Here is a 72,089-nt window from a genome sequence, read left to right on the forward strand (position 1 = left end):
CTGACATTTTTAGGACGGCGTTGCGGTAAGCTGCCATTTTTGGATCCTTGGCATCGAAGTCTCCATTTATTTGGGATATTGCGAGGTTCGAACCCCCGGGCACCTCTAGGCATTGAATGCCCATGGATACTGCCATCCGGAGACCATGTAAAAGGGCCTCATATTCGGCTGCATTGTTGGAGTCCGTGTACATAATCTGGAGTATGTATTGAACTATGTCTCCTATGGGGGACGTCAAAACGACGCCAGCCCCCAGTCCGGCCAACATCTTGGAGCCGTCGAAATGCATGATCCAATTTGAATATGTGCCATACTCTTTAGGGAGTTCGGCCTCCGTCCATTCTGCGACGAAGTCGGCCAAGACTTGCGACTTGATGGCTCGTCGTGGCTTATAAGTTATGTCAAACGGGAGGAGCTCAATGGCCCATTTTGCAATCCGGCCCATTGCGTCATGGTTGTTTATAATATCGTTAAGTGGTACTTCTGAGGCTACTGTTATTGAACACTCTTGAAAGTAGCGTTGTAGCTTCCGGGATGCCATGAATACCGCGTACACAATCTTTTGGTAATGCGGGTACCGTGGTTTGCAGGGAGTGAGGATAGTGGACACGTAATAGACCGGCTTTTGAAGGGGGAATTTGTGTCTGTCTGCTTCTCGTTCGACAACGAGCACTGCGCTTACAACCTGATGTGTTGCTGCAATGTATAATAGCATTGGTTCGCCAATGTTTGGCGCGGCCAGGACTGGATTTGTTGCCAGTATGGCTTTTATTTCGTCGAGGCTGGCCGTGGCTGCATCCGTCATTTGAAGTGTTTGGTGCGCCGAAGGAGGCGGTAAAGGGGTAGGGCTTTTTCTCCCAAGCGGGAGATAAAGCGGCTTAGAGCCGCCACGCATCCGGTTAACTTTTGTATTTGTTTGAGGTCCTTTGGGATGTCCAGTTGCGACAGAGCTCGGATCTTGGCTGGATTTGCTTCGATTCCTCTACCGGATACAATGAAGCCCAAGAGCTTTCCGGCTGGAACGCCGAAAACGCATTTTTCCGGGTTGAGCTTGATGTCGTATGTTCGGAGGTTATCAAATGTGAGCCTCAAGTCGTCTACTAGAGATTCAACATGTCTTGTTTTGACGACCACATCATCTACATATGCCTCCACTGTTTTGCCGATCTGGCTTGCCAGACATGTCTGAATCATGCGCTGATATGTTGCGCCGGCGTTTTTGAGCCTGAAGGGCATCGTGTTGAAGCAGAATGGGCCGTATTGTGTGATAAATGCCGTTGCGGCTTGATCTGGTTCTGCCTTCTTGATTTGATGGTAGCCGGAATATGCGTCGAGGAAACACAACGAATCGTGTCATGCGGTAGCATCGATAATTTGATCGATGCGGGGGAGGGGGAAGGGATCCTTTGGGCAGGCCTTGTTAAGGTCTTTAAAATCAACACACAAGCGCCAGGATTTGTCCTTCTTTGGTACCATCACCAGGTTTGCTAGCTAGTCCGGTTGTTTTATATCTCTGATGAATCCGGCCTCCAATGGCTTTGCTATCTCCTCTCCCATGGCCTGTCTCCTATGTTCGGAAAAATGCCGAAGAGCCTGTTTGACAGGTTTGAATCCTGTTTGGTTATTTAAGCTGTGCTCGGCCAGCCTGCGTGGGATTCCTGGCATGTCTAAAGGGTGCCAGGCGAAAATGTCCCAGTTCTCTCGTAGGAACTCTCACAGTGCGGCATCTACATCAGGGTTTAAATGTGCCCCGATGGAAGCTGTTTTATTGGGGTCCATTGGATGGACTTGGAATTTGACTATTTCGTCCGCTGGTTTAAAGGAGGTGGACTTGGATCTTTTGTCGAGTACCACGTCGTCCTTGTTCACCGTAGAGCGCAGCGCAGTTAGTTCCTCACCCGCTAGGGCTTCGAATAGTGCCTCGAGGGCCAGTGCGGCTGTCTTGTTTTCGGCGCGGAGTGCTATGTCCGGATCACTAGCAAGAGTGATGATCTCGTTGGGCCCGGGCATCTTGAGCTTCATGTACCCGTAATGGGGTATTGCTTCGAAGATTATAAATGCTTCCCGCCCTAGCAGAGCGTGATAACCGCTGCTGAACGGGGCCACATGGAACGTGACCTCTTCGGACCTGTAATTATCCGGCGTGCCGAACACCACATCTAGTGTGATTTTTCCTATACAGCGCGCTTCCTGGCTGGGGATTATTCCTCTAAAGGTTGTGCTGCTTCGCTCGATGCGGTTCGAGTCTATTTCCATTTTTTGAAGAGTTTCCTCATAAATGAGGTTCAATCCGCTGCCGCCGTCCATAAGTACCTTGGTAAGACGAAAGCCATCCACTATTGGACTGAGGACCAATGCGGCTGGTGCTCGGGCTGTTCGGAATTTAGGTTCATCCCTGGCATTAAAGGTAATAGCCGTGTCACTCCATGGGTTTATTGTTGCTACTTGGTAGACTTCGGCAAGGCCGCGGAGTGTCCTTTTTCGCATATTATTTGATGCGAAGGTCTCGAAGACTGTTAATACCGTATTGGTGTCTCTGGGGTGGCCTTCTGTGGCCTCCGGAATTAGGAGATTTTCACCAATTTTGGCCACCTGCCGGAGTATCCAACATGCTCTAAGGCTGTGAGTTGGTGTGGCGTCCTCTGTACTGTGAATTTTATAGGGTCCATTAAGCCATCCTTCCAATACGGTTCCATGCCCTATAGAGGGTTTTTGCTTTTTGGTTTTTGACCCGGGTGTTTGGCGGTGATGCACCCTTTTATTTCGGACAGGTTTTGCATCCAGGGCCGGATTGTCCCAAAATTTTATTTCGGTTTTTCGGGCGCTTTCCATCGCACAGTACTTTCGTACTATGGATGCCAAGTCAGCGAAGCGTGTAATATTGCGACGACTTATGGCGTTGAGGATTCCCTTGTCTGTGCAATTATTGCAGAAGAATGAAATGGCGTCTTCCTCGCGGCAGTCCTTTATCCTGTTCATAACCAGGAGGAATCTGGCCCAGTAATGATGTACTGTTTCTTCGGGCTCTTGCCTAATTTGGGATAGATCACTAATGTTCGGGTGGGTGGGTGGAATTAAATCCGAAGCCTCACCCCATCTGAGGCTCAGAGGCCGAGCAATTTCCGAATTCAAAAATTTAGATTTCTGGATGTTGTCCAACGAATCCAGTCCGTCGCCTGACTCTAAGTTCAGGTCTTGAGTGATATCCTCCCCTCCGCGGGTATCCGGCTTGGAGGGATCAGGAATCTAGATGTAACGAGTCCTTAAGATAGATGAAGGGTTGCCGCACTGTCCCTCTACCACGGCAACATGATGGGCGACTTGGGGAGAGTTAATCTCTCTCAGATCAAGTTTAGGCTCAATCTGGTCGTAATTCGTAGCGACTCCCAGGGCGGCGAAGCGATCCAAGAGCTCATTTATGGAGGAGAGCTCCATTGGATCTAACTGCTCGGCGAGTTCCGAGCTGACATGAAGATTGTTTTCGATGGCCCGAGAGGTCATCGTCGGCGCAGAAGCCGAACGGGCGGTCATAAGAAAACCACCTAGTCGGAGGGTTTGGCCGACAGCCAAAGCTCCCTTAGCAACGGTGTCGTCTTTAAAGACGGGGCGAGGCATCCTTCCTGATGACGACGACACAGAGGAACTCTCAATGAAAGCACCAATGTCGGTGTCAAAACCGGCGGATCTCGGGTCAGGGGTCCCAAACTGTGCGTCTAGGCCAGATGGTAACAGGAGGCAAGGGACACGAAGTTTTACCCAGGTTCGGGCCCTCTCGATGGAGTTAAAACCCTACGTCCTGCTTGATTAATATTGATGATATGGGTAGTACAAGAGTAGATCTACCACGAGATCGGAGAGGCTAAACCCTAGAAGCTAGCCTATGGTATGATTGTTGTTGTCTATGTTGTCCTACGGACTAAAACCCTCCGGTTTATATAGACACCGGATGGGGTTAGGGTTACACAGAGTCGGTTACAATGGTAGGAGATCTACATATCCGTATCGCCAAGCTTGCCTTCCACGCCAAGGAAAGTCCCTTCTGGACACGGGACAGAGTCTTCAATCTCGTATCTTCATAGTCCAACAGTCCGGCTATCCGGACACCCCCTTATCCAGGACTCCCTCACTCCTATAAAATCATCTATCAATAAAATCGTAACTTCTTCCAGGGTTTTTTTTCCTTCAACAAGAATGTGCTTGCTTCTTGGCAGGTCCTGGGGCCTGTGGGTTATGGCCCATCTCATTACTTGTAATCCTTGAACTTATCCTCGGGCAACTGATCATTATCCAAACATCCAGCTTCCTGGCATGCTTAAATCCTTCAATTGTACTGTCTTCCTTCCTTCCATTGGCACCAAACTAGGACATGATTACTCAGACTCATCATGGAGTTATAATCGTTCCATAATACCAACATCATACCTCCTTTATATCCAATAGTAATTCATCACTTCATCCTCGTGGGATATCCCACATACTAAGATAAAAACTTATACTTGTGAAGTCCATACTCCACTTCATGGAACACCATTATCCTTTCCAGGGTCAAGCATCCTTACAGGGAAATATTGGCCATCTCTGCATGGCACTTCTTCAACTGGGAAACGTGAAACACATCATGAACTCCTGATAGTCCTTCGGGTGACTCCAACTTGTTGGCCACTTCTCCCATACGCTCCAAAACTTGGTATGGTCCTACAAATCTCGGGGCTAACTATCCCTTAACTCCAATTCGTTTAACTCCTCGCAGAGGGGACACATGAAGACATGCTCTGTCTCCAATTTCATAGACTACCTCCTTGAGTTTTTGAGTCTGCATAACTCTTCTGCCTGGACTGAGCTACCTTCAGTCTATCTCGAATAAACTTAACATTCTCTTCTGACTCCTTGATCACATTTGGTCCAAACAACTGACGGTCTCCAACTCCATCCCACACACTCTTGGGGTATCACACATATCGAGACAAAACTCGTATTCATTTTGTCCGAAATCCACTCAGTGGAGTATCCTTATCTTTTCTGGGGTCAACGGTTCTTACAGGGTACTACCACCCTTAAAATGCACAAATCTTCCATAGACCATATTTCTCATATCCTCAAAATGGCCAAAATTGTTCTTCATAGAGTAACAACTCATAAAATCCATATCAGTACCAACGATGCTAACTTTATTCATTCTCAAATGATTACGATCTCTCGCTTTTCCATTACATGTCTCAAGTCAACACCTTAATATAAAAGAAAATGTTCTCACTTCTACTACTCCATTTCTTTTGTTGCAAACTCACTATCTAGCACAAGTCTCCTTCTCCTTGGGGCATCCTCTAGCAAAGTGCCCTGCTCTATTACAACGAAAACATATTACTTCTGACAAGTATCGAGGTTTCCTTTTTGGGCAACTGTTGAGGTAGTGCCCTGACTCCTTGCACCTGTAACAGGTGATATGACTCAGGTCCTTCCTGGAATCCACCCTGCTTCTTTTTCTAGACTTTTCCGTTCCAATTAGAGCTTCTATTTCCTGTGGGTCATACTCCACTTCCTCTGTGGGGAATACTACTAGATCCCCATTCAAACAATTCTGGGAGATGTGTCCTTCTTCTCCACATGAATAGCATGACTTGGTGCAGGGTTTAATTGGTTCTTCTTTGGGTGTGTCCCCGACATCTTCCTTCATCACGGGTCTTCCTAAAATTTCCACAAGGGCTCCTTTCTTTACTTCTTTCTTCTACTGTACGGTTCTTCGTACCATGGGGTAAATGTGACACTGAGCAGGATAGTGGGTAGTCCCTTCGCACAAGAAACAAGTAATCTGCCTAGTTGGGCATTCTTCAGCTGGGTGACTTCCTTCACAATTAGGGCATTCATCCTTGTGTTCTTTGTGGGTGTGTCCTATTTCTCCCCAAATCTTGCATGCACAAGGTTTCTTCATATCCTTTCCATAAGGCTTCAACTTCTGGGACACAAGATGAGATCTTTGTAGAGTCAACTTAAATTCTTTCCAAGTGTTTACTCCTTGCCATCCATTTATGGTTTGGTACATCCTCCACCAAGTAGCAGCACCTCTTTCAAAGCACTGAAGAGCATGCTGGGTCATATCATTTCCAACTATAGGGTTATTCTCCATGTGATCCTCCATGTTCTGAATCCATCGGTCCGTCTCCAATTGACTCATCGGTCCAGGGAAACATGAGTTCATCTCCATTCGTCCTCTATTGGGTCCATGGGTTTGGGGTGAGATGAGAGAGACAAAGGGGGATACACACAATGCAAAAAACAGTTTTGAAAAGACAGATTTTTGTTGTGGCTGTCAAAAAACATCAAACAAATGACAGCTCACAATCGTCGCATCAAACGTAGGTATATGACAGGGGTTTGGTCTTCTAAAGGTCAATAAATCTTCAAGGTCGTCTAACTCTTCAAGTCTTGTTCATGCCTCCAATGGCTTCTTCTGATCATGCTTGTCTTTCTCAAGTCCTTTTGCCAGCTCATCTCTCTTGTAGCAAAGTCTCTCATGACATCCTTGAATATTCTGGAGTTTCATTCCAAACTTCTGGGTCTCAACATCCTTGGCATGAGCCATGGTCCTATTGTCCTTCAGTTCCTAACAAATCTCCGGTATCTCGAGGTTAGCTCCTCCAGCTTGGCTACTTTCAGCTTTTGGTTCCTGATTTCTTCACGAATTGCCTCATTGTCAAATATGACTTCCTACAAGTCCATCTTAAACTTCTTGATGTATTACTCCAGATCCTGGTGATACACCGGCCTAGGTTAAAACTTCATCTTTTGCTGATAGGTGCTCCATCAGCCTTCTTCCATCCAATCCATTCTGAAGAAATGCATCCTTAACTCAGCACGGTGCCAATAGCATCAACGGGCGGTATCATCAGGGATAGCCGCGTTTCGGCCCTTGTCATTGCCATGAGCTATCTTCCATAATTGATATCTCCTGCCTTAGGGTTTTCCTTGACAGAACTTTGAGTTTTTAACTCTCCATGCTCCGGTCTTTCTCCGATACACCTTGATCTCGGGTATTGACAACTTCCATAGTCTGCCAAGTTCCATAAGGGTAGCCTTCCTAGGTCACACAAATTTGGAAATTCTTCGGAGCCTCCAATTCTCCTAGTCTTCAGAGTCTTCAACAGTTGTAGTTTCCATTATCATAATGTATGGTAAAATCCTCTTCATTCCGAATGGTCTCAGTTGTCCGATATCTTGTACTTCTTGGAGTGGTCTCATCAGCCGATTCTTCGTGTGGTCAAAGGGGAAAGGGGTATGGTCTCACTAAAGGGAATATTTGAATAAGCTCAGAAGAGAATAGAAGTAAAAGATCTTTTGAAAATGAAGTTGTAGAGAAAATCTTTCCTATGGGCTTGCCAATCTCTAGGGTCACATCCTACAGTCAACATGTTCTCTGATACCATCTTGTAGCGACCCGACCTCAGACGGTTAAGTCTCTGTGCTTAAGTGTCATCCCTAGATCGGTATGCTGACACACACAGTACTCGAGGATTTACAATGGAGGTAAATCACATGTAAAAGTAACGTAAAACTATTACCTCAATCCAAAATAGCGGAAGTAACAAGGTTGTGGATTCCCATCAACACCAACGGCAAAGTTGAATGTAGAAATCGTAACGCTAATGTATCACTTACTCGTAGAAAGATGTCCTGCAACATGAGATGTTGCAGCCACAAAGGGTCAGTACATTGAATGTACTGGAAAATTCACACCATAGAGAATGATGAACAATGGCTATCACTACATGCATATATGGCTGGTGGAAAAGCTCTATGGTTATAAGGTTTTTTGCGAAAAGCCAATTTTTCCCTACTGCAAAGGAATACATTTTATTTAACTATCATGGTAGTTGTTAAACATTGAGAGTGTAGACACCCTCTCAATCCCAATTAAGTATCATCATTAAAACCCAACAAGATTAATTAAAGTCACATGATGAGATTCACATGATAATCCAAGTACTAGATACTCAAGACGTCCATAACCGGGGACACAGCTAATCATGATTAGTTTATACACTCTGCAGAGGTTTGCGCACTTTCCCCACAAGACTCGATCTCCTCCGTTGGATTTCTCACACTACATGGTGTTTGAGAAACGGATGACCGAGACATAGTCTTTCAGAAGCGTTTGCACCTTACGATGGGTAGACCGTACCACCTACTACCCCTACATCTGCTAGTCTACCACTATAAGAGTTCACACGACATAATCAACTATGCTAGAGCCCATAATAGCTTGTGGCTGCACACAGAAGTTTCTAGTATGAATAATCTCATGATCCCTTTGAGCTTGGGTGGCGGCCCATAAAAAACAGGCAATCGCTGGAATACCCAGGTGCCTAAACAGGCAATCGCTGGAATACCCAGGTGGCTCAATTCACCCAGATGTGTGTTAAAGTTGCCACCTTACGTAAACCATTAATTAACAATCTCACATCTGTCATGAATACTCTCAAACCCAATCCACGTCTATGAGCATAGCATGGCAATATAGGCAAATGTAGAAGTAACTCCCAAGGGTTTGATAATAAAATAGGTAATAAGTACTACCTCATCTACTTCCCAACCCACAATTTAATTAGATCCTAATCATGCAATGTTTGAGGATTGGAACTAATGCATAAAACTGGGTATGAAGGGGATATGATCAAAGTGTGAACTTGCCTGCAATGTAGATGAAGATGATTGGCACTCGAAACTCTTGATAGCTCTACTCGTCACACTCCGGTCAATCTATCGTAAGCAAGCAATAGTAACCACACATAAGCAATCACTCAAAAGATCAGAAAGATCGAAGAAGACGATTCGAAAAACTTCAAAACCAAGCAAATAACTCTTGCAACATAAAACAATTTCTAACAGTACCAAAATTATGTGAATTTGGCCTTATCAGAAAGTTTAGGTAAAGAGCTTCGCTTTGCAAAATGAATCAACTCAAACGGAGTTACGGAAGTCAAGTTATGATCAAATGAAGTTTGAATTCAAATCTGGTCTAATTCAAAATTTTAAACTTTCAAAAACATGTTCGAGTTGGATTACTGGATAGAGGGGATCATAACAAAGAAGTGGGCGTTGGTTTCGTTGGATTTGGATAAACGGGTAAAAAGTAGTGATCGTTTGAAGCAGAGGGACTAATCTGTAAGAAAATTCATCACGAATAGGTCCCTGACCGAAAACTAAAAAGAAAAAGAAAAATCCTATCGAGCGATCGCTCGCTAACATAACCTAACGAACGAAACCGTTCGCTGCTAAGACCTAACCTAGCGAACGTTCACTAATTAACCTAACTAATGGATAAACCCGTTTTTAAAAACAAAACCGAATCTTAAAAAAAACCAGATCGGTCTGGGGTCGGTTTTATACCGCTCGGTAGCGGTTTTCGTCGAAAACCGGCCGCGGCGACGGCGAGGTGAGGTGACGAATGGCGGCGGCTCCGGGCGCGGCTTCTGCCGGCAAAGACGGCGACGGTCTCGGTGTGCGGCGGCAACAACGGCGAGGCGCGGGCGCCAGCGGAGTGTGGCGGGAGGAGGCACGGCTGTGGGCGGCACGAGCAGCGATGCGGCGGCGAACGAGGCAAGGAGAGGCCGCGGCGACGGCGCGATGCGGGGAAAGAGAGAGAGGGGCCGGGGCCTCGGGTTATATAGGCGGGGAAGGCGGCGGCGATGCTTGGGAAAGGGGGCAGAGTAGGCCGGAGGCGGTACAGCGTTGATACGTCTCCAACGTATCTATAATTTTTGATTGCTCCATGCTATATTATCTACTGTTTTGGGCAATATTGGGCTTTATTTTCCACTTATATATTATTTTTGGGACTAACCTATTAACCGGAGGCCCAGCCCAGATTTGCTGTTTTTTGCCTATTTCAGGGTTTCGAAGAAAAGGAATACCAGACGGAGTCGAAACGGAATGAAATCAACAGGAGAAATTATTTTTGGAAGGAAACACATATGATGGACTTGGACCCTACGTCAAGGAAGGAACGAGGTGCTCACAAGGGTGGGGGGCGCGCCCACCCCCCTAGGGCGCGCCCCCTTGTCTCGTGGGGCCCTCGTGGCTCCCCTGACGTGCTTCTTCCGCCTATATAACTCCACGTACCCTAAAACTTCCAGAACGCAACATAGATCGGGAGTTCCGCCGGCAGAAGCCTCCATAGCCACCAAAAGTCAATCGGGACCCTGTTCCGGCACCCTGCCGGAGGGGGGAACCCTCACCGGTGGCCATCTTCATCATCCCGGTGCTCTCCATGACGAGGAGGGAGTAGTTCTCCCTCGGGGCTGAGGGTATGTACCAGTAGCTATGTGTTTGATCTCTCTCTCTCCCATGTTCTTGATTTGGCACGATCTTGATGTATCGCGAGCTTTGCTATTATAGTTGGATCCTATGTTTCTCCCCCCCTCTTCTCTCTTGTAATGAATTGAGTTTCCCCTTCGGAGTTATCTTATCGGATTGAGTCTTTAAAGATTTGAGAACACTTGATGTATGTCTTGCCGTGGATATCTGTGGTGACAATGGGATACCACGTGCCACTTGATGTATGTTAAGGTGATCAACTTGCGGTTTTCGTGACATTGGGAACCTATGCATAGGGGTTGGCACACATTTTCGTCGTGATTCTCTGGTAGAACTTTGGGGCACTCTTTGAGGTTCTATGTGTTGGTTGAATAGATGAATTGAGATTGTGTGATGCATATCGTATAATCATGCCCACGGATACTTGAGGTGACAATGGATTATCTAGGTGACATTAGGGTTTTGGTTGATTCGTGTCTTAAGGTGTTATTCTAGTACGAACTCTAGGGCTGTTTGTGACACTTATAGGAATAACCCAACGAATTGATTGTAAAGAATAACTCTGAGGTGGTTTCATACCCTACCATAATCTCTTCATTCGTTCTCCACTATTAGTGACTTTGGAGTGACTCTTTGTTGCATGTTGAGGGATAGTTATGTGATCCAATTATGTTAGTATTGTTGAGGGAACTTACACTAGCGAAAGTATGAACCCTAGGCCTTGTTTCAACACATTGCAATACCGTTTACGCTCACTTTTATCACTTGCTACCTTTCTGTTTTTATTATTTTGGATTACAAAAACTATTATCTACTAACCATATACCACTTCTATCACCATCTCTTCGCCGAACTAGTGCACCTATACAAATTACCATTGTATTGGGTGTGTTGGGGACACAAGAGAATCTTTGTTATTTGGTTGCAGGGTTGCTTGAGAGAGACCATCTTCATCCTACACCTCCTACGGATTGATAAACCTTAGGTCGTCCACTTGAGGGAAATTTGCTACTGTCCTACAAACCTCTGCACTTGGAGGCCCAACAACGTCTACAAGAAGAAGGTTGTGTAGTAGACATCAAGCTCTTTTCTGGCGTCGTTGCCGCGGAGGTTAGCGCTTGAAGGTATATCTTTAGATCTTGCAATCGAGTCTTTTAGTTTCTTGTTTTATGACTAGTTTAGCCTATAAAAGAAAATTACAAAAAAATGGAATTAAGTTTGTCTCACACGCTTCACCTTTTTAATATCTTTCGTGAGTATGATGGAAAGGATAATTATGCTCAAGTGCTAGGAGAAGAAATCTATAAAATGTTTGGAACTAAATATTTGAATGATGAGCATGATTGCAATGTTGTTAGTATGAATTCCTTGAATATCCATGATGCTAATGATATGCAAAGCCACAAGCTTGGGGAAGCTATGTTTGATGAAGATGATATTTTTTGTCCCCCAAGCTTTGATGAGCAAATTTACTATGATGAAAGCATGCCTCCTATCTATGATGATTATTGTGATGACACGTATGCTTTAAATAATAATGATAACCATGAAACTTGTCATCTTGATCTTAATTTTCAATCACATGATAGTTATTTTGTTGAGTTTGCTCCCACTATTATTCATGAGAAGAATTTTGCTTGTGTGGAGAGTAGTAAATTTTCTATGCATGTAGATCATGAAAGGAATGCTTTAGGTGCTGGTTATATTGTTGAATTCATTCATGATGCTACTGAAAATTATTATGAGGGAGGAATATATGCTTGTAGGAATTGCAATAATATCAAGTTTCCTCTCTATGTGCTTAAAGTTTTAAAGTTATGCTTGTTTTACCTTCCTATGCAAGTTGATTCTTGTTCCCACAAGTTGTTTGCTCACAAAATCCCTATTCATAGGAAGTATGTTAGACTTAAATGTGCTAGTCATATTCTTCATGATGCTCTCTTTATGTTTCAGTTCTTATCTTTTATGTGAGCATCATTGAAATCATCATGCCTAGCTAGGGGCGTTAAACGATAGCGCTTGTTGGGAGGCAACCCAATTTTATTTTAGTTCCTTGATTTTTGCTCCTGTTTAGTAATAAATAATTCATCTAGCCTGTGTTTAGATGTGGTTTTATGGTTTTAATTAATGTTTGTGCCAAGTAGAACCTTTGGGAAGACTTGGGGAAAGTCTTGTTGATCATGCTGTCAAAAAGAGAAACTTTAGCGCTCACGAGAACTGCTGCTATTTTTATTTGGAGAGTGCTATTTAGTTAATTATTTTGAAGATGATTAATAGATAAATTACTCAGGTCCAGCAATTTATTTGAGGATTTTATGAGTTCCAGAAGTATACGTTTGATTCAGATTACTACAGACCGTTCTATTTTTGACAGAGTCTGTTTTCATTGTGTTGTTTGCTTATTTTGATGAATCTCTGAGTAGTATCGGAGGGTATGAACCATAGATAAGTTCGAATAAAGTAGGTTTAACACCATTATAAATAAATAATGAGTTCATTACAGTACCTGATGATGGTAATTTGCGTTCTTATACTAACGGAGCTTACGAGTTTTCTGTTAAGTTTTGTGTTGTGAAGTTTTCAAGTTTTGAGTAAGGATTCGATGGACTATGGAATAAGGAGTGGCAAGAGCCTAAGCTTGGGGATGCCCAAGGCACCCCAAGGTAATATTCAAGGACGACCAAGAGCCTAAGCTTGGGGATGCCCCGGAAGGCATCCCCTCTTTCGTCTTCGTTCATCGGTAACTTTACTTGGAGCTATATTTTTATTCACCACATGATATGTGTTTTGCTTGGAGCATCAATTTATTTTTTTAGGATTTGCTTGCTGTTATTTAGAATAATGTTTTGCATCTTTTATTTCAATAAAAGTGGCATTGATAGCCTTTACTATGCCTATGTTACAAGTCCACATGTTGCTGTTTGAAAACAGAAAGTTTACCGCTGTTGCAATAATTCCCTAGAAAAGTCAGAATGTGATAAAATGTTGAAACCCTTTGCATATTAAGCTCTGATAAATTTACTACAGTGGGAACTTTATTTCATAATTTTTGGAGCTAGGGAGGTATGGATGTTGCTGCGTTCTTTACAGACTATCCTGTTTAGGTAGATTGCTGTTATGTTTGCATTGTCTGCATATGTTTGCTTCTTTAATGATTCTATTTGAGGATAGGACTATTAAATATGCAGAGGCATTTAGTATGAAATGTTGAATAATAATTTTGGTGATTTGCTACAGTAGAGTATGATAAGGTTTTTGCAATGGTTTATGCTAACTTATCTCACGAGTCCTTGTTGAGTTTTGTGTGGATGAGGCTTTTGAGATTTAGGGAGACCGTGATATGAGAGGAATTAAGGAGATGCAAAAGCTCAAGCTTGGGGATGCCCAAGGCACCCAAAGATAATATTTCAAGAAGTCTCAAGCATCCAAGCTTGGGGATGCCCCGGTTGGCATCCCACCTTTCTTCTTCAACAACTATCGGTTTGTATCGGTTGATCCTAAGCTTTTGCTTCTTCACATGATGTTTGCTATTCTTAGATGAAATTTTCTTTTTCTTTGTTTGCTGTCTGAATAAAATAACAATATCTGAAATTATTAAATGTTAGAGAGTCTTCACATAGTTGCATAATTATTCGACTACTCATTGATCTTCACTTATATCTTTCGGAGTAGTTTGTCGTTTGCTCTAGTGCTTCACTTATATCCTTTTAGAGTATGGTGGTAATTTTATTTTGAAAAATAGATGAACTCTCATACTTCACTTATATTATTTTGAGAGTCTTAAATAGCATGGTAATTTGCTTAAAATCCTAATATGCTAGGTATACAAGATTAATAATAAAATTCTCTTATGAGTGTGTTGAATACTATGAGAAGTCTGATACTTGATAATTGTTTTGAGATATGGAGATGGTGATATTAGAGTCATGCTAGTTGAGTAGTTGTGAATTTGAGAGATACTTGTGTTGAAGTTTGTGATTCCCGTAGCATGCACGTATGGTGAACCGTTTTGTAACGAAGTCGGAGCATGAGGTGTTTATTGATTGTCTTCCTTATGAGTGGCGGTCGGGGACGAGCGATGGTCTTTTCCTACCAATCTATCCCCCTAGGAGCATGCACATAGTACTTTGTTTCGATAACTAATAGATTTTTGCAATAAGTATGTGAGTTCTTTATGACTAATGTTGAGTCCATGGATTATACACACTCTCACCCTTCCACCTTTGCTAGCCTCTCTAGTACCGCGCAACTTTCGCCAGTACCATAAACCCACCATATACCTTCCTCAAAACAGCCACCATACCTACCTATTATGGCATTTCCATAGCCATTCCGAGATATATTGCCATGCAACTTTCCACCGTTCCGTTTATTATGACACGCTTCATCATTGTCATATTGCTTTGCATGATCATGTAGTTGACATTGCATTTGTGGCAAAGCCACCATTCATAATTCTTTCATACATGTCACTCTTGATTCATTGCATATCCCGGTACACCGCCGGAGGCATTCATATAGAGTCATCTTTGTTCTAGTATCGAGTTGTAATTCTTGAGTTGTAAATAAATAGAAGTGTGATGATCACCATTCAATAGAGCATTGTCCCCAAAAAAGGCCAAAAAAAGGGAAAGGCCAAATAAAAAAAGGAAAGGCCAAATAAAAAAAATAAAAAAAATAAAAAGGGGCAATGCTACTATCCTTTTTTCCACACTTGTGCTTCAAAGTAGCACCATGATATAGCGAGTCTCATATATTGTGCTTCAAAGTAGCACCACGTTCTTCATATAGAGAGTCTCATATGTTGTCACTTTCATATACTAGTGGGAATTTTACATTATAGAACTTGGCTGTATATTCCAATGATGGGCTTCCTCAAAATGCCCTAGGTCTTCGTGAGCAAGCAAGTTGGATGCACACCCACTAGTTTCTTTTGTTGAGCTTTCATACATTTATAGCTCTAGTGCATCCATTGCATGGCAATCCCTACTCACTCACATTGATATCTATTGATGGGCATCTCCATAGCCCGTTGATACGCCTAGTTGATGTGAGACTATCTTCTCCCTTTTTGTCTTCTCCACAACCACCATTCTATTCCACCTATAGTGCTATGTCCATGGCTCACGCTCATATATTGCGTGAATATTGAAAAAGTTTGAGAACATCAAAAGTATGAAACAATTGCTTGGCTTGTCATCGGGGTTGTGCATGATTTAAGTATTTTGTGTGGTGAAGATGGAGCATCGCCAGACTATATGATTTTGTAGGGATAACTTTCTTTGGCCATGTTATTTTGAGAAGACATAATTGCTTTGTTAGTATGCTTGAACTATTATTATTTCTATGTCAAAATGAACTTTTGTCTTGAATCTTTCGGATCTGAATATTCATATCACAAGTAAGGAGAATTACATTGAAATTATGCCAACTAGCATTCCACATCAAAAATTATCTTTTTATCATTTACCTACTCGAGGACGAGCAGGAATTAAGCTTGGGGATGCTTGATACGTCTCCAACGTCTCTATAATTTTTGATTGCTCCATGCTATATTATCTACAGTTTTGGGCAATATTGGGCTTTATTTTCGACTTTTATATTATTTTTGGGACTAACCTATTAACCGGAGGCCCAGCCCAGATTTGCTGTTTTTTTGCCTATTTCAGTGTTTCGAAGAAAAGGAATACCAGACGGAGTCGAAACGGAACGAAATCAACTTGAGAAGTTATTTTTGGAAGGAAACACACCTAATGGACTTGGACCCTACGTCAAGGAAGGAACGGGGTTCTCATGAGGGTGGGGGGGCGCCCACCCCCCAAGGGCGCGCCCCCCTGTCTCGTGGGGCCCTCGTGGCTCCCCTGACGTGCTTCTTCCGCCTATATAACTCCACGTACCCTAATACTTCCAGAACGCAACATAGATCGGGAATTCTGCCGCCAGAAGCCTCCGTAGCCACCAAAAGTCAATCGGGACCCTGTTCCGGCACCCTGCCGGAGGGGGGAACCCTCACCGGTGGCCATCTTCATCATCCCGGTGCTCTCCATGACGAGGAGGGTGTAGTTCTCCCTCGGGGCTGAGGGTATGTACCAGTAGCTATGTGTTTGATCTCTCTCTCTCTCTCGTGTTCTTGATTTGGCACGATCTTGATGTATCGCGAGCTTTGCTAGTATAGTTGGATCCTATGTTTCTCCTCCCCCTCTTCTTTCTTGTAATGAATTGAGTTTCCCCTTCGGAGTTATCTTATTGGATTGAGTCTTTAAAGATTTGAGAACACTTGATGTATGTCTTACGGTGGATATCTGTGGTGACAATGGGATACCACGTGCCATTTGATGTGTGTTAAGGTGATCAACTTGCGGGTTTCGTGACATTGGGAACCTATGCATAGGGGTTGGCACACGTTTTCGTCGTGATTCTCCGGTAGAACTTTGGGGCGCTCTTTGAGGTTCTATGTGTTGGTTGAATAGATGAATTGAGATTGTGTGATGCATATCGTATAATCATGCCCACGGATACTTGAGGTGACAATGGAGTATCTAGGTGACATTAGGGTTTTGGTTGATTTGTGTCTTAAGGTGTTATTCTAGTACGAACTCTAGGGCTGTTTGTGACACTTATAGGAATAGCCCAACGGATTGATTGGAAAGAATAACTTTGAGGTGGTTTCGTACCCTACCATAATCTCTTCGTTCGTTCTCCGCTATTAGTGACTTTGGAGTGACTCTTTGTTGCATGTTGAGGGATAGTTATGTGATCCAATTATGTTAGTATTGTTGAGGGAACTTACACTAGCGAAAGTTTGAACCCTAGGCCTTGTTTCAACACATTGCAATACCGTTTACGCTCACTTTTATCACTTGCTACCTTGCTGTTTTTTATTATTTCAGATTACAAAAACTATTATCTACTATCCATATACCACTTGTATCACCATCTCTTCGGCGAACTAGTGCACCTATACAAATTACCATTGTATTGTGTGTGTTGGGGACACAAGAGACTCTTTGTTATTTGGTTGCAGGGTTGCTTGAGAGAGACCATCTTCATCCTACGCCTCCTACGGATTGATAAACCTTAGGTCATCCACTTGAGGGAAATTTGCTACTGTCCTACAAACCTCTGCACTTGGAGGCCCAACAACGTCTACAAGAAGAAGGTTGTGTAGTAGACATCAAGCGTCCATGGCGGCGGCGGTTGGCGTGCGAGAGCCGGAGTTCGTCCGGAGGTCGGGGGAGACGCGGAGCGGGCTGGGCTGGCCTGGCGCTGGGCTGGGCCGGCCCAGTCGGGGAAAGTTTTTTTTAAAAACATTATATAGGCATATAATATAAAAACGAAATAACTAAAAATATTATATAGGCATATAATATATCAAAATTTTCAGAAAAAGATTGTCTACAACTTGAACTTTTTTCTAGCATCAAATAAAATCCACACAAATTCAAATAAAGCAAGGAGTGCTACTGTTGCAATAAAATCCAATAATAATCATTTTTAAAATACCAGAATTAATTCAAATTTATTCCTCTCCAATTTTTTTGATGTAGGGAATCTTGTTACCCTATTTTCCATATATTTTATTTTTGGAGAAAAATAATTTGAATAAAACCAAATAACTCCAAATTGAAAATAATTTCAAAAGGACTTTGAATTTGATCCTTTTAAACTCCCAACTCATATTTCATATAATTTGAAGAAGTCATTTTATCTTCTCTCATGAAAATCATTGAGTTGCTTGATGTTTTGAAATTGAAATATTTTCAAATGAAATTCAAATATTTTCAACACCCCTTTTCATTTAAATAGATGGAAGAAGTCATGTCATCTTCGCTCAAGGGTTTTGTATTTGAATAGAATTTGAATTCATGGAGATCAGAAAGCAAAGACAAAAGTTTGGGAAAGTCCTTTTATTCCCTCTCATTTAAATTTCAAAAAGTTTCGAATTTCACTCAACTTCACACAATCAACCAAACAATCAATCAAATCTATCTATTTATTATAACATTCCAAAATTTAGAATTTTGGGATGTTACATTAAGGTTTTTCAAACACACAAGAAAAATGCTGGAAAGGAAAAATAAACCAGCATGGATAGTACAATGAAAAAGTATGAGCACCGACAACTAGAATGAGCATGTGAACATGAATGTAATGTCGGTGAGAAATACGTACTCACCCAAGCTTAGGCTTTTGGCCTAAGTTGGTCTATGGCCACTGATGGCCTGGTGGATATCCAAAGTTGTAGCTGGGGTCGTACTGAGATGCAGCAGCTGCTGCCTAACAAGTTGCAGCTTGGAGGCGAGCTGCCTCCATCCTCCTCTCATATTCGTTTGCTTCCTCACTGGTTATAACATATCTCCTTTTTGCCTGAAAGTCAAAGAAAGTAGGAGCAGGGAGGGCAACATGGACGGTGCATCGTCTGTCAAAGATTAGTCGGTACTGGAGGAATTGTTCATTCCTCTCAACAAACTGATGCCGAACCATGGCATTATAATCTAGGTAAGCAGGAGGTAACTCTATATCATTTCCATGTATGGGCATATTAAGATAATTAGCTACACGAGTTGCATAAATTCCACCAAACAAATCTCCACTTACACTGTTGTGATGCAACCTTCGTGCAACAATGGCCCCCAAGTTATATTGTTTATCACCTAATACCGCATTCTTGAGGACACTAAGATCTGGAACGCACATGTGACAAGCCTCATCTTTACCGTTAATGCATCTACCAATGAAGAGAGAAAAATAATGTATGGAAGGGAAATGAATGCTCCCTATGGTAGCTTGTGTGATTTCCCTAGATTCCCCCACAGTAATACTAGCAAGAAAGTCTTTATATTCAGATTTGTGAGGTTCACTAACATTGCCCCACTGTGGGAGTTTACAAGCAATATTAAAATCTTCTAGGTCCATGGTATATGATTTATCATAAAGATCAAATAAAACAGTGTGAGAATTGCGCGAGGATGTAAATTTAAACCTTCTCACAAAGGAATCAGTTAGGTAGCGGTACTGCCGACACTTATTTGACACGAAGTCCTCAAGATCAGCATTACACATATACGTGTCAAATTCATCGTTGATGCCTGCTTGGACCAAAAAATCTTCCGACGGCCATTCACAAGGCTGCACTTGGGCTTCCCTCGGTGGTTCATCATCCGGCTCACGTATCGCGAGCCTCGGTCCTTGCTTCCTTGAGGAACCACCCTGGTACACTTTCCTAAACATTTTTCTTCATCTGGAAAATTTCTAAAATTTTTAGTGACTCAAAATAAAAGTGAACCAAACTCAACAAGGTTGATAGCAACTACTCCTACAAGTGCCTAGAGGCCATATCATGCATTAAAACTACTTTTGACCACATAAATTTGACATGCAAGCTCAAGAACAGGGTCACCTAAGCAGCAAAAAATTGCAATAAATAAAGCACTAGAACAAAAACTAATTAGACCATTGGAGGAGTCACATACCGAAGAACAATCCCCCAAAGTAGTTTTGTGAATGGAGCTTTAAGCAAGGAGATTGAAAATGGCAGCAAGATGAGCTAGAACTCGGGTTTGAGGTGTGTGATGATTTTTTCTGGAGGAAGATGAAGTGTGTGGGTGCTGGAATAAGTGGAGGGGGCCCACATGGGGTCCATGAGGCAAGGGCGCACCCTAGGGGGGTGGGCGTGCCCTGGACCCTCGTGGCCAGGTGGTGTGCCCCCCTGATGTGTTCTCAGTGCCAATAATTCTTAAATATTCTACAAAAAATCATATTTCATTTTCAGGACATTTGGAGAACTTTTATTTTCGGGGTATTTTTTTATTGCAAGGATAATTCAGAAAACAGACATTGAATACTTTTTTTTCTTTATTTAATCTAAATAACAGAAAGTAAAAGGAGGGTACAGAGGTTTGTGCTTTCTAACTTCATCCATCTCATGCTCATCAAGAGGAATCCACTAACAAGGTTGATCAAGTCTTGTAAACAAAATCTTTCCGAATAACATGAAACCGGAGAATTTTTGAATAACACTAAGTTACCTCAACGGGGATATGCATGTCCCCAACAATAAGAATATCATATTTCTTCTTGATAGTAGGAAGAAGGAATTCAAAACCTCCAATAGTTATCGTTGAAATTTTTCCAATAGAATTGATACTATTAACTTGAGGCTGTTTCCTCGGAAAGTGTACCGTATGCTCATTACCATTAACATGAAAAGTGGCATTGCCTTTGTTGCAAACAATAACAGCCCCTACAGTATTCAAAAAGGGTCTACCAAGAATAATATACATACTATCGTCCTCAGGAATATCAAGAATTAACAAAGTCTGTTAAAATAGTAACATTTGCAACCACAACAGGCACATCCTCACAATTACCGACAGGTATAGCAGTTGATTTATCAACCATTTGTAAAGATATTTCAGTAGGTGTCAACTTATTAAAATCAAGTCTACGATATAAAGAGAGAGGCATAACACTAACACCAGCTCCAAGATCACATAAAGCAGTTTTAACATAGTTTCTTTTAATGGAGCATGGTATAGTTGGTACTCCTGGATCTCCTAGTTTCTTAGGTATTCCACCTTTAAAAGTATAATTGGCAAGCATGGTGGAAATTTTAGCTTCTGGTATCTTCCTTTTATTTTAAAAATATCTTTCATATACTTATCATAAGGGTTCATTTTAAGCATATCAGTCAAATGCATACGTAAAAAGATAGGTCTAATCATTTCAGCCAAGCGCTCAAAATCCTCATCATCCTTTTTCTTGGATGGTTTAGGAGGAAAAGACATGGGTTTTTGAACCCATGGTTCTCTTTCTTTACCGTGCTCCCTAGCAACGAAGTCTCTCTTATCATAACGTTGATTCTTTGATTGTGGGTTATCAAGATCAACCGTAGGTTCAATCTCTACATCATTGTTATTGCTAGGTTGAGCATCAACATGAACATCATCATTAACATTATCACTAGGTTCATGTTCATTACCAGATTGTGTTTCAGCATCAGAAATAGAAAATATCATTGGGATTCTCAGGTGTGTCAACAACAGGTTCACTAGAAGCATGCAAAGTCCTATCATTTTTCTTTTTCTTCTTTTTAGGAGGACTAGGTGCATCAACATTAGTTCTTTGAGATTCTTGCTCAACTCTCTTAGTGTGGCCCTCAAGATACAAAGGTTCCTAAGTCATTTTACCCCCTCTAGTCACAACTCTAACAGCATTATCATTTTTCTTATTATTTAATTCATTAAGCAAATCATCTTGTGCTTTAAGCACTTGTTCTACTTGAGTGGTAACCATAGAAGCATGTTTACTAATAAGTATAAGTTCACTTTTAACTCTAGAAATATAGTCACTCAAGTGTTCAATAATATAAGCATTACATTTCAATTGTCTACCAACATAAGCATTGAAGTCTTCTTGTTTAACAATAAAATTATCAAACTCATCCAAACCTTGGCTAGCAAACTTAGTAGATGGGATTTCAACCTTATTAAATCTATAGAGAGAATTTACCTTCACTACCTGTGTCGGGTTATCAAGACCATGTATTTCTTCAATAGGCAGTAAATTCTTAACATCTTCAGCTTTAATACCTTTTTCTTTCTTAGATTTCTTTGCCTCTTGCATATCTTCAGGACTGAGAAGTAGAATACCCCTTTTCTTCGGAGTTGTCTTAATTAGGAGTTGGTTCAGGAAGTGTCCAATCATTATCATTACTCAACATATTATTCAATAGCAATTAAGCTTGGTCAACAGTTCTTTCCCTGAAAACACAACCAACACAACTATCCAGGTGGTCTCTGGAAGCATCGGTTAGTCCATTATAAAAGATATCAAGTATTTCATTTTTTCTTGAGAGGATGATCAGGCAAAGCATTAAGTAATCGGAGAAGCCCCCCCAAGCTTGTGGGAGACTCTCTTCTTCAATTTGCACAAATTATATATTTCCCTTAAGGCAGCTTGTTTCTTATGAGCGGGGAAATATTTAGCAGAGAAGTAATAAATCATATCCTGGGGACTACACACACATCCAGGATCAAGAGAATTAAACCATGTTTTAGCATCACCCTTTAATGAGAACGTAAATAACTTAAGGATATGGTAGTAACAATTTTTTTCCTCATTAGTGAATAGGGTGGCTATATCATTCAATTTAGTAAGATGTGCCACAACAGTTTCAGATTCATAGCCACAAAACGGATCAGATTCAACCAAAGTTGTCGTGGGTTTGTCACGACAGATGTCCTCGTGAAAGGACTTAGTCGTGGAGCCATCGCTACGGGTTAGCTTAAAGGGGTTAAACCGGACAAGGGGACACGTGGGGTTTTATACTAGTTTGCCCCCTTCGATGAAGGTAAAAGCCTACGTCAAGTTGTGATTGGCATTGCTAGGGTTTCGATGACCAGGGAGCGAATCCGCTTTGCCTGGCTCTCGAGTTGTTGTCTGTTGTCCCTAAACTGCAGCCGGGTCGTCTCTTTATATACATAGGTTGACGCCCGCCGGTTTACAGAGTCCCAAGGCCAGATCATAAAACGTGTCCGGCTCGGTCTCTATCCTTCTAACTTACAATACAAGTTACATGACAGAGTCGGTTTATATCTACAGGCTTTAACCCGCCTTTGGGCCTTGGCCTTCGTAAAGCGCCACCATCTTCACGTCTTCATGGTCTTCTATCTTCATGGAGCTAACCCGACCACTCCTATCCGGTTTACCTCCAGTAATCATATCCCCAACATTAGGCCCCAGATTGATTTGAACTTGTTCATGTCAATCTTCAATACTTAGAAAAATTCTTGCCCTGTCACCTTCATATAGATTTGGTAAACCGCCGTGATGTCATCCTTTAGACCCGTAGTAAACTGCCCTGACGTCATCTATTCGTTGAAGCCGAAGGTTCCCTTCATTAATGAATATCCAACCCTCGAGGCGACATCCTTATTAACTATCCATTTAAGCTCCTCAATTTACGCACCGGTCGCTTATCTGTTCACCTTATAAATAGGCCCAAAGGTCATTCTCCTTTTCCCCCTTTGCCTCCTTCGCTTCTTCTTCCTCCTTGCCACACCTCTGCACCTGAGCGCCGCCGCCGTCACCGATATTTGCCTCCGTCTCTCCGCCGGCCGCTGCATCAACCTGGTCATATCAGAGAAACGCGGTGATCCTCCGCTGCTTCCTCCTGCACTAGTAAGTTCCTCTTCTTCTCACCCCAGATCCACCATTAGGGTTCGGTGTTCTTCCCCGTTTGAAGCTGTTCCTCCCTCAATAATACCAATGGCCAGTTAGATCTGATTGTTTTTAGCGCCTTTTGTAGTTTAAACTCCCTCCTTCTTATTAAGGCATCTGCTTGATATCAAACTCATCTGAACTTACTGAACTTTTTGAGCGCATGAGTTTAGACCAGAATATATTTTGATTATCCAACGCACAACAGATCTAAAATTCCCATGCCAAACTGTGAAATCTGTTTTACCTTACTTAGTCATTTTTGCCTTAGATCTGTATCCTCTTTACCACATAGGCGGTTTACCTTTGTAAGAGCAATCTATCATATACCATTAGCCCACTGGTGAACCGGACAAGCCTTTTACCTCCGTTGTTATACTCCGGTTTAACAGCATGTGCATACCCTTGTTCTAATATTGCCTTGTCATTCATTATTGTATCATCCTCCGGTTTACGCAATTTACATACCTGTATGTCTTTATGCCGTCGCATCTTATATATCACCATGAACGATTTGTAAACCGGTATTTCCTTTCAGCTTTTCGCTTGCAATGGCCAAACAGTTCTAGGCTTGTAACTGGGCTCCTTCCTGAGTCACCGAAGAACAGCTTAACGGAATGGTCAGGATTGGTACTTTGCCAAAAAAGAATGAAATCCAGTGGCGAGTTCCTGGATCCGAGAATCCTCCTAATCCTAAGCAGGGTGAGGTAGTGGTATTTGTTGACCATATAAGCCGTGGTTTCAAACCGCCCGGGTCAAAGTTTTTCCAGGATGTGCTTGCCAGTTTCCAGCTCCACCCTCAAGATATTGGACCCAACTCGGTGTCCAATATATGCAACTTCCAAGTCTTCTGTGAAGTATACTTACAAGAAGAACCAACTGTTGAGCTGTTCCGGGATTTTTTCCATCTGAACCGGTGCACGGAATTTGTAGATGGACCCAACACTAAACTTGGTGGCGTCTCTATTCAAATACGGAAAGAGGTTGAATTCGCTCATGCCAAGTTGCACAGTCACCCCAAAGATTGGAACCAAACTTGGTTCTAGTGTAAAGATACCCCCTGAAGACGAGAACCCTCTACCGGGCTACCGTGCCCACCGGCTCTCCAACACTCATCCACTGCTGCAACGTTTAAGTGCTACGGAACGGGCCTCATATGCCCCTCAACTCACCAAGCTCCGAGCCTTTATGGCCAACGGTTTATCAGGCGTCGACTTTGTGCGTTGCTGGATATCCTGGAGCTTCTTGCCGTTAAGCCGCCGCTCCGGTTTAATGTGTGAGTACACTGGTGAAGTAGAAGACTCCCAATGCCACATCAACATTCAATTAACTGATGAAGAAGTTACTGAGGGTGTCAAGAAGATTTTGAATGAATCGGAATCTGTCTGCCGCCAAGCCGGTTTAAACCCCTTTTACACAAAAAACAGACCGCCTGCTGTAAGTACTGTCCTTCCTTTTTATCTTCGACATCTTTTTAAACTGTTCAACCTGTGAATATCCTTCTGCTTGTTCATAAACAGGGTGATGATCCATTCTGGAAGAAGAAATCTGCAGAGAAAGCGGCAAAGCCATCCCGTCCCAAAACAAAAGCCGTTAAGAGAACCTCAAAGCGGAAGGCAGCTGAACGCATCAGCATGGAACTTGATGACGACGTAGATGAACCGGAAGTTGAGGTAGAACTTGATTCACTTGGCTCCCTTTTCATGCATCTCATTAACAATGATACTTATCAGGAGGACATGGAGGGCAGCCAGGCTGACAATGTAGAGGTAATTACCCTTTCCTCCGGTTCAGACTCTATGCCAACACAAAAAACCCGTCAAGCGGTCCAGACAGTAAGCTTTTATCATCCTCTTGCTTACTTGGATCCAACATTTATTTTGAAGACGTAGCAGCACGAGGCTCGCCGGACAACCCGCACAGCGGCCAACAGGTCACTTCGGCTGGTTTACCTGACACCCTGGTTTGGAAGCACCGATCTGAGGTCTCCCCCACTTCTGACAATTCTTATCCCAAGGCAGGTTATTTCCGACAACCTCTTAATCCGCCCGATTCAAATTATCAGGTGACACCTCCCTCATCCTCTGGCGTGTCAACAGCGACCCAACTTCCTCCTCTCAAAACCGTAGCTGGGTAAGTACTTGAACTCCTTCTTTTGATGTTGTTCATACTTTGTAGTGTGCTTTAACTTTCACATCTGTTGCTATTTTAGGGCCAAAGCTAGACCTAGCAAAAAGGCTCGGGTGAACAATCCGCCCGAAGACCAGGTGGTTCGTGAACCAGAGCAAACGGCTGAACCGGAACAGACGGCTGGACCGGAGGGTCCAAATCTAGAAGCCACGTTTGACGAACCACCCCCTCAAGATCTGAAGATTGATAATCAACCAGAAGCTGACACTGCTATACCTGACAGTGAGCCGGCAGATCCAATACGGGCTGATGACAGGTCTTCCAGTCCGGTGAGAGCCACTGACACTCCACCATCACCCGTAAAAACTACTGGAGGCCAAGGAGACAATGTTATCATTACCGGTATGGGCCACAACTCTCCTGGCCATCCTGTAATCTTGGCCAAACATAGTGCCAAGGAAGAGCGTGCTGCCATGGAGAAGGGTAAATGGAGCACTGATTTGTCAAGCTACGCCCATCTCAGCATTGAAGAACTCCACTCCGGTTTTTTAAACCGTCTACACTCAAACCGTGATTATGAAGCCGGTTTGGTGAACCTGATGAAGGAACGCTATGAGGTATTTTCATCACCTTTCCTTTCTTGATTCCAAAGTATAGACATCAGCCCAAGTAGCCCCCAAGGGCCGGTTTATGATGTTAATCATAAACCTGGACTTTGTAATATCTTAATCCTTGCATGCTGATCCTCAATATGTCAAGTCCTCAGTAAAAACAAAAACCGATACTTTATCATTGTATTCATGTAGTTTTCATCGGTGTAGCCCCCAAGGGCTGGTTTAGCTTTGCAAGGTAAACCGGGTCTTGAATCAATGCGTCAGTTTTGAACAGATGTACATTAGGCCCCAAGTGTTAAGGATAATGCTTGCATTGTACTTGAGACTTATGAAAGATTTGTTGATAATAGAGCAAATAGGCATTAGCCCCCAAGTACAAAGTGCATAACTTGTTTTACGCTTGGTACTTAGAAAATACATATCCCGTTGTTGATATATCTTCGCCGTTGCAGGCCGAGCTGAGTAAGAGGGATGCTCAAACCGCTGATCTTCAAGGGAACGTAAAGTCTCAACAAGCAGAGGCTTCCAAAGCCAAAGAAGAGCTAACCAACGCCCTGGCAGCTATGGAGAAGTTGAAAGAGACCTTCAACAAGGAGCATGCTGACTGGGAAACAGAAAAGGCCGGTTTAACCAGGAAAGCCGAGGACACAGAAGCAGCCCTGAAGCCAGTGGTAGACGAACTGACCGGCTTGAAGTGGCAGATTGATGCCATGACGTCCGCTGTGTTTGGTAAGTACCTCCGCATGCCATTTGTCTAGTTCATAAGATCTTATCATTGACCGGTTTACTGATACTAAACCGTGACAGGCACCCGCATTGCTCATCTGGGCTCTGACATGCGGATGAAGCTTAAAGTGGTGTACACCTTAATGGAACAGCTATATTCTGGATCCCAGCGTGCAATTTGCACTGCAGCATATAACAAGCCGGCGCCATCGTTGATAAAGGAAACACTTGAGAAGATGGCCATGCTACCTGCCCGGATCACCAAACTGAAGAGATCAGCAGCAAGATCAGGAGCGCTAACCGTGCTAATCCGGGCCAAGGCATGGGTTCCGGATCTTGAACCGGCAGATATCATCAAAGGATATCCTGGCGTGAAAGAGGACGGCTCAGACTTCAATAATGATGATCTGCGAAGGTTGACAAAGGAGATGTGGCCAATAGCAAGCAAACTAGCGGAGGACACTGATTTATCTCACTTCCAACCGGTTTACGATGCTGATGGAAAGAGACAGCCTGCCGTGATCCATGATGTTGAAGAACTTGTGCCTCCAATCCGTAAGCATACTTACGCTCCTAACATTGACCCCTCTAGCCTTATCGATGAAGAGGCCATGTTTCAAGCTTTAGCAGGAATCGATTGGTCAGCGGTTGATTTCTAGCGTCTGGGGAGGGATGAAGAACATGTGACTGCACAAGATGACCCTCAACCATCAAGCCGTCCCGATGAAGCATCTTAGACCGGCAACCGGTTTACGAGCTACAGTCTGCCACTGCTTGAAAACAATTATTCAATTTGGGCCATTTGAAGCTCCTTGTAATAAGATAGCAGAACACCTTTATCTGCCATGCCATCGAGCATGCTTGTATGGCTTGATATTTTGAAAACTTGTTCCACTTTTGGGATCTATTTATGCATAGTCTATTATACTTTGTGTTCCTGCATATAAGAACTTGAAAGCATCCTAGTGGTTTACCACTAGACGGGTCATGATGCCCAAAAGATATACATAACTTGGATGGATAACCAAGATTTATATTAACCAGATAAAATAAATAATATCTGTGACATACCTCGTTGGCTGACCAACCGGTTGTATGGTAAAAGTGGAAAAAACACCAATCCGGAGTGTTGTCAACTCCTTGCCCTCTTGTCGGTTCATATAAAAACCATATTGGGCTATAATAGCCGCATAATGCTGGTGACATCTAGTCAAAAACCAGACCGGAAGAATATACTACCGATTTAAAACTGATCATGTACTGACAACTAAGCATTGAAATTCATGCCGGGTTATAAAAGAACAATGGTTTATCAGAAAATATTCATAAATCCCTTATCATAAATAATAGCAAAGACAAGAAATATGTAAGGCTTTTCATGGGCTGCCAGGCCCTAAATCGAGGCTTTTCATGGGCTGCGAGGGCGCTGAGTTAAACCATTTTGCAAAGCCTTTTAAGATGGACCTCAATCTTTAACCAATCACCGTTTTAACTTTGACAAGTTCAGGGTCCATGGGATTGACTTGTCAAACGTTCGTTGGGTCATACCAGGTTTACCTAGATGGAGTGGCTTACTTAAAGAGGCAGGATAACCCGGGGTTTTAGGTGAATACACATGGCTTCCAAGCCTGGCTTGATAGCCTATTACAAGGGTCCAAGCTCACTGTTCTTTGAGAAGCAAGGAGCCCCGAGGTAATACGTGAGCTATGCTTAGTGGTTACCTATGTTTGAACTGTGCTTAATGCAACAGACTCTCTTTGGCTCCACATAATTTCCTTTTGGCTTAAAGCCTATCAAGAGGTGTAGCTATGGTGTGAAGACAACCAAGCCCCATGGTGATATCCCTTTTTGGTTTTAAACCGATCAAGAGGTGTAGCTATGGTTCAGATACGACCAAGCCCCCTAGTAATTTTCTTTATATCCGTGTGGCCGTAGAGGCCGGTTTAACAAAACTCCGCTTTGTCAGTAGAAGCTCTTGTAGGCTCACACATGACGTAAAAAGAACAGAGACCCCGCTTTATTCGAGGCTCCGGTTTATTATATAATACATACATTGTCATAAATATGTACATAAGAAGAGCCTGTGGCTCAAGTATAATAAGGTCGAAGAAGAGCTATATTCCACGGCTGTTTGGTCTCCTCCTCCGATTTACACGAGTCTTTGTGCTCTCGAACATCAATGAGGTAGTATGACCCGTTGTGCAGATTCTTGCTGACCACAAAAGGTCCTTCCCAAGGTGGGGATAACTTGTGCATATCAGTCTGATCCTGGATGAGTCGGAGCACCAGATCGCCCTCTTGAAAAGTTCTGGTCTTAACCAGGCAGCTGTGATAACGTCGGAGATCTTGTTGATAAATCGCCGAACGCGCTGCTGCGAGATCACGCTCCTCATCTAACAGGTCCAATGAGTCCTGACGTGCCTTCTCATTATCAGTTTCAACATAAGCTGCCACACGGGGCGAGTCATGTTGGATGTCACTAGGAAGAACCACATCTGCTCCGTAAACCATGAAGAAAGGTGTGTAACCCGTAGATCTGTTAGGTGTGGTGTTGATGCTCCATAACACAGAAGGTAATTGCTCCACCCAACAACCCGGTGTCCGCTTTAAAGGAACCATAAGCCGGGGTTTAATACCTCTCAAAATTTCTTGATTTGCCCTCTCCGCTTGACCATTATATTGGGGGTGAGCCACTGATGCTACACCAAGCCAGATGTGCTCACGTTGGCAAAATTCCTCCATCTCACCTTTTGACAGATTAGTACCATTATCAGTTATAATACTGTGTGGAAAGCCAAACCAGAATATCACCTTTTTGATGAACTGAACCACCGTGGCCGCATCACACTTACTGACTGGCTCTTCTTCTACCCATATGGTAAACTTGTCAACTGCCACTAACAGGTGAGTCTTTTTGTCCTTGGATCTCTTAAAGGGTCCAACCATATCAAGCCCCAAGTTGCAAACGACCAAGTGTTTGGAATCATTCTCAACTCCTGAGCCGGAACATGAGCGCGACGTGCAAATTTTTGACAGCCGTCACACCTTTTGACTAAATCCTCAGCATCAGCATAAGCTGTTAACCAATAGAAACCGCGATGAAAAGCCTTAGCCACCAAGGATTTTGAACCGGCATGGTGACCACAATCTCCTTCATGGATTTCTCGCAAAATCTCACAACCCTCTTGAGGAGATACACAACACTAAATTGCTCCTGTGACGCTGTAACGATGTAACTCCCCATTGATTATGGTCATTGACTTGGAACGCCGGATTATCTGCCGGGCCAAGGTTTTGTCCTCTAGTAACTCACCATGGTTCATGTAAGCCAGGTACGGGATTGTCCAATCCAGTATAACATGCAAAGATTGCACCAATTGAGCCTCCGGGTCAGGAATAGCCAACTCCTCCTCTGTTGGTATCTTGACCGACGGATTATGCACTACGTCGAGGAAGACATTTGGTGGGACCGGTTTACGTTGAGAGCCAAGGCGGCTTAAAGCGTCTGCCGCTTCATTCTTTTGCCGGTCTATATGGTCAACTTGATAACCCTTGAAATGACCAGCCACTATGTCCACCTCCCGTCGATATGCAGCCGTGAGTGGGTCCTTAGAATCCCAAGTGGCAGATACCTGTTGAGCCACCAGGTCTGAGTCACCGAAGCACTTAACCCAGCTTAAGTTCATCTCCTTACCCATCCGAAGACCGTGGAGTAGGGCCTCGTACTCAGCTGCATTGTTAGTACAAGGGAACATTAAGCGGAGATCATAACAAAACTTGTCACCTCGCGGGGAAGTTAATATAACTCCAGCCCCCGAGCCCTCCAATTGCCTGTACCCATCAAAGTAAATAGTCCAATACGTGTTATCTGGCTTTTCCTCTGGTGCCTGCAACTCTGTCCAATCATTGATGAAGTCCACAAGTGCTTGAGATTTGATTGCTGTGCGAGGTGTATACTTGAGCCCGTGAGGTCCAAGCTCAATATCCCACTTGGCAATCCGGCCAGTTGCTTCTCTGTTTTGAATGATATCTCCCAGAGGGGCTGAACTGATCACTGTGATAGGATGACCCTGAAAATAATGTTTGAGCTTCCGGCTTGCCATAAACACCCCATACACCAGCTTCTGCCAATGTGGATACCTCTGCTTTGATTCGATAAGCACCTCACTGATATAATAAACCGGCCGTTGAACCGGATATTCCTTTCTAGCCTCCTTGCGCTCCATAACAATAGCCACACTAACAGCCCTGGCATTAGCAGCCACACACAACAGTCAAGGCTCTTTATCGATCGGAGCTGCAAGCACAGGCGGTTCAGCTAACTGCCTCTTCAGATGCTGAAACGCTTTATCAGCCGCATCGCTCTAGACAAAGTCATCCGTTTTCTTTAACATCTAGTATAAAGGGATAGCTTTCTCTCCGAGACGACTGATAAACCGGCTCAAAGCCGCAATCTGGCCGGCTAAACGTTGAACGCCATTGATACACGCCGGTTTAGCCAAAGACGTGATTTCTGAAATTTTTCTGGATTAGCCTCAATGCCCCTGTTTGACATCATAAAGCCCAAGAGTTTGCCTGCCGGGACACCAAAGACACATTTGTCCGGATTGAGCATCATCTTGTAAACCCGGAGGTTGTCAAAGGTTTCTCTTAGGTCATCTATCAATGTTTCCTCTTTCCTGGACTTTATTACAATATCATCCACATATGCATGAACATTGCGCCCAATCTGCTTATGAAGACAATTCTGAACACAGCGTTGATAAGTCGCCTGGGCACTCTTGAGCCCGAAGGGCATGGAGACATAGCAGAAGGCTCCAAAGGGAGTTATAAAAGTTGTCTTCTCCAGGTCCTTAACTGCCATTTTGATCTGATGATAACCAGAATAACCATCCAAAAAACACAAGCGGTCACAACCCGCCGTAGCATCAATAATCTGATCAATACGAGGGAAGGCAAAGGGATCTGCTGGGCAAGCCTTGTTCAAGTCTGTGTAGTCCACACACATACGCCAAGTGCCGTTTTTATTGAGGACCAGCTCCGGATTAGCCAACCACTCCGGGTGAAAGACCTCCACGATAAACCCTGCAGCCAACAACCGAGCTACCTCTTCACCAATAGCCTTGCGCCTTTCTTCGTTGAAGCGCCGGAGAAACTGTCTGCCCGGTTTAAACTTAGGATCAATATTAAGTGTGTGCTCAGCGAGTTCCCTCGGTACACCTAGCATGTCAGAAGGCTTCCATGCAAAGATGTCCCGGTTCTCACGGATGAACTCGATGAGCACGCTTTCCTATTTGGGATCCAGGTTAGTGCTGATGTTGAACTGCTTGGATGAATCGCCAGGAACAAAATCAACCATCTTAGTGTCTGTGGCTGATTTAAACTTCAACGCCGGATCGTGTTCCGTAGTTGGCTTTTTCAAAGAAGTCATATCTGCCGGATCAACCTTGTCTTTGTAAAACTTCAGCTCTTTTGTGGCACAAACCGACTCAGCATAAGCCGCATCACCTTCCTCACATTCCAAAGCAATCTTCCTGCTCCCATGTACTGTGATGGTCCCCTTATGACCTGGCATCTTAAGCTGCAGATAAACATAACACGACCTCACCATGAACTTGGCATAAGCCGGTCACCCAAACAGAGCGTGATACAGACTCTTGATTTTCACCACCTCAAAAGTCAATGTTTCTGACCTTGAATCATGATCATCTCCAAAGGCCACCTCTAGGGCTATCTTGCCCACCGGATATGTAGATTTACCGGGCACCACACCATGAAAAATGGTGTTCAACGGTTTAAGATTCTTATCTGTCAACCCCATACGGCGGAAGGTATCATAGTAGAGAATATTGATACTGCTTCCCCCATCCATGAGCACCTTGGTGAACTTATACCCCCAACCTGGGGTTGCACCACCAAGGCCAGATGACCTGGATTATCAACCCGGGGTGGGTGATCCTCTCTACTCCATAAAATGGTTTGCTCAGACCAACGCAGATACTAGGGCACTGCCGGTTCAACAGAGTTAACAGCCCTCTTGTGAAGCTTTTGATCACGCTTGCACAAGCTAGTGGTGAAAACATGATACTGCCCACTATTCAACTGCTTCGGATTGCTCTGATAACCCGACTGCTGCTGCTGCTGATTCCCCTGATGGTTATAACCTCCCTGGTTGCCCTGGTTCCCCTGATTGTTATGGCCGTTTTGATTGCCTTGAAATCCTGAACCGGAGCTACCACCTCCATAACCTGGCCCATGAAAACCACCTCCCGAACCATCGGGCGGGCCATTGTCGTATTGAAACATGTTGGAGTTCTTGAACTCTCGCATGATATAACAGTCCTTCGAAAGATGTGATGTTGGCTTCTCCTTTAATCCATGCTTTGGACAAGGTTGATTTAACAGGCGCTCCAGATTGGGGCTTGAACCTCCGCCCCTCTGGGGTTGTTTGCCCTTACGACGCTGACCGTTATCCTGAGCATTGGTGTCGGTGTCAAAACCGGCGGATTTCGGGTAGGGGGTCCCGAACTGTGCGTCTAAGGCGTATGGTAATAGGAGGCAGGGGACACGATGTTTTACCCAGGTTCGGGCCCTCTTAATGGAGGTAAAACCCTACGTCCTGCTTGATTTATTCTTGATGATATGAGTATTACAAGAGTTGACCTACCACGAGATCGGAGAGGCTAAACCCTAGAAGCTAGCCTATGGAATGATTGTATGTTGTCCTACAGACTAAAACCCTCCAGTTTATATAGACACCGGAGGGGGCTAGGGTTACACAAGGTCAGTTACAAAGGAGGAGATATACATATCCGTATTGCCTAGCTAGCCTTCCACGCCAAGTAGAGTCCCATCCGGACACGAGACGAAGTCTTCAATCTTGTATCTTCATAGTCCAATAGTCCGGCCAAAGGATATAGTCCGGCTGTCCGGAGACCCCCTAATCCAGGACTCCCTCAGTAGCCCCTGAACCAGGCTTCAATGACGATGAGTCCGGCATGCAGTATTGTCTTCGGCATTGCAAGGCGGGTTCCTCCCCCGAATACACCACGGAAGAATTTGAATACAAGGATAGCATCCGACCCTGCAAAATAAGTTCCACATAACACCGTAGAGAGAATAATATTTCCGCAAATCTAATCTGCTAACACGTTTTGGCAACATGACATTATGCCATGGCCCGGTGATTATTTGAACCGTTTCCTTTAACTAGCCCCGCACATAACGCGAGGCAGTTTTTTGACACGTCTTGTCAAAGCAGAGATCGTGTCCCCCTTATTATGGGATTCTCATTAATACGGGCGTGGGTAACCCAACCGCGCCGTCGATTACGGTGCTTGGGGGATAAGCGAGTTTTACCAGGCTAGTGGGGGCACATAGTTTCGGCCGCCCATATAAAGGGACAAGGTTTAACCTTTTTCTACCCACGCCTTCTTCCTCCTTGCTCATCCACTCTTGCGCACTCGAGCTCCAATGCCCAAGCCCACATCCTTCCCCTCAACGTTCTCCAATCATGTCCGGAGCGGGAGGCAAATGGATGGCTTCCTCCATTACGGAGGGACACATCAAGAAGCTGCGCTGTCGGGACCCCGATTCTAAGTCACACCGATCCAGCATGTAACACCTCATATCACTTTGCGGCCTCACACACGGTATTCCCACGGGTGTCGCCTTACCATGGCCCGGGACCGTTTGTGGCTTTTGGCTCACGTATATGATAGTGTCGCTAGCATCCATATGACAGAGAACCCGGGCCGACATGACTAGTCGTGAACCCAAAGTGGCACTAACTTACGGGGACAGGCATACATGAATAAACATCGAGCATGTCGATCAGCAGCTTGCGAATCCGGGCTGTAGCACTAGGCTAACAGGACTCTGGTGAACCGGACTGTAGCAGGCTAGGAAGGACTCTAGATGTCACCGCGTGACATTTCCCCGAAGGGACAGACACAGGAACGAAGTGAATCACATGCCGGCCAGTCTAAGTGTTCCGGAGCAGTAGTGCTGGGCTAGCAGGAATCCGGGTAAACCAGGCTGTAGCGGACTACCATGGCTCGATGGAATCACTAGACTACATTTCCCCATAAGAGAGGCTACCAAGGATAAACAACTAGGTTGTCGGATCCCACACATAGCAATACACGTCACACGTACGCATAACATGCAAGTATGTGTTGTACAACATGGCATCACAACATAACGCAAACTCATATAGATAAGGCCCAGAAGAGCCACATAGCATTAATACAAGCAGAGGTCTCATGACCCATCATTTAGAGCATACAAGCAACGGAAGAATTACATGTCTGAGTACAGACAACTACAACAGGAAAAGGCTGAGAAGCCTGACTATCTACAAGTCCCTCCCAAGGGTACAAGATCGTAGCTGAGGTAACAAGCTACCCGTCGAAGTCCAAGTGGTACTAGTAGTGAGACAGATGTCTCACCTGCAAAACATAAATAAAGCAAACGTGAGTACAAAGGTACTCAGCAAGACTTACATCAGATCCTATCATACATGCATTTGTATCAAGAAGGTAATGTGGGGTTTAGTTGCAGCAAGCCAGCTTTGACTCAGTGGCTATCCTGTTCTACAACTACGAGAAACTTCTTTGAGGTGAGGCAGCGCACACGAGTCCACTAATCACCACATCAATACACTACTATGGATTCATCCCCGTCTCTCTACGAGAAGGCCATCCATAGCACTCACACTTGTCTTGAGAATTTTAGAGTATCCACTTTAAGTTGTCTATGTACCACTTAAGCATCCAAGAAGTCCATAACCGAGGACACGACTATTCAAATAGATCATGATAACCCTGCATGGGTGTACTTCTTCACACACACTCTCACCACTTATCACCATGTACACATCATGTATCTCGGCAACCTTCAAGCGGAAGCCTGGCGACGGTGTCGGCCACGACCTGACTAACCATACAAGACTCTAGTCCAGGTTTATCACCTATTCGGGTTCCATCTGCAAGGAGATTCGGTCGGGGTTTCTCTCACGGCCCCAAATGATGTGTATAGGGTTCCCGAGCCCACCATCCGGGTGCCACTCGGTACACCGGGCCATGGTGCCTAGTCTGTCCCAAGTCCACCCTGCCGGGTGCCACTCAGTAGAAAAATAGCACTACCTACAAACACCAGAAACTATTTGCAACTCCTGGACAGAGAACAAGGCGGTTAATAAGTCGAGAGAGCTTGGAGCGCCCGGAGCCCAATGTGTGGTAGTAGCTAGTCATTGGACAACTTACACAGAACTCAGTTCTTAAGGACGTTCCCAATGAGACAACCCACCATGTACTCCTACATGGCCTCTCACCGTTACCTTTACCAAATCATGTTCACACGCTTAACTCTCACACTACTAGGAAAAGGGCTATAGATGGAAATGACACTAATGGCGCACCAGACATGTGGTGCGCCATTAGTATATACCATGTGTTGGTGCGCCATTAGTGTCCAAATACTAATGGCGCACCACATCCACGGTGCGCCATTAGTAACAAATTTTTTTTTCATTTTTTTTCAAAACTAGTAATGGCACACCGTGGGTGTGGTGCGCCATTACTAGTTAAACTAGTAATGGCGCACCACATCCACGGTGCGCCATTAGTAACAATTTTTTTCAAAACTAGTAATGGCGCACCGTGGGTGTGGTGCGCCATTACTAGTTAAACTAGTAATGGCGCACCACATCCACGGTGCGCCACTAGTAAATTATTTTCAATTTTTTTTTCAAAATGTTTTTATTATTTTTCAAAACTAGTAATGGCGCACCAGTGGACAATGCGCCATTACTAGTTAAAACTAGTAATGGCGCACTGTCACTGGTGCGCCATTACTAAGTTTTTTTAAAATCAGAATTTGTTTTTTTTTAAAACTACTAATGGCGCACCGTGGGTGTGGTGCGCCATTACTAACTTGGCCCAAAACTTCCACCGAATGCACCCCCCCGGTGGACCGCCTTTTCAGTTTAAAAAAATTAAAGAAAATGATGGAAATGTCAAAAAATAAAAGAAAATAAGTTTCCCATGTGATATGTGGTCTAGTTGTTGGGAAAATTTACAAATATGAATTTCGACTTTATTTGCAAAATCTCTTTGAAATTTGTAAAATGGGCATAACTTTTGCATACGAACTCGGATTAAAAAGTTTTCTATATGAAAAATCATCTACTCGAAAAGTTACATCCGAATTTAATGGGGGTACCCCGTTAAACATTTTCAAAATCCTCAAAAACCTAACAGAAAAAAGTTACGGGGCTTCTAAGATCCGGAGGCAAAAAAATTCAAAAAATTTCAAACTTACTAGTGGCGCACCGTATGCTAGGTGCGCCACTAGTAACAGAAAAAAAATTGGTTTTGAAAAAAAATTTGAATTATTTTTCAAAATATGATACATAATATGATCGGGAAGTTTGAAATATTTTTTCAAAATTTCATCATACTCATGAACATGAACAAAGTCCTAGACATCAACAAGGTTTAATAGGATTGATATGATAGATATATCAACAAGTGCCTGTGAAGTGAGGTGGTGCTGGGGTTGGATAGAACTATGAAGTTAAGCGTGCTTGGGCTGGAGTAGTGTGAGGATGGGTGACCTTTTGGGAAGTTTGACCACAGAGTGCGATTTGACCTGAGATTAAGCCATAGTGACCCGAGATTAAGTAAAAAAAATTGAATGTTTTTAAAAACATGAAAAAAAATTATTACTAATGGCACACTTCTATGTGGTGCGCCATTACTAAGTTAGATAGTAATGACGCACCTCTAGGCATACTAATGGCGCACTACTGGTGCGCCATTAGTATCTTGTATACTAATGGCGCACTTGTATACTAATGGCGCACCAGTGGTGCGCCATTAGTAAAAAATACTAGTGGCGTGATACTAATGGCGCACCAGTAGTGCGCCATTAGTAGGCAAAACTGGTGCGCCATTAGTAGGCCTTTTCCTAGTAGTGTCAGCACTAGAACATATCGTAACACTCCAATTCATTCCCGATGAATCAGACCTGACATAACTCTAAGTAATAGTAGGCATGGCATGGTAGGAACACAACATGGCTCAATCAACTCCTACACATGCTAGTGGGTTTTAACTATTTACTATGGCAATGATAGGTCATGCAGAGGAATGGGTTAAACTACCGTAGCATAAAGTAGCAGTTGAATCATCGTTGTCCTAATGCAATAAATGAGAGCAGGAGCGAGAGAGTAGGATTGTATCATAATGAACAAGGGGGTTTGCTTGCCTGGTAGATCAACAGGGGGCACTACTCCTCAGACAGGTACTCTGGAGCACTCTCCGGAGCGGGACCTATCGAGAGGGAACGGTGTCGGAAATCAATACACAAGCATATGCAAGAATATGATGCATGAACATGGCATGAAGATGTGATGTTGTTTGAGTTAATGCAACTAGCATTCAACTTGGAAGAGGTCCATTTGAACCAAAGGTTCAAATGCAACTCTAATTAAAATCCCTTTAAATGCCATAAGTGTGTTTTCATATATACAACATGTATAGGTTGGTTTGTCATGCATGAAAATGGTACGGATGGATAGATTGAATTTTTCCGATAATTTTTCATATATAAATTATTTCAATCTGAGTTACTGTTGAATTTCTATGAATTTTTGAAGTTTAGCTAATTTTATGGAATTTCCTGATTTAATTTAAAACCAGAAAAGAAATAATCGCGTCAGCATGACATCTGAGTGACATCAGCAGGTCAATGGGTTGGTCCAGGTCAAACCTGACCAGTGGGACCCATATGTCAGTGTCTAACTAACTAACTTAAGTTAATTAGCACTAATCTAATCCTAATCTAGCTTAGTTAAGGTCCTGGGCCCACATGTCAGTATCAGCAGGCTAATTAGGTTTAACTAACACTTAACTAAAATTAGCAGGGGCCTGGGCCCACTTGTTAGCAATCCAGGGGAGGTCAAACCCCTGGTCAACGGGGTCAAACCCGCCGGCGAGGCCAGATGCGACAGAGGGCCTCAAATTTGGTCCTCCAGTGACCAAATGGGCCGCGGAGACCATCTCCGAGGAGCTGGTGCTTGCGCGCATCTAGTGGAGGCGACGGGAGGACGCGGGGTGGCCGGAGCTCGCCGGAGCGGAGCTCGCAGCGGCGGCCGGAGCACGGCTCTGAGCGGAATGTGGCTGCAGGGCACGACAGGAGCTGCGAGTGGCAGTGTTGGCCTTCTGGGAGGCTGCTGAGCGTGGTGGCAGGTGCAGGCGCGGGCTGCGGTGGCTCTGGCCACGACGGGGAGGTACCACGGCGGCGCGACCGCTCGGGTCCGGCGGCTAGCGTGGCTACGGCACAAAATCGAGCTCGGGGAAGGAGGGGAAATGGAGTAGAGCTCACGGGGAGACCGTAGATGTTGTCAGCGAGCTCGGGGAGGGTCGAACACGAGCGGAACGGCGACGGCGATCTCGGGTGGCCGGAGATGAAGACGATGGCGATGGCGGCGCTCCAGGGCCTCCCGAGGCGCGTGGCTCGACAGAGAGGTAGACGGAGACGTGGCGGAGCTTGCAGACACGGAGAGAGGGCAAGGGGGAGGCGGTGGCTGCGGCTACGGTGAACGGCGGCGACGGTAGCGCTCGGCCATTCGCGCGCGAGAGCAAGGGAGAGGGAGAGAGAGCGAATGAGAGGGAGGGATCGATCCAGACGGCAGCGGAGGGTCAACCACGGCGTCGCGCTGGCGGGGAAGGCAAGCTGGTGGCATGGCGCCCATGCGCGTGGCGGCGAGCGCGTGCCCCTGTCCTCCTGGCGCGAGGAAGGGGATGACTGGCAGTGCCAGTCGGCTGGGCCGGCCTGCTGGGCCGCTGGGCCAGGCCGGCTGCATAGTGCCAGGCCGCAGGTAACCCAGGTAAGCTTTTCTCTATTTTTGTTTTCTTTTCTATTTTTCTGACATTTGTTTGGTTTAATAAAAATACTAAACCATTTTATTTTATTATGCCAATTTTTTGTAGGGGCTAGTGGTATTATTCCAAAGCACCTCAATACTAGCATAATTTTTGGACAATATTTTATATATATAACAATATATATCCAAAGCAAATAATTACTGCATTAATTCCAAATGCCCAAAATAAATACTTATGAGCTCCTGAAAATGTTGGTTTGCTTTTTATCTCTGTCCAAAATATTCAGAGAGCAACATGAACATTTTCTTGGACCTTTTTGGAGCAATTTTTATTGGGGTCATTTCCAGAAATAAATTCTGAGGGTTTCACAAATCCTCATTTCAAATTTAAATGAAATTTAAACATGATACACAAAGGAGGCTAGCCTAGGTCATACCAGAACTAGGGATGTGACATGTGCGGAGCCGGATACTTGGCCGCGAATATCGCGCATCGGCTGCCCGCTGCGGGGCAGATCGTTCCTACCCCTGAACCTCACGAGAGGGTAGTTTTCCTCCACCACTTCCTTCACAGACTGGGGTTTCCCCTCCATCCATTCGTCCGTGGTCTCATGTTCTACTACGGGCTGGACTTCCATGTGAAGGAAATATGCCCTAGAGGCAATAATAAAGTTATTATTTATTTCCTTATATCATGATAAATGTTTATTATTCATGCTAGAATTGTATTAACCGGAAACATAATACATGTGTGAATACATAGACAAACAGAGTGTCACTAGTATGCCTCTACTTGACTAGCTCGTTAATCGAAGATGGTTATGTTTCCTAACCATAAACAAAAGAGTTGTTATTTGATTAACAGGATCACATCATTAGAAGAATGATGTGATTGACATGACCCATTCCATTAGCTTAGCACCCGATCGTTTAGTATGTTGCTATTGCTTTCTTCATGACTTATACATGTTCCTATGACTATGAGATTATGCAACTCCCGTTTGCCGAAGGAACACTTTGTGTGCTACCAAACGTCACAACGTAACTGGGTGATTATAAAGGAGCTCTACAGGTGTCTCCAAAGGTACATGTTGGGTTGGCGTATTTCGAGATTAGGATTTGTCACTCCGATTGTCGGAGAGGTATCTCTGGGCCCTCTCGGTAATGCACATCACATAAGCCTTGCAAGCATTACAACTAATGAGTTAGTTGCGAGATGATGTATTATGAAACGAGTAAAAAGACTTGCCGGTAATGAGATTGAACTAGGTATTGAGATACCGACAATCGAATCTCAGGCAAGTAACATACCGATGACAAAGGGAACAAAGTATATTGTTATGCGGTCTGACCGATAAAAGATCTTCGTAGAATATGTGGGAGCCAATATGAGCATCCAGGTTCCGCTATTGGTTATTGACCGGAGACATGTCTCGGTCATGTCTACATTGTTCTCAAACCCGTAGGGTCCGCACGCTTAACGTTACGATGACAGTTTCATTATGAGTTTATATATTTTGATGTACCGAAGTTTGTTCGAAGTCCCGGATGTGATCATGGACATGACGAGGAGTCTCGCAATGTTCGAGACATAAAGATTGATATATTGGAAGCCTATGTTTGGACATCGGAAGTGTTCCGGGTGAAATCGGCATTTTACCGAAGTACCGGGAGGTTACCGGAACCCCCGATAACCTAATGGGCCTTAATGGGCCTAGTGGAGGAAGAGGAGAGGAGGCCTAGGGGCTGCCACGCGCCCCCCCTAAATCTGAATTGGACAAGGAGGGGGGCGGCGCCCCCCCTTTCCTTTCTTCCCTCTCCTCCTTCCCCCAAGTCCTAATCCAACTAGGGAAAGGGGGGGGGGAGTCCTACTCCCGGTAGGAGTAGGACTCCTCCGGCACGCCTCCTCCTAGGGCCGGCCGCACCCCCCCTTACTCCTTTATATACGGGGGCAGGGGGCACCCCTTGACACACAAGTTGATCTCCAAGATCGTTCTCTTAGCCGTGTGTGGTGCCCCCTTCCACCATAGTCCTCAATAATATTGTAGTTGTGCTTAGGCAAACCCTGCGACAGTAGAACATCAAGATCGTCACCACGCCGTCGTGCTGACGGAACTCTTCCCCGACACTTTGCTGGATCGGAGTCCGGGGATCGTCATCGAGCTGAACGTGTGCTAGAACTCGGAGGTGCCGTAGTTTCGGTGCTTGATCGATCGGGCCGTGAAGACGTACGACTACATCAACCGCGTTATCATAACGCTTCCGCTGTCGGTCTACGAGGGTACGTAGACAACACTCTCCCCTCTCGTTGCTATGCATCACCATGATCTTGCGTGTGCGTAGGAATTTTTTTGAAATTACTACGTTCCCCAATAGTGGCATCCGAGCCTAGGTTTTATGCGTTGATGTTGTGCACGAGTAGAACAGAAGTGAGTTGTGGGTGATATAAGTCATACTGCTTACCAGCATGTCATACTTTGGTTCGGCGGTATTGTTGGATGAAGTGGCCTGGACCGACATTACGCGTACGCTTACGCGAGACTGGTTCTACCGACGTGCTTTGCACACAGGTGGCTGGCGGGTGTCAGTTTCTCCAACTTTAGTTGAACCGAGTGTGGCTACGCCCGATCCTTGCGAAGGTTAAAACAGCACCAACTTGACAAACTATCGTTGTGGTTTTGATGCGTAGGTAAGAACGGTTCTTGCTCAGCCAATAGCAGCCACGTAAAACTTGCAACAACAAAGTAGAGGACGTCTAACTTGTTTTTGCAGGGCATGTTGTGATGTGATATGGTCAAGACGTGATGATATATAAGTTGTTGTATGAGATGATCATGTTTTGTTGAAGTTATCAGCAACTGGCAAAAGCCTTATGGTTATCTCTCTATTGCATAAGATTCAAGCGCCAAATAATTGCTTTACTTTATCGCTATGCGATAGCAATAGTTGCAAGAGCAATTGTTGGCGAGACAACCATGTGACGACACATTGATATAGATCAAGATAATGGGATCATGGTGTCATGCCGGTGACGATGGAGATCGTGATGCTACTTTGGAGATGGAGATCAAAGGCACAAGATGATGATGGCCATATCATGTCACATATTTTGATTGCATGTGATGTTTATCTTTTATGCATCTTATCTTGTTTTGATTGACGGTAGCATTTTAAGATGATCTCTTGCTAATTATCAAGAAGTGTTCTCCCTGAGTATGCACCATTGCAAAAGTTCTTCGTGCTGAGACACCACGTGATGATTGGGTGTGATAGGCTCTACTTCAAATACAACGGGTGCAAAACAGTTGCACACGCGGAATACTCAGGTTATACTTGATGAGCCAAGCATATACAGATATGGACTCGGAACACGGAGACCGAAAGGCCGAGCATGAATCATATAGTAGATATGATCAACATGGTGATGTTCACCAATGAAGCTACTCCATCTCACGTGATGATCAGACATGGTTTAGTTGATTTGGATCACGTGATCACTTAGAAGATTAGATGGATGTCTTTCTAAGTGGGAGTTCTTAAGTAATATGATTAAGTGAACTTTAATTTATCATGAACTTAGTCCTGGTAGTATTAGCATATCTATGTTGTAGATCAATAGCTCGCGTTTAGATCCCCTGTTTTATTTTTGATATGTTCCTAGAGAAAACTAAGTTTAAAAATGTTAGTAGCAATGATGCGGATTGGATCCGTGATCTGAGGTTTATCCTCATTGCTGCACAGAAGAATTATGTCCTTGATGCACCACTAGGTGACAGACCTATTGCAGGAGCAGACGCTATGAACGTTTGGCTAGCTCAATATGATGACTACTTGATAGTTTAGTGCACCATGCTCAATGGCTTAGAATCGGGACTTCAAAGACGTTTTGAACGTCATGGACCGTATGAGATGTTCCAGGAGTTGAAGTTAATATTTCAAGCAAATACCCGAGTTGAGAGATATGAAGTCTACAACAAGTTCTATAGCTAAAAGATGGAGGAGAATTGCTCAACTAGTGAGCATGTGCTCAGATTGTCTGGGTACTACAATCGCTTGAATCAAGTGGGAGTTAATCTTCCAGATAAGATAGTGATTGACAGAATTCTCTAGTCACCATCACCAAGTTAGTAGAACTTCGTGATGAACTATAGTATGCAAGGGATGACGAAAACGACTCCCGAGATTTTCATGATGATGAAATCGATGAAGGTAGAAATCAAGAAAGAGCATAAAGTGTTGATGGTTGACAAGATCACTAGTTTCAAGAAAAGGGCAAAGGAAAAAAGGGGAACTTCAAGAAAAACAGCAAGCAAGTTGCTGCTCAAGTGAAGAAGACCAAGTCTGGTCCTAAGCCTGAGACTAAGTGCTTCTACTGCAAAGGGACTGGTCACTCGAAGCGGAACTACCCCAAGTGATTGGCGGATAAGAAGGATGGCAAAGTGAACATACGTATATTTGATATACATGTTATTGATGTGTACTTTACTAGTGTTTATAGCAACCCCTCAGTATTAGATACTAGTTCAGTTGCTAAGATTAGTAACTCGAAACGGGATTTGCAGAATAAACAGAGACTAGTTAAAGGTGAAGTGATGATGTGTGTTGGAAGTGGTTCCAAGATTGATATGATCATCATCGCACACTCCCTATACTTTTGGGATTAGTGTTGAACCTAAATAAGTGTTATTTGGTGTTTGCGTTGAGCATGAATATGATTTGATCATGTTTATTGTAATACGGTTATTCATTTAAGTAAGAGAATAAATTGTTGTTTTGTTTACATGAATAAAACCTTATATGGTTACACGCCCAATGAAAATGGTTCATTGGATCTCGATCGTAGTGATACACATATTCATAATATTGAAACCAAAAGATGCAAAGTTAATAATGATAGTGCAACTTATTTATGGCACTGCCGTTTAGGTCATATTGGTGTAAAGCGCATGAAGAAACTCTATGCCAATGGGATTTTGGAATCACTTGATTATGAATCACTTGGTGCTTGCGAACCATGCCTTATGGGCAAGATGACTAAAGACTCCATTCTCCGGAACAATGGAGCGAGCAACAGATTTGTTGGAAATCATACATACTGATGTATGTGGTCCGATGAATATTAAAGCTCGCGACAAGTATCATTATTTTCTGACCTTCACAGATGATTTAAGCAGATATGTGTATATCTACTTGATGAAACCTAAGTCTGAAAAGTTCAAAGTATTTCAGAGTGAAGTGGAAAATCATCGTGACAAGAAAATAAAGTTTCTACGATCTGATCGCAGAGACGAATATTTGAGTTACGAGTTTGGTCTTCAATTAAAACAATGTGGAATAGTTTCACAAACTCATGCCACCTGGAACACCACAGCATAATGGTGTGTCCGAATGTCATAACCATACATTATTGGATATAGTACAATCTATGATGTTTCTTACCGATTTACCAATATCGTTTTGGGATTATGCATTAGAGACAGCTGCATTCACATTAAATAGGGCACCATCTAAATCCGTTGAGACGACAACGTATGAACTATGGTTTGGCAAGAAACCTAAGTTGTCGTTTCTTAAAGTTTGAGGTTGCAATGCTTATGTGAAAAAGTTTCAACCTGATAAGCTCTAACCCAAATCGGAGAAGTGCATCTTCATAGGATACCCAAAAGAAAATGTTGGGTACACCTTCTATCACAGATCCGAAGGCAAGATATTGTTGCTGAGAATGGATCCTTTCTAGAGAAGGAGTTTCTCTCTAAAGAAGTGAGTGGGAGGAAAGTAGAACTTGATGAGGTAACTGTACCTGCTCCCTTATTGGAAAGTAGTTCATCACAGAAATCTGTTCCTGTGACTACTACACCATATAGTGAGGAAGCTAATGATGATGATCATGTAACTTCAGATCAAGTTGCTACCGAACCTCATAGGAAAACTAGAGTGTGATCCGCACCAGAGTGGTACGGTAATCCTGTTCTGGAGGTCATGTTACTTGACCATGACGAGCCTATGAACTATGAGGAAGCGATGATGAGCCTAGATTCCGCAAAATGGCTTCAAGCGATGAAATCTGAGATGGGATCCATGTATGAGAACAAAGTGTGGACTTTGATTGACTTGCCCAATGATCGGCGAGCCATTGAGATTAAATGGATCTTCGAGAGGAAGAGGGACGCTGATAGTAGTGTTACTATCTACAAATCTAGAATTGTCGCAAAAAGGTTTTCGACAAGTTCAAGGTGTTGACTACTATGAGAGTTTCTCACTCGTATCTATGCTTAAGTCTGTCCGAATCATGTTAGCAATTGCCGCATTTTATGAAATCCAGCAAATGGATAAACAAAACTACATTCCTTGATGGATTTATTAAAGAAGAGTTGTATATGATGCAACTAGAAGGTTTTGTCAATCCTAAAGGTGCTAACAAAATGTGCAAGCTCCAGCGATCCATCTATGGACTGGTGCAAGCATCTTGGAGTTGGAATATGCGCTTTGATGAGATGATCAAAGCATATAGTTTTATACAGACTTGCGGTGAAGCCTGTATTTACAAGAAAGTGAGTGGGGGCACTACAGCATTTCTGATAAGTATATGTGAATGACATATTGTTGATCGGAAATAATGTAGAATTATTCTGCAAAGCATAAAGGAGTGTTTTGAAAGAAGTTTTTCAAAGAAAGAACTGGGTGAAGCTTCTTACATATTAAGCATCAAGATCTATAGAGATAGATCAAGATGCTTGATAAGTTTTTTCAATGAGTACATACCTTGACAATATTTTGAAGTAGTTCAAAAATGGAACAGTCAAAGAAAGAGTTCTTGGCTGTTTTACAAGGTGTGAAATTGAGTAAGACTCAAAGCCCGACCACGGCAGAAGATAGAAAGAGAATAAAAGTCATTCCCTATGCCTCAGCCATAGGTTCTATAAAGTAAGCCATGCTGTGTACCAGATCTATTGTATACCCTACACTGTGTTAAGCAAGGGAGTACAATAGTGATCTAAGAGTAGATCACTGGACAGCGGTCAAAATTATCCTTAGTGGAATAAGGAAATATTTCTCAATTATGGAGGTGACAAAAGGTTCGTCATAAAAATTACGTCGATGCAAGTTTTGACACAGATCTGGATGACTCTAAGTCTCGATCTAGATACATATTGAAAGTTGGAGCAATTAGCTAGAGTAGCTCCGTGCAGAGCATTGTAGACATAGAATTCGCAAAATACTTACGGATCTGTATGTGACAGACCCATTGACTAAAATTATCTCACAAGAAAAACATGATCACACCTTAGTACTCTTTGGGTGTTAATCACATAAACGATGTGAACTAGATTACTGACTCTAGTAAACCCTTTGGGTATAGGTCACATGACGATGTGAACTATGGGTGTTAATCACATGGTGATGTGAACTATTAGTGTTGAATCACATGGCGATGTGAACTAGATTATTGACTCTAGTGCAAGTGGGAGACTGAAGGAAATATGCCCTAGAGGCAATAATAAAGTTATTATTTATTTCCTTATATCATGATAAATGTTTATTATTCATGCTAGAATTGTATTAACCAGAAACATAATACATGTGTGAATACATAGACAAACAGAGTGTCACTAGTATGCCTCTACTTGACTAGCTCATTAATCGAAGATGGTTATGTTTCCTAACCATAAACAAAAGAGTTGTTATTTGATTAACGGGATCACATCATTAGAAGAATGATGTGATTGACATGACCCATGCTATTTCTTTCTTCGTGACTTATACATGTTCCTATGACTATGAGATTATGCAACTCCCGTTTGCCGGAGGAACACTTTGTGTGCTACCAAACGTCACAATATAACTGGGTGATTATAAAGGAGCTCTACAGGTGTCTCCAAAGGTACATGTTGGGTTGGCATATTTCGAGATTAGGATTTGTCACTCCGATTGTCGGAGAGGTATCTCTGGGCCCTCTCGGTAATGCACATCACATAAGCCTTGCAAGCATTACAACTAATGAGTTAGTTGCGAGATGATGTATTATGAAACGAGTAAAGAGACTTGCCGGTAACGAGATTGAACTAGGTATTGAGATACCGATGATCGAATCTCGGGCAAGTAACATACCGAAGACAATGGGAACAAAGTATGTTGTTATGCGGTCTGACCGATAAAAGATGTTCGTAGAATATGTGGAAGCCAATATGAGCATCCAGGTTCCGCTATTGGTTATTGACCGGAGACATGTCTCGGTCATGTCTACATTGTTCTCGAATCCGTAGGGTCCGCACGCTTAACGTTACGATGACAGTTTCATTATGAGTTTATATATTTTGATGTACTGAAGTTTGTTCGGAGTCCCGGATGTGATCACGGACATGACGAGGAGTCTCGAAATGTTCGAGACATAAAGATTGATATATTGGAAGCCTATGTTTCGACATCGGAAGTGTTCCGGGTGAAATCGGCATTTTACGGGAGTACTGGGAGGTTACCGGAACCCCCCGGTAACCTAATGGGTCTTAATGGGCCTAGTGGAGGAAGAGGAGAGGAGGCCTAGGGGCTGCCGCGCGCCCCTCCCCCCTAAGTCCGAATTGGACAAGGAGGGGGGGCGGTGCCCCCCTTTCCTTTCTTCCCTCTCCTCCTTCCCCCCAAGTCCTAATCCAACTAGGGAAGGGGGGGAGTCCTACTCCCGGTAGGAGTAGGACTCCTCCGGCGCGCCTCCTCCTAGGGCCGGCCGCACCCCCCCTTGATCCTTTATATACGGGGGCAGGGGGCACCCCTAGACACACAAGTTGATCTCCAAGATCGTTCTCTTAGCCGTGTGCGGTGCCCCCTTCCACCATAGTCCTCGATAATATTGTAGTGGTGCTTAGGCAAAGCCCTGCGACAGTAGAACATCAAGATCGTCACCACGCGGTCGTGCTGACGGAACTCTTCCCCAACACTTTGCTGGATCGGAGTCCGGGGATCGTCATCGAGCTGAACGTGTGCTAGAACTCGGAGGTGCCGTAGTGTCGGTGCTTGATCGATCGGGCCGTGAAGACGTACGACTACATCAACCGCGTTATCATAACGCTTCCGCTGTCGGTCTACGACGGTACGTAGACAACACTCTCCCCTCTCGTTGTGTAACAACCCGGATGTAACTTTCCCTATTTGTACTCCAACTCTTGCCGTTTCCGGCGTTAAGTTATTTTATTTCCTCGGGTTCGGGTCTTTGTCTTCGTGTGTTGTTATCTTTGTCATGCATCTCATATCATGTCATGATGTGCATTTCATTTGCATACGTGTTCGTCTCATGCATTCGAGCATTTTCCCCGTTGTCCGTTTTGCATTCCGGCGCTTCGTTCTCCTCCGGTGGTCATTTCTAGCTTTCTTTTGTGTGTGGGGATTAAACATTTCCGGATTGGACCGAGATTTTCCAAGCGGCCTTGGTTTACTACCGGTAGACCGCCTGTCAAGTTTCGTATCATTTGGACTTCGTTTGATACTCCAACGATTAACCAAGGGACCGAAAAGGCCTCGTGTGTGTTGCAGCCCAACACCCCTCCAATTTGGCCCAAAACTCACCTAACTCTTCTCCATCATCTAGAGCGTTCGATCACGATCGCGTGGCCGAAAACCGCACCTCATTTGGACTCTCCTAGCTCCCTCTATGCCTATTTAAAGAACCCTCCGAATCCGGATCTTCTTCTCCCCCGAAAACCCTAGAAATCCACCGCGCCACACCGGACATTGTCCGTTCGGACGGACAAAACCGCCGCCGCCGCCCGCGCCCTATCGCGCGCCGCCATGTGGCCGTGGGACCGCATCGCCGCGCCTCCCCGCCGCCCGGCCCGCCGAGGCCCGTAGCGGGCCCCCACGGGCCCAGTCGCCGCCACCTCCGCCCGAGCCGGCGACGCCCCTCGCCGCGCTCCGCCGTCTTCCCCAGCCCCGGCTGCCCGAGCCGCCGCGCGCCATCGCCAGCGTCGTCGACCTGCGGGAGGCAGCCGCCTCCGCCCAGCGCCGCCGCCTCCGGCCGCCTCCACAACGCCGCTCGCCGCGCCTCCCCGCCGTCGACTCCGCCCCGTCCGACTCCGTCCGCTGACGCCCCGTCTCCGGCGAGGTCTTCCCCGGCCATCCTCGGGCCGCGTGCCGTGATCCAGATCCGGATCCGGTGAACAGTGAACCCTAACCCGGAGGTTGTTTTTTTCCTAAGTCCCAGAATTCTAGTCCAAGTGCTCATGTTCGCGGCTCCGTAACTTTGCATCCGTAGCTCCGATTCATGCATATAGCATATCAAAATGTTCATGTCAGAGAGTACATCATTTCATTCCATTGCATCATTTTCATTTGAGTTCATCTTGATGCCCGAAATGCTGTTAGAAGAGGGCTACTTGAGTAAATTGTCAGATCTGCTACTCCATTTAGATTTTTGTCATTTTTGCCATGATTAATATGTGCATGATATGCCATGGTGCTCTACATATGTTTTGTTAAGGGTTTTGTCATCTTTCCAGAGGTGCAACCCATGTATTTTTTTGATGTGTGTGGTGACTTGTGCAAGCTTGCAAAGTGGTGCACTTGCTAATTCTGTTTTCAGGGACTTAGTAATTTCACTAAGTCCTGGAGCTGTTTATCTCATGATTCCTAATGTTCTTATCGTTTCCTAGTGATCCGTGCCTCTTGGGAGGATGATCAGTAAGGGAGTTTTGTTAATATTGTAGTGCTCTATCCATACATGTCTTTGTTTGCAATTATGGAGCACCCTAGCTTGAGTCAATCGAGCTCTACTTTTGCTACTTTGTGAATCTGGGCAGATTGTCAACTTGTTTGCAATCTTGCCGATGATGTTGTAGTTGATCCGTGCATTCTATGCTATTGTTCTTGCCATGTCTAGCTTGTATTTTATGCCTTATTGATGGGTATATGCTTGCCTTGCCATGACTTGCACATTAGTGAGTGCATCGAGCTCGTAAACATGTCTACTTGATTTATATTTCAGCTTGCTCCAGTTTTCACAAAGTATGAAAACTGATTGTGTTTTTGCTATGTTCACATGCTTGCAATTGTATTTTCAGGTCCTTTTTGGCTCAAGGTCACTAAGGGACTTTTGTTAAGCTCTTTGAGTAGCTCCATGCCATGCTTTACTTTGCCATGATCAGATCCTGTAGCTTGTAGTTTTGTTGCTCCGAAGAGGGCTACCTGATGTGAAATTCCAGACAAGTGTTAATTTCACCAAGTCCGAGATCTATTTTCCATATGCATTTTTGCCATGCTTGTTTGAACCTGTTAATGGATAAATTGGCCATAGCTCAGTGCTAGAATTTTGTTAAGCAGCTTGTGTGCATCCCTGCAATGTATTTTGTTGTCATGTTTGGGTGCTATAGCATGTTCATTTCGTTGCATTTAGATGCCTACTTGCTGTAAATCACAGACCGGTGTCATTTTTGAATCGCTTGCCATTTCCAAACCGTAACTCCGATTCCGGCGTTCCTTATATCGTTTTCAAGCATTTCATCTCATCTTTCCAGTGGCACACTTGGTTTTCCAAGTTGAGGCCAGGTCCATACATTTCCTGTCATATCTTGCATTTTGCATCCCGCATCGCATCCCGCATAGCATATCATCTTTGCATTGTGTTGTTTGAGTTTGCACGTGGTTGATTGTATCCTTGTTGCTTGTTTGTCTTGTTTGGGTAGAGCCGAGAGACGAGTTCTCTAACGAGGAGCCCGTTGAGTTTGCTTTTGAGGATCCAGTCAACTCTGACAACTGTGCAGGCAAGATGATCATACCCTCGAAATCACTACTATCTTTGCTATTCTAGTTTGCTCGCTCTTTTTCTATTCCATTGCTACGATGCCTACCACTTTCTTGCAAGCCTCCCAAATTGCCATGTCAAACCTCTAACCCACCTTGTCCTAGCAAACCGTTGATTGGCTATGTTACCGCTTTTGCTCAGCCCCTCTTATAGCGTTGCTAGCTGCAGGTGAAGATTGCAGGCCGTTCCTTGTTGGGACATTTATTTACTTGTTGGGATATCATTACTTTATCTTGTTATCTTAATGCATCTATATACTTGGTAAAGGGTGGAAGTCTCGGCCTCTCGCCTAGTGTTTTGTTCCACTCTTGCCGCCCTAGTTTCCGTCATATCGGTGTTATGTTCCCGGATTTTGCGTTCCTTACACGGTTGGGTTATAATGGGAACCCCTTGATAGTTCGCCTTGATTAAAGCTTTTCCAGCAATGCCCAACATTGGTTTTACCATTTGCCACCTAGCCTTTTCTTTCCCTTGGGTTCTGCAGACTCAAGGGTCATCTTATTTTAACCCCCCCCCCCTGGGCCAGTGCTCCTCTGAGTGTTGGTCCACCTGTCAGCTACCGGTGGCCACCAGGGGCAACTCTGGGCTAGCCTACCCGTACCTAGGACAATCTGAGTGTGCCCTGAGAAAGAGATATGTGCAGCTCCTATCGGGATTTGTCGGCACATTCGGGAGGTGTTGCTGGTCTTGTTTTAACCTGTCGAAGTGTCTTGAATTACCGAGATACCGAGTCTGATCGGAACGTCTTGGGAGGAGGTCTATTCCTTCGTTGACCGTGAGAGCTTGTCATGGGCTAAGTTGGGACTCCCTTGCAGGGATTTGAACTTTCGAAAGCCGTGCCCGCGGTTATGGGCAGATGGGAATTTGTTAATGTCTGGTTGTAGATAACCTGAACCTTAATTAATTAAAATGAATCAACTGAGTGTGTTACCGTGATGGTCTCTTTCCGGCGGACTCCGGGAAGTGAACACGGTGTTGGAGTAATGTTTGCGCAGGTTGCTCTCTAGTTTCTCGCTCGCGCTTTGCCTCCTCTTCTCGCTCTCTTTTGCGAATAAGTTAGCCACCATACTTGCTAGTCGCTTGCTGCAGCTCCACTCATATTTTACCTTGCCTTACCTATAAGCTTAAATAGTCTTGATCGCGAGGGTGCGAGATTGCTGAGTCCCTGTGGCTCACAGATTACTATTACACCAGATGCAGGGCCTGATGATTCAGCTCCAGGTGACGCGTATGAGCTCAAGTGGGAGTTCGACGAAGACTCTCAGCGTTACTATGTTTCCTTTCCCGATGATCAGTAGTGGTGCCTAGTTGGGGGTGATAGGGACCGTGTCGCTTGTTGGGCTCTCTTTTATTTTGGCGCCGTAGTCGGGCCATGAGTGTTTGGTTGATGTAATGTTATTTATGTACTTGATTGACGTGGCGAGTGTAAGCCAACTATGTTATCTCCCCTTTCATTATTATATTACATGGGATGTTGTGAAGATTGCCTAACTTGCGACATATGCCTTCAATGCGATTATGTCTCTAAGTCGTGCCTCGACATGTGGGAGCTATAGTCGCATCGAGGGTGTTACAAGTTGGTAATCAGAGCCTTCCCCGACCTTAGGAGCCCCATTGCTTGATCATTTTTAGCGGCCGAGTTGCGTCTAGAAAAATGTTTTGAGTCTTTTAGGAATTATATATCGGAGAGATTAGGAATTCTTTTTAATTACCAGTCTCCTCATCGCTCTGGTAAGGCATCCTGACGTAGAGTTTTGACTCTTGTCTTCTCAAATTTCACTAATTTTTTTTAGGATCATGCGGGTATCTTGGAATCGTTCCGATGGTTTTATGATGAGAACATTATCTTGGTGCCTCCTGTCAGGGGTTTAGTGGAAGTGTCCCGGGGAGTTGAGCTCTGAGGTGTTGTCATCATAATTTTATCGTTGCAGTTCTGGAATACCTGAGTCTAGTACGCCAACATCGAAAATCTCTTTTATGCAGTTCGTTGGTGAGATAACCTCGACGCCACCCAGTACTGGGGCGGGAGTTCGGGAGTATCGCCATAACTTGTATAACGGATGCTTTTCGAAGGTTGAGGTAGATGGTTTCCGAAGGTTTCTTGGTTATGTGTTGAAGGATGGATACAGCTGGATGTTGGAATTGCTAGTTTGGGTGAGGTATTATGCTTCCCCTGTATCCCCAACACCTGATTGCATAACTGGAAAGGTTTGGAAGTTTCATAGGTGGGAATTCTAGTAGCTCTAGTTCTTCTTCCACGGATATTGGTTTGAGATTGGGATTTCTTACCGATTATTCGTTCTTGTTCCATACCTTGTTGATTTATTTCTCTACCTTAATTCTACGTGGCTTCTCAATTCATGGATATGTGACCATTTCAAGAGGAATGCATTCGTTCATTTTGTTCGGATGTGAAGACTATATGTTGCAATTTTTCATTCCGTTGGATTCAGCTTCAATATTTGTCTATCAATGTGCTAATGGTGGTCAACCTCTTCAGGATGGCTCCTCCAACGCGCACGACTCCGAATCCTGATCCGCCACCACGTCCACCTCCTCCGGAGGCATGGCAAGCTATGATGGCCGCAACCAATGCAAACACACAGTTGATCATGCAAATTCTTCGAGAGCGCAATCAAGGCAACCATGGGAATCAAGGCAGCAATCAGAATCACTTTGCTACACTCAACCAGTTCCTTGCTAACGGGCCAAAGACTTTCAGCAATTGTGTTGAGGCAACCGATGCTGACGATTGGCTTGTGGATCTGTGTAAGCATTTCGAGTGCAGTAACGTCAGGCCTGAGGACTTTGTTAAGTTCGCTTCCTTCCAACTCAAAGATCAGGCTGCAGAATGGTTCCAGCAGTACAAGGACTCCAGAGGTGGACGTGTTATCACTTGGGATGATTTCCGTCGAGATTTCCGAGCTCATCATATTCCCCAGAGCGTGGTTGAAAGCAAGCGTGAGGAATTCCGCAATTTGAAGCAAGGCACTTTGTCTGTCTATGACTACAACATGTTGTTTCAGAAGCTCGCCCGCTTTGCTAAGCAGGACGTTCCTGATGAGAAGAGCATGATATATCAGTTCAGGGGTGGTCTCAGAGAAGAAATTCAGCTAGCTCTTGTTCTCTTCGATCCCTTGAGATACGATGAGTTCTACAACATGGCATTGAAGCAAGAGGCTGCTCAGTTGAAGTGTGATGCTTCCAAGAAGCGAGCCAGAGATGTTACTCCTTCTTCCTCTACTCAAGTGGCCAAGCAGCAGAAGTATTGGCTTCCTCCTCCTCCGTTCCGTCAGCCGTATCAGCAAAAGAGTAAAGGTGGCAGTGGTTCTTCCCACCCACCCAACCCTGGCTTTCAGAACAAGACTTCGTCTCAAGCTCCAAGACCGAGTGCTCCGTATCACCGTCCGCTTTCGGAGGTCACGTGCAACAAGTGCCAACAGAAGGGTCACTATACCAACAAGTGTTTCAACCAGAGGCGTCTTCCTCCTCCTCCTCCTCCTGTCAGATCGGCAAGTACAGCTGTGGTCAAGCATAACCCCAAGCACGCCAAGGTCAATTTGATGAATGCAGCTCAGGCAGAGGATTCTTCAGATGTCATCATGGGTAACCTTCCTGTTAATGATATTCCTGCAAGAGTTCTTTTTGATACTGGTGCATCGCATTACTTCATCTCGAGACCGTTTACAAATAGGCATGATTTGGTTTCGCAAGTTTTTCCTAGTCCTTTAGCAGTTGTCTCTCCCGGTAAGCGCATGCAGTCTAACTCCATCGTTCCGGATGTTACTATCACTTTGGGTGACTACAAGTTTCTAGCTTCCCCAACGGTTCTCGGTGACTCGGATATTGATCTTATTCTCGGGATGGATTGGCTTTCTAAGCACAAGGCTCAGCTTGATTGTGCAGCCAGGCAGATTCAATTGACTCATTCGTCTGAGGATGTAATTGTCTTTGCCGCTCGGGATGATACCATCCGTCTGTTTTCTCTCAATGAGAAGGGTGAATTGGATGCTATCTCTCAAATTCCAGTCGTTTGCGAATATCAAGATGTCTTTCCAGAAGAGCTTCCAAGAATGCCTCCGCACCGGCCAGTTGAATTCGTTATTGATCTTGAGCCCGGCACGGAACCTGTGTGCAAACGTCCTTACAAGCTCGGACCTGAAGAGTTGAAGGAGCTGAAGAAGCAACTCGATATTCAAGAGAAAATGGGTCTTATCCGGCCTAGTTCTTCTCCGTGGGGTTGTGGTGTTCTTTTTGTGAAGAAGAAGGATGGAACGGACCGACTTTGTGTTGATTACCGTCCAGTGAACAAGAAGACCATCAAGAACAAATACCCACTTCCCAACATCAATGAGCTGTTCGAACAACTCAAAGGTGCTCGAGTATTCTCCAAGCTTGATCTCCGTATGGGTTATCATCAGATTCGAATCCGTGAGCAAGATATTCCCAAGACGGCTTTCAGGACAAGCTTTGGTTCATATGAATACACTGTCATGTATTTTGGCCTCGTCAACGCTCCTCCGACTTTCTCTCGCATGATGAACTTCATCTTCAACGCCTACACCAATGACTTCATTTTGGTCTATCTCGACGACATTCTGGTTTTCTCGAAGAACAAGGAAGATCATGCCAAGAACTTGCGTTTGGTTCTTGATAAGCTCAGAGAACATCAGTTCTACGCCAAGTTCTCCAAGTGTGAATTTTGGCTCGATGAGGTTCTTTATCTTGGTCATATCATCTCTGCCAAGGGCATTGCCGTGAATCCTGAGAAGGTGTCTGCAATTGTGAATTGGGAACCTCCTCAGAACTTGAAGCAACTCCGTAGCTTCCTCGGTCTCGCAAGCTATTGCCGAAGATTCATTGAAAACTTTTCTAAGATTGCGAAGCCTCTCTCAAATCTTCTCCAGAAGCACGTCAAGTACGTTTGGTCTCCGGAGTGTGATATTGCTTTCAACACTTTGAAAGAGAAATTGATCACTGCTCCAGTTCTGACTCCGCCTGATGAATCCAAATCGTACGAGGTCTTTTGTGATGCCTCTCTCCAAGGTCTTGACGCAGTATTGATGCAAGAGAAGAAAGTTGTGGCTTATACATCTCGCCAGTTGAAGCCTAATGAGAAGAACTACCCCACTCATGATCTCGAGTTGGCGGTAGTTGTGCATGCTCTTTTGACTTGGAGACATCTTCTATTGGGAAGAAAAGTGGACATTTTCACTATTCACAAGAGTCTCAAGTACATCTTCACTCAGCCTAATCTCAACCTCAAGCAAACTCGATGGGTCAAAATGATTCAAGAGTATAATCCGAGTATTGAGTATACTCCAGGCAAGGCCAATGTGATTGCTGACGCATTGAGCAGGAAAGCTTATTGCAACAGTCTGATTCTCAAGCCTTATCAACCCGAGCTTTGTGAAGCTTTCCGCAAACTTAATCTGCAAGTTGTTCCTCAAGGTTTCCTTGCCAACCTTCAAGTCTCTCCTACCTTAGAAGACCAGATTCGCCAAGCCCAGCTTCTTGATGCTATGGTGAAAAAGGTGAAGTTTGGGATTGCCAAGAGTCAGTCCAAGTACAAGTGCTACCGCCTTGATGACAAGGACACTCTTTTCTTCGAGGATCGTATTGTGGTACCCAAAGGTGACCTCCATAAAGTGATCATGAACGAGGCTCACAATTCTCTCCTCTCCATCCACCCTGGGAGCACGAAGATGTATCAGGACCTCAAGAAAGCTTATTGGTGGACTCGAATGAAGCGCGAGATCGCTCAATTCGTGAATGAATGTGATGTCTGCAGAAGAGTGAAGGCAGAACACCAAAGGCCAGCTGGGCTCCTCCAACCTCTTCCCATTCCAGAATGGAAGTTTGACCACATTGAAATGGACTTCGTAACTGGGTTTCCAAAGTCCAAGCGTGGCAATGATGCTATATTTGTTGTCATCGACAAACTCACCAAAGTGGCTCACTTTCTGCCTATCAAAGAGTCGATCACTACAGCTCAATTGGCGGAACTCTATACCTCTCATATTGTCTCTCTGCACGGTATTCCACAAGTGATCTCTTCAGACCGTGGCAGCATCTTTACCTCGAAGTTTTGGGATTCTTTTCAGAAGGCCATGGGCACGAACATCCGCTTCAGCACAGCTTTCCATCCTCAAACTAGCGCCCAAGTCGAGCGTGTCAACCAGATTCTTGAAGATATGCTCAGGGCTTGTGTGATCTCCTTTGGCATGAAGTGGGAGGATTGTCTTCCTTATGCTGAATTCTCCTACAACAACAGTTTTCAAGCAAGTTCGGGCAAGGCCCCTTTTGAAATTTGGTATGGCAGGAAGTGCTGTACCCCTCTCAACTGGTCTGAAACCGGTGAACGTCAGCTTTTGGGAAATGACTTAATCACAGAGGCAGAAGAAATGTGCAAAGTCATTCGTGATAACCTCAAAGCAGCCCAATCCCGCCAGAAGAGCTACTATGTTAGTAAGCACCGTGATTTGGCCTTCGAGATCGGAGATCATGTTTACCTCCGCGTCTCTCCTATGAAAGGTACTCGTCGCTTCGGTATCAAAGGGAAGCTTGCCCCTAGATATGTGGGACCTTTCAAGATTGTCAGCAAGAGAGGCGACCTCGCCTATCAACTCGAGCTTCCTTCAAACTTTGCAAATGTTCATGACGTGTTCCATGTATCTCAGCTCCGAAAGTGCTTCAAGACTCCTGACCGCACTGTCAACTTCGAGGACATTGAGCTCCAAGAAGATCTCTCTTATTGTGAGCACCCAGTTGCTATTCTTGAAGAGACTGAACGCAAGACTCGCAACAGGTCAATCAAATTTCTCAAAGTCAAGTGGTCACACCATTCCGACCGTGAAGCTACCTGGGAACGCGAGGATCACCTCCGTTCTGAGTATCCGACGTTCTTTCAGTCCTAGATCTCGGGACGAGATCCTTTCATAGTGGTGGAGTGTTGTAACACCCCGGATGTAACTTTCCCTATTTGTACTCCAACTCTTGCCGTTTCCGGCGTTAAGTTATTTTATTTCCTCGGGTTCGGGTCTTTGTCTTCGTGTGTTGTTATCTTTGTCATACATCTCATATCATGTCATCATGTGCATTGCATTTGCATACGTGTTCGTCTCATGCATTCGAGCATTTTCCCCGTTGTCCGTTTTGCATTCCGGCGCTTCGTTCTCCTCCGGTGGTCATTTCTAGCTTTCTTTCGTGTGTGGGGATTAAACATTTCTGGATTGGACCGAGATTTGCCAAGCGGCCTTGGTTTACTACCGGTAGACCGCTTGTCAAGTTTCGTATCATTTGGATTTTGTTTGATACTCCAACGATTAACCGAGGGACCGAAAAGGCCTCGTGTGTGTTGCAGCCCAACACCCCTCCAATTTGGCCCAAAACCCACCTAACTCTGCTCCATCATCTAGAGCGTTCGATCACGATCGCGTGGCCGAAAACCGCACCTCATTTGGACTCTCCTAGCTCCCTCTATGCCTATTTAAAGAACCCTCCGAATCCGGATCTTCTTCTCCCCCGAAAACCCTAGAAATCCACCGCGCCGCACCGGACATTGTCTGTCCGAGCCGGACAAAACCGCCGCCGCCACCCGTGCCCTATCATGCGCCGCCACGTGGCCGCGGGACCGCATCGCCACGCCTCCCCGCCGCCCGGCCCGCCGAGGCCCGTAGCGGGCCCCCACGGGCCCAGTCGCCGCCGCCCGCACCCGCGTCGCCCCCCCGCCACCTCCTCCCGAGCCGGCGAAGCCCCCCGCCGCGCTCCGCCGTCTTCCCCAGCCCCGGCTGCCCGAGCCGCCGTGCGCAATCGCTGGCGTCGTCGACCCGCGGGAGGCAGCCGCCTCCGCCCGGCGCCGCCGCCTCCGCAACGCCGCTCGCCGCGCCTCCCCGCCGCCGACTCCGCCCCGTCCGACTCCGGCCGCCGATGCCCCGTCTCTGGCGATGTCTTCCCCGGCCAACCTAGAGCCGCGTGCCGCGATCCAGATCCGGATCCGGTGAACAGTGAATCCTAACCCGGAGGTTGTTTTTTTTCCTAAGTCCCAGAATTCCAGTCCAAGTGCTCATGTTCGCGGCTCCGTAACTTTGCATCCGTAGCTCCAATTCATGCATATAGCATATAAAAATGTTCATCTCAGAGAGTACATCATTTAATTCCATTGCATCATTTTCATTTGAGTTCATCTTGATGCCCGAAATGCTGTTAGAAGAGGGCTACTTGAGTTAATTGTCAGATCTTCTACTCCATTTAGGTTTTTGTCATTTTTGCCATGATTAATATGTGCATGATATGCCATGGTGCTCTACATATGTTTTGTTAAGGGTTTTGTCATCTTTCCAGAGGTGCAACCCATGTATTTTTTTGATGTGTGTGGTGACTTGTGCAAGCTTGCAAAGTGGTGCACTTGCTAATTCTGTTTTCAGGGACTTAGTAATTTCACTAAGTCCTGGAGCTGTTTATCTCATGATTCCTAATGTTCTTATTGTTTCCTAGTGATCCGTGCCTCTTGGGAGGATGATCAGTAAGGGAGTTTTGTTAATATTGTAGTTCTCTATCCATACATGTCTTTGTTTGCAATTATGGAGCACCCTAGATTGAGTCAATCGAGCTCTACTTTTGCTACTTTGTGAATCTGGGCAGATTGTCAACTTGTTTGCAATCTTGCCGATGATGTTGTAGTTGATCCGTGCATTCTATGCTATTGTTCTTGCCATGTCTAGCTTGCATTTTATGCCTTATTGATGGGTGTATGCTTGCCTTGCCATGACTTGCACATTAGTGAGTGCATCGAGCTCGTAAACATGCCTACTTGAGTTATATTTCAGCTTGCTCCAGTTTTCACAAAGTATGAAAACTGATTGTGTTTTTGCTATGTTCACATGCTTGCAATTGTATTTTCAGGTCCTTTTTGGCTCAAGGTCACTAAGGGACTTTTGTTAAGCTCTTTGAGTAGCTCCATGCCATGCTTTACTTTGCCATGATCAGATCCTGTAGCATGTAGTTTTGTTGCTCCAAAGAGGGCTACCTGATCTGAATTTCCAGACAAGTGTTAATTTCACTAAGTCTGAGATCTGTTTTCCATATGCATTTTTGCCATGCTTGTTTGAACCTGTTAATGGATGAATTGGCCGTAGCTCAGTGCTAGACTTTTGTTAAGCATATTGTGTGCATCCCTACCATGTATTTTTTGTCATGTTTGGGTGCTGTAGCATGTTCATTTCGTTGCATTTAGATGCCTACTTGCTGTAAATCACAGACCGGTGTCATTTTTGAATCGCTTGCCATTTCCAAACCGTAACTCCGATTCCGGCGTTCCTTATATCGTTTTCAAGCGGTTTCATCTCATCTTTCCAGTGGCACACTTGGTTTTCCATGTTGAGGCCAGGTTCATGCATTTCCTGTCATATCTTGCATTTTGCATCCCGCATCGCATCCCGCATAGCATATCATCTTTGCATTGTGTTGTTTGAGTTTGCATGTGGTTGATTGTATCCATGTTGCTTGTTTGTCTTGTTTGGGTAGAACCGGGAGACAAGTTCGCTAACGAGGAGCCCGTTGAGTTTGCTATTGAGGATCCAGTCAACTCTGACAACTATGCAGGCAAGATGATCATACCCTCGAAATCACTACTATCTTTGCTATGCTAGTTTGCTCGCTCTTTTGCTATTCCATTGCTACGATGCCTACCACTTGCTTGCAAGCCTCCCAAATTGCCATGTCAAACCTCTAACCCACCTTGTCCTAGCAAACCGTCGATTGGCTATGTTACCGCTTTTGCTCAACCCCTATTATAGCGTTGCTAGCTACAGGTGAAGATTGGAGGCCGTTCCTTGTTGGGACATTTATTTACTTGTTGGGATATCATTACTTTATCTTGTTATCTTAATGCATCTATATACTTGGTAAAGGGAGGAAGGCTCGGCCTCTCGCCTAGTGTTTTGTTCCACTCTTGCCGCCCTAGTTTCCGTCATATCGGTGTTATGTTCCCGGATTTTGCGTTCCTTACGCGGTTGGGTTATAATGGGAACCCCTTGATAGTTCGCCTTGATTAAAGCTTTTCCAGCAATGCCCAACATTGGTTTTACCATTTGCCACCTAGCCTTTTCTTTCCCTTGGGTTCTGCGGACTCAAGGGTCATCTTATTTTAACCCCCCCCCCCCGGGCCAGTGCTCCTCTGAGTGTTGGTCCACCTGTCAGCTACCGGTGGCCACCAGGGGCAACTCTGGGCTGGCCTACCCGTACCTAGGACAATCTAAGTGTGCCCTGAGAAAGAGATATGTGCAGCTCCTATCGGGATTTGTCGGCACATTCGGGCGGTGTTGCTGGTCTTGTTTTAACCTGTCGAAGTGTCTTGAATTACCGAGATACCGAGTCTGATCGGAACGTCTTGGGAGGAGGTCTATTCCTTCGTTGACCGTGAGAGCTTGTCATGGGCTAAGTTGGGACTCCCCTGCAGGGATTTGAACTTTCGAAAGCCGTGCCCGCGGTTATGGGCAGATGGGAATTTGTTAATGTCCGGTTGTAGATAACTTGAACCTTAATTAATTAAAATGAATCAACTGAGTGTGTTACCGTGATGGTCTCTTTCCGGCAGAGTCCGGGAAGTGAACACGGTGTTGGAGTAATGTTTGCGCAGGTTGCTCTCTAGTTTCTCGCTCGCGCTTTGCCTCCTCTTCTCGCTCTCTTTTGCGAATAAGTTAGCCACCATACTTGCTAGTCGCTTGCTGCAGCTCCACTCATATTTTACCTTGCCTTACCTATAAGCTTAAATAGTCTTGATCGCGAGGGTGCGAGATTGCTGAGTCCCTGTGGCTCACAGATTACTATTACACCAGATGCAGGGCCTGATGATTCAGCTCCAGGTGACGCGTATGAGCTCAAGTGGGAGTTCGACGAAGACTCTCAGCGTTACTATGTTTCCTTTCCCGATGATCAGTAGTGGTGCCCAGTTGGGGGTGATAGGGACCGTGTCGCTTGTTGGGTTCTCTTTTATTTTGGCGCCGTCGTCGGGCCATGAGTGTTTGGTTGATGTAATGTTATTTATGTACTTGATTGACGTGGCGAGTGTAAGCCAACTATGTTATCTCCCCTTTCATTATTATATTACATGTGATGTTGTGAAGATTGCCTAACTTGCGACATATGCCTTCAATGCGATTATGTCTCTAAGTCGTGCCTCGACACGTGGGAGCTATAGTCGCATCGAGGGTGTTACACATTGCTATGCATCACCATGATCTTGCGTGTGCGTAGGAATTTTTTTGAAATTACTACGTTCCCCAACACCATGATCTGGCCCCGAACTTCGTCCTCAACATTTCGGCGTTCATCATCTTGTGTGAGGATTTCCTCCGCATCCGGCCCCAATTCGGCCTGTGGTTAAAGACCTTCAATATCAAGCCGAAGGTGGTGGGCGGCCAACAAGCAGAATGCGGCGAAGCCATGGTGGGCAAGATGCCCAACATTATATGGCTTGAAGGCTCCTTCGTGGAGACCATAAAGGGGTGGTAATCGGCGTGGTTCTACATCACCGAGCCGCACGACGCCAAATGGGTGGCTGCCCCCATGTTTCGATCCGGAATCCCCACGCGGCTCACCTCCTGGAAAGAGAAGGGCCTGTCCTGGGGTTCATCAGTGGGGCCTGGGGTTCATCAGTGGAGTTGGCGGACTCCAGAAATGCATCCAGAATATGGCAAGCAAGAAGCTCAAGCTTGTCAACATAGTCCAGGTCATGCTCATCCGCCGGATCCTCCCGTGTCAACAACGGGATTTCAACTTATGGGAGTTCGACCTGGTCCAGCACTAGACTCTGAGCGAGCTCTTCGACACGACGCACAAAGACATCTGGAGGGTGTTGTTCAAGGGCGCCGAGGTCCCTCCCTCTCTCACCGAGGACCGCGGGCTAAGCGCGAAGCGCCGAGCACATTCGGTGAGTTCTATACATATGGTAGGATATTTTATTTCCCCTAGCTTAACCATGTGCGGGGTCTGAGCTCCATGCCTTTGACAGGACTGGGTGGAGACGTCGGGGTAGATTAACTGTCCGGCCCCTCTGCCCGAAGACACTGCGGATGCTCTCCTGACGGAGATGCTGACTCCGGCTCCTTACAAGGTGCCGGAGAAGACCAAGAAGGCCAAGGGAACCCGAAAGAGTTCCCGACGCCAGGTGTTATCGGACTCATCGTCTGATAACTCCGCGATGCACTCCTCCCCCGAAGACGAGGAGGAAGATGAAGATGTTCCCCCTTCAGTCGAGGGAGACAAGAAAAGGAAGGTTGCCCCAACCGGGGGGCGAAGGGTCCAAGAAGGGAAGGACTCTCCTTCCGGACTACTCTACCACCGCCGCCGAAGGCGAAGACGAGTGGCTGCTCAGGGCCAAGCCCCTGGCGAAGTCGTAAGTATTTGAATGCCAGAGTAACTCATAGCATACCTTTGTCGCACTGCCTCTCCTAACACCGAATTATGACTATGCAGACCACCACAAGCCCGTATCGACGTATCGTCGGACGGCTCCCTGGGCTCGTCGGATATGGATAGCGATCCACTTCCGACCGCCACCTCCCCTTGCCCTACAAACAACGCTGAGGTATTGTCTCAAGAGGCATCGGGTCGAGGGGAGACAGTCCTGGAGGCGCCTCAAGGCGACCTTCCGGACTCCGGGAGCAGAGGGAGCAAGGCTCCCGAGGGCTCCGAGTTCGACCCTCAGCCGAACACCGCGCCGGAACCCCCAGTGGTTCCGGACTCGGGCAGGCGGCCTCCTTCCAAAAGGGGCAAGACGCCTGTGCGGGTGACCTCTGTCCATCTAGAGGCACCGGACAATCTGCTAGGAGCGCTTCGCAGCGCTTCCATCGATGATGAGCACCACACTATTATGAGTGGGGTGGTCCAGAAGGTTCAGTCCGCCAAGAGCGGACTGACTGAAGCCTGTGCCAGCCTTCTAATAGGCTTTGAGGTAAGTTTTTGGAATATGGGGAAAAATATTACCGCATAGATAGTATCCCCTGGTGCTCTGTTCGGTGTTCATAAAGAAAAGCCGAACATAGGATCAAACAATATCGCAGGAGTCTAATATAAGTATGTCAATATGTGTACGCAGGCTTCGCTGCTGGCCTTTGCCGCACTGACTGCGAAGGTCGCCGCACTGAAGCAGGACCTTAAAGGGTCCAAGGACGAGCCCGGCCATGCCAAGAGGCAGCTCGAGGAGAACAAAGGTAAGTAGTACCTAGTATATGGATATGTATAAAAAGAATGCGATTGCAAAATGACAGGATCATCGTAAATTTGCCAGGGGCCATGACCGAGGTGGCAACCCTGAAGCAAGCGCTATCCGAGGCCGAAAACAAAGCGGCCACGGAGCGCACCGAGCGGGAAAGGCATGAGGCTCGGGTGGGCGAGGTGTAGCAAGAGCTCCACGCTATCGTGACGAAGCACGAGGCATTGGAGCTTGACTTGAAGACGCGAGAGTCTGAGCTTGCCGCGGCCCTCGAGAGCGCAAACAGTGCCAAGGCCGAAGCCCAAAAGGCCCTCCAGGAGATTGATGCGATGAAGAAGATAGCGGTGGGTAAGGCATTCTATATGCAAAGCAAGCATGTGAAAGTAAATTACCTATTACTTACCCGAATCCGGAGCTCTCCAGGAGCATTCGCAGATTTGCCCCGCAGCGTGTCGGATGCCGCACAGTTTTACTAGGCCGAGGAGGGATTCTCAACGGAGAAGTTGTTCTGGTCTCAGTATACTAGGACCGAACACCCGATGCCTCTGAGCGACCATCTGAAGCAACTGGTCAAGCTGCACAAGGCGGCCGAACAGGCCATGAAGGGCTTTATAGTCTGGATGTGGCCTGGCGACGCCCTTCCCAGCAGCTACTTCGGCCTGGTGAGGCGGCTTGTGGATGCCTGCCCACTGCTGGAACTCATCAAGCGGTCCGTCTGCATCGAAGGTGCACGCCGGGCTTTTGCCCATGTGAAGGTGCAATGGGCCAAGCTGGATGCCGTGAAGCTGATTAAGGAAGGGCCGCCGGAGGGCAAGGAGCATCGCAACCCCGAGATGTACTATGAGTGTGTCCTGAAGGGTGCTCGTCTCGTAGCGGACGAGTGTACGAAAGATATAATATTCGAGTAAACTCGCTCGTGTAATCCTGTAGTTATGAAAACTTTTTCATATGCGCTATGCAACGCTTGTTTGAATTTAAAAATATTACCTTCTGTTCGGCTGTTTATCAAATCTGAGAGATGGCTAGTCGTCGGCTTCTGCCCCCATGCCACGAGTGTTGGGGTGTTCGGGATAATCCTGAGCACTCTTGTTCCCATTGCTAGGTCCTTTGAGGGAGGTGCTCAACACAACGAACAAGGCAATCAGACTATAATGCGTTATCACACTCACTTAGCCATATAATTCTATAATTTTAAATTTCGGCGAAGCCCCTAGTATTCGGAAGGCCGAATTCAGGGAGCGATACACGCCTTAAGCCGGACAGGGCCGACTCCTCGCTCTAAGCGACATAAGCCTTTAGGGACTCGAAAACCTCTCGAACAGCGACCAGTCTCTCACCTTATCATGACAGTCAGTTTTAGATTTCTCTACTGAGGTGCTTAGCCAAGTAGAACCGGGGCACAATCGCAGTAGTTCTCCCACTGCTACCCTAGCCGATATAGCGGAATGTAAGGTACCAAAACATGGGAGCCGGGCAAACCCAACTATTGACCCAAGACATGATTCGGAGATGATGCATATAATGCTATAAGTTCGGGGTGCCGCACTGTCGAAAGTGTTTGGACTTCTCACGCCATATTATGGGGTATGCTTAAGCCCCTAGCGTATTGGCCGTACCAGAGTGTATGGGTGCTGGATGTCATAAATGAATATATATATATATAAGAAGAATGCAATAATAGTCTTAACGCTATGCATTTTTTTCAAAAAGGTGCATTAAAGCAGAATGATACAAGTAGTGTGATAAGCAAAAAGTAGGACTGTTTGACATGTCCCTTCCAAGGGCAAGCTGAGGAATAGTATTAAAACAAATATTTCACTCGTTATCGTAATCCACCTAGGAGTTCCGTGGTGTGATGTAGCTTTCTGCCTCCTTGGTTGCTAGATCATGTGTTCGACAATCACGCCGTCGGACAGGGTTTCCAGAGATTAAAGTCCTGAAAGAGAAAAATAACAAAGCAGGAAGCCCCTAGTGTGGTTAAGCCGCGACTTGGGGCGTGCCGCCGTCGTGCCCCCCTCCCTGCCTGTGCCCATGGTATTTTTAATGCGTAGTTATGTACGCATGGCACGGATTTAGCCGTTTGGCTGGGGCCGGGGTGGGGGACGCATTGCTATGCGGGCTCGGGACGTGCCAGGCGGTCCAGTTGCCGATTACTCCAGAGTCTCTTGAAGTTGTCTGAGTCCTTAATCGCCGAACTAGTGGATTGCCTTAAGAGGCTGCTTTACGCTTCTGTTGCGAGGGCCGCAGTGTGCTCCTCCGTGTGGAGAGAGCACTTTGTGTTTCCATTGACTGTGATGACCCCCCGAGGTCCTGGCATCTTGAGCTTGAGATATGCATAATGCGGTACCACATTGAATCTTGCAAATGCGGTTTGCCCGAGTAGTGCATGGTAGCCACTGCGGAACGGGACTATGTCAAAGATTAACTCTTCGCTTCAGAAGTTATCCGGAGATCCGAAGACCACTTCCAGTATGACTGAGCCTGTGCAATGGGCCTCTACACCTGGTATGACGCCTTTAAAGGTCGTTTTAGTGGGTTTGATCCTTGAGGGGTCTATACCCATTTTGCGCATTGTGTCCTGATAAAGTAGGTTCAGGCTGCTGCCACCGTCCATTAGGACTCGAGTGAGGTGAAATCCGTCAATGATTGGGTCTAGGACCAGTGCGGCGAATCCGCCATGACGGATGCTAGTGGGGTGGTCCCTGCGATCAAAGGTGATCGGACAGGAGGACCATGGGTTGAACTTGGGGGCGACTGGCTCCAACGCATATACATCCCTGAGCGCACGCTTCCGCTCCCTCTTGGGGATGTGGGTTGCGTATATCATGTTCACCGTCCGCACTTGTGGGGGGAACCTCTTTTGTCCTCCGGTGTTCGGCTGCCGGGGCTCCTCCTCATCATCGCTATGTGACCCCTTATCTTTGTTTTCGACATTTAAGTTGCTGGCCTCCTTAAACACCCAACAGTCCCTGTTGGTGTGGTTGACTGGCTTGTTGGGGGTGTCGTGTATTTGACACGAGCGATCGAGTATACGGTCCAAACTGGACGGGCCCGGAGTGCTTCTTTTGAATGGCTTTTTCCACTGACCTGGTTTAGAGCCTTTGAATCTGGCATTGACTGTCGTATCCTCGGTATTGTAGCTGTTACTGCGGCGCTTATGCTTGTTGCGACGTGAACTGCCATTGCCGTCCTTGGTATCTAAAGTACCATGGTTCTTTGATATGTTATTACTGCAAGCCAGCCAGCTGTCTTCTCCCGCGCAAAAGCGGGTCATGAGTGTCGTGAGGGCTGCCATATATTTCAGCTTTTCCTGACCAAGGTGCCGGGCTAGCCACTCATCGCGGATGTTGTGCTTGAAAGCTGCTAGGGCCTTTGCATCTGGACAGTCGACGATTTGATTTTTCTTTGTTAGGAACCGTGTCCAGAATTTCCTGGCCGATTCCTCTGGCTACTGAATTATGTGGCTCAAGTCATCAGCATCTGGTGGTCGCACGTAAGTGCCCTGAAAGCTGTTGAGGAATGCGGCTTCCAGATCTTCCCAACAGCCAATGGACTCTGCTGGCAAGCTGTTGAGCCAATGCCGAGCTGGTCCTTTGAGTTTGAGTGGGAGGTATTTGATGGCGTGTAGGTCATCACCGTGGGCCATGTGAATGTGCAGGAGGAAATCCTCGATCCATACCGCAGGATCTGTTGTGCCGTCGTATGATTCTATATTTACGGGTTTGAAACCCTCTAGGATTTGATGATCCATTACTTTGTCTGTGAAGCATAAGGGGTGTGCGGCGCCTCTGTACTGGGCTATATCGCGACGCAGCTCGAATGAGTCTTGCCCGCTGTGTTCGGCCTGGCCGGACTTACTTTTACTATATTCGGCGTGACGATTATCGTCTCGCATAGTGGCGCGCCCTCTTGATCCGTAGATCGATCTTGCATGTTTTCCTTTGTCCTCCAATACGTCTCGCAGGTCTGGCATATTTCCCCCTGTCTTTTTATTTGAATGACGTCGGGGTGCGGGCTGAGCTTTTGGCTGGAATGTCTCTCTGTCGCGGCCACAAGGTGGCCGATCAGCCGCGTCATATGCCGGGGATGCAGGTTTCAGTGCTTCCTCCTCCAGTCAGGGTAGCAACCTGCACTTTGGGTAACTCTTGGAGGGGTGTTTGAGTTTATACTCCTCGGCCACCAGGACTTCAGTCCATCTGTCAGCTAGCAAATCTTGATCAGCTTGAAGCTACTGCTGCTTTTTCTTAAGGATATTTGCCATGGCTATAAGCTGGCGCTTGAAGCGCTCTTGTTCGATGGGATCCTCTGGCCCGACGAATTCGTCATCGCCGAGGCTTGCCTCGTCTTCGGAGGGAGGCATGTAATTATCATCTTCCGCCTCTCCATTTGCCGCTCTCTCAGGAGGGCTGGCTTCTCCATCCTCCTGCTCTAAATCTTGCTGGAGGGGATTGTTGTTGTCTTCGGCACTGTCGGAGTGCTATTGTCTCTGGTGCCGGTATCACCACTTTTGCCTTGGCGGGACTTAGAGCGGCGCCGCTGATGCCGGTGCTTGGGTTGCTTGTTGGAGGGGTCATCCTCTGTTATCTCGTCGCCATTGCCTTCTTTGGGTGTGTCCACCATGTATATATCGTATGATGAGGTGGATGTCCAGTGCCCTATGGGCAGTGATTCCTCTTCGACTCCCGCATCGTCGTCCATACCATCGATGTCTTTGGAGTCAAAGTCGAGCATGTCGGTTAAGTCATCGACAGTGGCTACTAAGTGGGTGGTGGGTGGGCGGCGAATTTCTTCGTCATCCGTATCCCAATCCTGCCGGACGTAGTTCGGCCAGGATCCTCCTGACAAGGAGAGAGACCTTAATGAGTTCAGTATGTCGCCGAAGGGCGAGTGCTGGAAAATATCCGCGGAGGTAAACTCCATGATCAGCGCCCAATCGGATTCGATAGGAACGGGCGCAGGCGGTTCGGAGTCCGTGGCCGGAGAAGGATCCGGCAGTTTGGCAACACGGCTCTCGTGAAGGGTAAGGTCGATATTCGGCTCGATCGCCGCTGAGGGTATGGCCTCCGTGACGGGGTACATCCACCCGTCCGTGGATGGCGCAACTGGCTCCGAATTGAGGCTCGGAGCGGCTGCCGGTGCGATCTCTTGAATACGGTCCGATGGTAGAGCTAAATCGTACTCATCGTGACCGCGTGGCGCACAACGCAGGGGCTCGAATCCGTTGAAGATCAAGTCTCCGCGGATATCGGCCGTGTAGTTTAAGCTTCCAAACCTGACCTGGTGGCCTGGGGCGTAACTTTCGATCTGCTCTAGATGGCCAAGCGAGTTGGCCCACAGTGCGAAGCCGCCGAACACAAAGATCTGTCCGGGGAGAAAAGTCTCACCCTGGATTGCATCGCTATCGATGATCGTAGGAGCCATCAAGCCTAACGGCGACGACACAGAGGAACTCTCAAATGAAATCACCAATGTCGGTGTCAAAACCGGTGGATCTCGGGTAGGGGGTCCCGAACTGTGCGTCTAAGGCGGATGGTAATAGGAGGCAGGGGACACGATGTTTTACCCAGGTTCGGGCCCTCTTGATGGAGGTAAAACCCTACGTCCTGCTTGATTTATTCTTGATGATATGAGTATTACAAGAGTTGATCTACCACGAGATCGGAGAGGCTAAACCCTAGAAGCTAGCCTATGTAATGATTGTATGTTGTCCTACGGACTAAAACCCTCCGGTTTATATAGACACCGGAGGGGGCTAGAGTTACACAAGGTCGATTACAAAGGAGGAGATATACATATTCGTATTGCCTAGCTTGCCTTCCACGCCAAGTAGAGTCCCATCCGGACACGAGACGAAGTCTTCAATCTTGTATCTTCATAGTCCAACAGTACGGCCAAAGGATATAGTCCGGCTGTCCAGAGACCCCCTAATCCAGGACTCCCTCAATTGTTGTTAGCCACAAAGTCCAAACTATTGTCGGCCTTGCGCTTACCATTATTCCCATGACCTACCGGGTTATGCTGTTGTCCCTTGGTGTTGCCGTTCTTCTTTCCTTTCCTCGGTTTTTCCTCCTCTGAGTCAGGGTCTTTGGTATTATCTGAATCAACATATTTAACCATAGCGGCCATAAGCGTTGACATATCATTGGAGTGACGTTTGAGCCTTCCTAACTTCTGTTTGAGCGGCAGAAACCGGCAATTGCCCTCCAATGTTAACACTGCGGTATCTGCATTGATGCGATCTGACGAATGTAGAATAGTTGAGACCCGCTTCACCCAATGAGTTGTAGACTCCCCATCGTCTTGAACACAAGCGGCCAGGTCCACAATCGACATAGGCTTCTTACAAGTATCCTTAAAATTCTGGATAAACTGGTGTTTTAACTCGGCCCATGATCTGACGGAGTTAACCGGTAAGCTCTTTAACCAAGTACGAGCTGTCCCCTCCAACATCATGGTGAAGTATTTAGCACACACCGCTTCATCCACATCCAACATCTCCATTGCCATCTCATAACTTCCAACCCATGACTTGGGTTGTAAATTGGCGGTGTAATTGGGCACCTTACGAGGGCCTTTAAAATCCTTGGGCAGTCGCACATTACGTAAAGCGGGGGTGAGACACGGCACCCCTAAGGAATTGAAGACCACACCTGGCTCCACTGAAGCGGTAGGGTGAACCGGAGTAGGTTGACGAGCTCCATGCAGAGCTGCTAACTCGGCCTCTCATCGTGCACGACCATGATCCACCACATCCTGCGCATTAGCACCTCCACCTGCTAGGTTGTGCCCTCGCGGCGAGTTACGGCGACATGCACTACTTGACACGGCTGGTTCATCCTCAACGTGCCTGTTGTCGCTCCGGCTCGGGCGGGGGGTGGAATGAATCCTCTCGCGACCATGCGAATAAGCCTGCTGCTGGTTTAAAGCTGTTTGAAGGAGCTCTCTGGCCCGTCATGCCTCAATCGCAACTGGTGACTCGCCGTCGGTTGGGAGGGCTGCCAATCGTGAAGCGGCGGCCACAATGTTGTCCAACAGGTTGGAGTAATGCCCCGTGGGCGTAGGAACATACTGCGGCACAATGTTGCTTTGACGAGGCGGGTCCATCGTGCGCGGCTGAACCAGCGCTCCTGTTCCCGGCGCCTCCGTCCGGTTTAACACTCGTTGGTTACTAGTTCCTGCTCCTGGCGTGTTGAA

Source organism: Triticum urartu, chromosome 7A, assembly GCF_056163025.1.
Source record: "Triticum urartu cultivar PI428250 chromosome 7A, HENAU_Tu73, whole genome shotgun sequence".
NCBI classification, from domain to species: domain Eukaryota; kingdom Viridiplantae; phylum Streptophyta; class Magnoliopsida; order Poales; family Poaceae; genus Triticum; species Triticum urartu.